The 72,089-nt window shown below is 46.8% G+C and overlaps 1 protein-coding gene across 1 annotated transcript; it reads right to left on the bottom strand.

The window, feature by feature from the left end:
* Positions 1 to 5,687: 5,687 nt before the first annotated feature.
* LOC311116163 (contactin-5-like) lies at positions 5,688 to 56,133 on the bottom strand (the record flags this gene model as incomplete). The annotated part of the gene is made up of 8 exons (XM_084191285.1): positions 5,688 to 5,800; positions 8,730 to 8,898; positions 11,251 to 11,363; positions 22,694 to 22,877; positions 23,061 to 23,170; positions 25,616 to 25,850; positions 48,580 to 48,650; positions 55,984 to 56,133. Coding segments are annotated over 8 exons (1,145 nt in total), but the record flags the coding sequence as incomplete, so codon positions are not given.
* Positions 56,134 to 72,089: the final 15,956 nt, after the last annotated feature.

The raw sequence follows: 72,089 nt of genomic DNA on the forward strand, positions 1-72,089 counted from the left end.
GGTAACGAGCTGAGATTAGGAGCACACTCTTAAAGGGAGTGCTCCTAATCTCAGTTTGTTACCTGTGTAAAAGACACCTGTCCACAGAAGCAAACAATCAATCAGATTCCAAACTCTCCACCATGGCCAAGACCAAAGAGCTCTCCAAGGATGTCAGGGACAAGATTGTAGATCTACACAAGGCTGGAATGGGCTACAAGACCATCGCCAGGCTGCTTGGTGAGAAGGTGACAACAGTTGGTGCGATTATTCGCAAATGGAAGAAACACAAAATAACTGTCAATCTCCCTCTGCCTGGGGCTCCATGCAAGATCTCACCTCATGGAGTTACATTGATCATGAGAACGGTGAGGAATCAGCCCAGAACTACAGGATCTTGTCAATGATCTCAAGGCAGCTGGGACCATAGTCACCAACAAAACAATTGGTAACACACGACGGACTGAAATCCTGCAGCGCCCGCAAGGTCCCCCTGCTCAAGAAAGCACATATACATGCCCGTCTGAAGTTTGCCAATGAACATCTGAATGATTCAGAGGAGAACTGGGTGAAAGTGTTGTGGTCAGATGAGACCAAAATGGAGCTCTTTTGGCATCAACTCAACTCACCGTGTTTGGAGGAGGAGGAATCCTGCCTATGACCCCAAGAACACCATCCCCACCGTCAATCATGGAGGTGGAAACATTATGCTTTGGGGGTGTTTTTCTGCTAAGGGGACAGGACAACTTCACCGCATCAAAGGGACGATGGACGGGGCCATGTACTGTCAAATCTTGGGTGAGAACCTCCTTCCCTCAGCCAGGGCATTGAAAATGGGTTGTGGATGGGTATTCCAGCATGACAATGACCCAAAACACACGGCCAAGGCAACAAAGGAGTGGCTCAAGAAGAAGCACATTAATGTCCTGGAGTGGCCTAGCCAGTCTCCAGACCTTAATCCCATAGAAAATCTGTGGAGGGAGCTGAAGGTTCGAGTTGCCAAACGTCAGCCTCGAAACCTTAATGACTTGGAGAAGATCTGCAAAGAGGAGTGGGACAAAATCCCTCCTGAGATGTGTGCAAACCTGGTGGCCAACTACAAGAAATGTCTGACCTCTGTGATTGCCAACAAGGGTCATGTTTTACAGAGGGGTCAAATACTTATTTCCCTCATTAAAATGCAAATCAATTTATATAACATTTTTGACATGCGTTTTTCTGGAATTTTTTCTTGCTGTTATTCTGTCTCTCACTGTTCAAATAAACCTACCATTAAAATTATAGACTGATAATTTCTTTGTCAGTGGGCAAACGTACAAAATCAGCAGGGGATCAAATACATTTTTCCCTCACTGTATATCTCACTGGTCATCCACAAAGCCAACACCTCCTTTGGCCGCCATTCCTTCCAGTTCTCTGCTGCTATTGACTGGAACGAACTGCAAAAATCTCTGAAGCTGGAGACTCTTATCTCCCTCACTAACTTTAAGCATCAGTTGTCAGAGCACCTTACTGATCACTGCACCTGTACACAGCCCATCTGTAATTAGCCCACCCAACTACCTCATCCCCATATTGTTATTTTTTTTGCTAATTTTCACCCCAGTATCTCTATCTGCACATCATCTTCTGCACATCTATCATTCCAGTGTTAATACTAAATTGTAATTATTTTGCACTATGGCCTATTTATTGCCTTACCTCCATAACTTACTACATTTGCACACACTGTATATAGATTTTCTATTGTGTTATTGACTGTACGTTTTGTTTACTCCATATGTAACTCGGTGTTGTTTTTATTTTTTCACACTGCTTTGCTTTATCTTGGCCGGGTCGCAGTTGTAAATGAGAACTTGTTCTCAACTGGTATACCTGGTTAAATAAAGGTGAAATAAAATAAAAATGAAAACAAAACATCGGCTACCGAGAACGTGATCACGCAGCCGTCTGGAACAGTTGGTGCTCTCATGCATGCTTCAGTGTTGCTTGCCTCGAAGCGAGCATAAATGGCATTTAACCCTTCTGGTAGGCTCGCGTCACTGGGCAGCTCGCGGCTGGGTTTCCCTTTGTAGCCCATAATAGTTTGCAAGCCCTGCCATATCCTACGAGCGTCAGAGCCGGTGTAATAGGATTCAATCTTAGTCTTGTATTGACGCTTTGCCTGTTTGATGGTTCGTCTGAGAGCATAGCTGGATTTATTATAAGCGTCAGGATTAGTGTCCCGCTCCTTGAAAGCGGCAGCTCTAGCCTTTAGCTCGTTTCGAATGTTGCCTGTAATCCATGGCTTCTGGTTGGGGTATGTACGTACGGTCAGTGGGGACGACGTTGTCGATATACTTATTGATGAAGCCGGTGACTGAGGTGGTGTACTCCTCAATGCCATTGGATGAATCCCGGAACATATTCCAGTCTGTGCTAGCAAAACAGTCCTGTAGCATAGCATCCTGCCGATGCACGGAAAACCCAGCCAACTGTATATTATCCGTGTCGTCGTTCAGCCACGACTCGGTGAAACATAAGATATTACAGTTAATGTCCTGTTGGTAGGATAGTCTTGAACGGAGCTCATCCAGTTTATTCTCCAATGATTGCACGTTGGCCAATAGAACGGATGGTAGAGGTGGGTTACCGACAAATTCGCAGACAAATTCTCACAAGGCACCCCCTGTCATTTCTTCATGCGAATGACGGGGATTTGGGCCTGGTCCGGGAGAAACAGTATATCCTTCACGTCAGACTCATTAAATAAAAAATCTTTATCCAGTTCCAGGTGAGTAATCGCTGTTCTGATGTCCAGCTCTTTACGGTCATAAGAGACAGTAGCAGCAACATTAAAAACAATGCGAAAAAACACAGAAATCAGCACGGTTGGTTAGGAGCCCGTAAAACGGCAGCCATCTCCTCCGGCGCCATTATTAATCATGAATCACATTGGAAATTTTACATTTACATTTTAGCAGACGCTCTTATCCAGAGCGACTTACATGAGCAATTAGGGTTAAGTGCCTTGCTCAAGGGCACATCGGCAGATTTTTCACCTAGTCGGCTCGGGGATTAGAACCAGCGACCTTTCGGTTACTGGCACAACGCTCTTAACCACTAAGCTACCTGCCGCCCCGAAATGAGAGTAATATACTGGAATACTGTAATGAGCTTGGGACTCCGTACCTGTACCATTTACATAATAAATCACATCAACATACCACAGGAGAACGATCTGTACCCTGACCACGTCTCTCTTCAGCAGGATATATCATCAGGGAACACTGAGAACGATCAGGAGGACTGACCACATGTCTCCCTTTCAGCAGGATATATCATCAGGGAACACTGAGAACGATCAGGAGGACTGACCACATGTCTCCCTTCAGCAGGATATATCATCAGGGAACACTGAGAACGATCAGGAGGACTGACCACATGTCTCCCTTCAGCAGGATATATCATCAGGGAACACTGAGAACGATCAGGAGGACTGACCACATGTCTCCCTTTCAGCAGGATATACATGTATCACATTAGCATTGCGTCAATTATCAGGGTACACAATGTCAGGAAAAGTGTATTGGTGCAGTTTAGAGAGAAACAGGAAATCAGCCCTGACGTGATTGGATTGGATTGCCATGATGTTGAACACAAAGACTAGAGTTGATAGTAAAGACAGACCACAATCATTTAAAAAATATACATCCCATTTATTTGTACTGACACCATGAGACTCCACAGAGTCGTCAAGTCTTTGTCTAAAGATGTGTTGGGCACTACAGGTGAGTCCAGGTGGTCAGGTATACCTGTCTGTCACCCTACCTCACCTCACCTCAGATACATCCACCAGTCCACCAGATTACCAAGCACTGCTCTTCGACATCTGAAAAACAGAAACTTTGACCTAGCCGAAACACAAACCACTCACTTTTTGTTTTTGAAGGTAACACAAAGTACAAAAAGCAAGTCTGGAAATACTATAAAAATGTGTTTTTTCTTATTCTCTCATTGTTCACTCTCCATTCTCTCTCTGAAGAAAACACTGATCTCTACTGAGCTGCTGCGATGCTTGTTAGGCAGCCAAGGAGTACATGGATGCAGATAACTAATGAGAAGAGAGACGGAGGCCAGGCTGAATCAGGCTGATCCCAGTATTACAGCCTTACAGACAGCCAGACAGACAGCTAGACAACCTTACAGACAGCCAGACAGACAGCTAGACAACCTTACAGACAGCCAGACAGACAGCCAGACAACCTTAAAAACAGCCAGACAGACAGCTAGACAACCTTACAGACAGCCAGACAGACAGCCAGACAGACAGACAGACAGCCAGCCAGACAGACACTCATACAGCCAGACAGCCAGACAGCCAGCCAGCCAGCCAGCCAGCCAGACAGACAGCCAGCCAGCCAGACACATAGACAGCCAGCCAGCCAGACAGCCAGACAGCCAGCCAGACAGACACTCATACAGCCAGACAGCCAGACAACCAGACAGCCAGACAGCCAGACAGCCAGACAGACAGCCAGCCAGACAGCCAGACAGCCAGACACATAGACAGCCAGCCAGCCAGACAGACAGACATACACTCATACAGCCAGCCAGCCAGACAGCCAGCCAGCCAGACAGCCAGCCAGACACATAGACAGCCAGCCAGCCAGACACATAGACAGCCAGACAGCCAGTTAGCCAGTTAGCCAGTCAGCCAGCCTGTTAGCCAGTCAGCCAGTTAGCCAGTCAGCCAGTCAGCCAGCCTGTTAGCCAGTCAGCCAGTTAGCCAGTCAGCCAGTTAGCCAGTCAGCCAGTTAGCCAGTCAGCCAGTTAGCCAGTTAGCCAGTCAGCCAGCCTGTTAGCCAGTCAGCCAGTTAGCCAGTCAGCCAGCCAGAACACCTCAACAGCAGCAGCTTTCAGGGAATTGTTCCCACTGTGTAGAGCCTCTGAGCGGTTGGGCCACCATCTGGAAGCAGTTAGATGCCAGTCGCCAGGCAATGACAAGAAAACAACAGGCCATAAATTTAAAGAAACTGTGTCCCAAATGGCACCCTATTCCCTACATAGCGCACTACTTTTGACCGGGCCCATAAGGCCCTATATAGGGAATAGGGTGCCATTTGGGGCGCAGTCTAAATGATTAAACAAGAGTCTTTCCACAACAATGCACAGTTACAGTACAACACTACAAGTGATGCTTGAAAAGAACTACCATAACAAAACATACTAAATAAAGTTTAGTTCAACTCCCAGAAAATAAAAAAGCTAGAAGAATGTTCTTTTTTAACCATCCGTCATCTGTAAACCATCTGTTGGTTTGTTGGTGTCAGGAGCGGATCGATCCCCTTGGTAGGCCCTGGGCCTGGTTGGCTGATGGGTATGGTTTGTCAGGAGTGGATCCCCTTGGCAGGCCCTGGGCCTGGTTGGCTGATGGGTATGGTTTGTCAGGAGTGGATCCCCTTGGCAGGCCCTGGGCCTGGTTGGCTGATGGGTATGGTTTGTCAGGAGTGGATCCCCTTGGCAGGCCCTGGGCCTGGTTGGCTGATGGGTATGGTTTGTCAGGAGTGGATCCCCTTGGCAGGCCCTGGGCCTGGTTGGCTGATGGGTAAGGCCAGAGCAAGCAGACAGTCTGAGGAAGGGAGGGATGGAAGGAACGAGGGAGGAGAAAAGGAGGAGAGGTCCAGTCCCTCCAGGTAAAGGAGATTGGAGGGATGGAGGAGGAGGCCTCACCAGGAAGCTGAAGGCACCAGAGGAACAGAGAGGAGCAGAGCAGTAGTCCATGTCAGACCCCAAGGTAGCAGGCTGTGAACCGAACACTGGCCACTCTTCACCCGGACACCTAGGGATGGAAGGATGGAGGGGATGGAGGGGTGGAGGGGATGGAGGGGTGGAGAGAGAAAGGGGGAATGGAGGGGATGGAGGGAGACAGGGGAATGGAAGGATGGATGGGGAGACAGGGGGAATGGAAGGATGAATGGGGAGACAGGGGAAAGGAAGGATGAATGGGGAGACAAGGGAATGGAAGGATGAATGGGGAGACAGGGGAATGGAAGGATGAATGGGGAGACAGGGGAATGGAAGGATGAATGGGGAGACGAGGGAATGGAACGATGGATGGGGAGACAGGGAAATTGAAGGATGAATGGGGAGACAGGGGAATGGAAGGATGGATGGGGAGACAGGGGAATGGAAGGATGGATGGGGAGATAGAGGAATGGAAGGATGAATGGGGAGACAGGGGAATGGAAGGATGGATGGGGAGACAGGGGAATGGAAGGATGGATGGGGAGATAGGGGAATGGAAGGATGAATGGGGAGACAGGGGGAATGGAAGGATGGATGGGGAGACAAGGGAATGTAAGGATGGATGGGGAGACAGGGGAATGGAAGGATGGATGGGGAGATAGGGGAATGGAAGGATGAATGGGGAGACAAGGGGAATGGAAGGATGGATGGGGAGACAGGGGAATGGAAGGATGAATGGGGAGACAGGGGAATGGAAGGATGAATGGGGAGACAAGGGGAATGGAAGGATGGATGGGGAGACAGGGGAATGTAAGGATGGATGGGGAGACAGGGGAATGGAAGGATGGATGGGGAGATAGGGGAATGGAAGGATGAATGGGGAGACAGGGGAATGGAAGGATGAATGGGGAGACAAGGGGAATGGAAGGATGGATGGGGAGACAGGGAAATGGAAGGATGAATGGGGAGACAAGGGGAATGGAAGGATGGATGGGGAGACAGGGGAATGGAAGGATGGATGGGGAGATAGGGGAATGGAAGGATGAATGGAGAGACAGGGGAATGGAAGGATGGATGGGGAGACAAGGGGAATGGAAGGATGGATGGGGAGACAGGGGAATGGAAGGATGGATGGGGAGATAGGGGAATGGAAGGATGAATGGGGAGACAGGGGAATGGAAGGATGAATGGGGAGACAAGGGGAATGGAAGGATGGATGGGGAGACAGGGAAATGGAAGGATGAATGGGGAGACAAGGGGAATGGAAGGATGGATGGGGAGACAGGGGAATGGAAGGATGGATGGGGAGACAGGGAAATGGAGGAGACAAAGAGAACAACAACTTTAGTGACTAGAGAGCAGAGAGTAGAGGACTAAAGGCAGAGAGTAGAGGACTAAAGGCAGAGAGTAGAGGACTAAAGGCAGAGAGTAGAGGACTAAAGGCAGAGAGTAGAGGACTAAAGGCAGAGAGTAGAGGACTAAAGGCAGAGAGTAGAGGACTAAAGGCAGAGAGTAGAGGACTAAAGGCAGAGAGTAGAGGACTAAAGGCAGAGAGTAGAGGACTAAAGGCAGAGAGTAGAGGACTAAAGGCAGAGAGTAGAGGACTAAAGGCAGAGAGTAGAGGACTAATGGCAGAGAGTAGAGGACTAAAGGCAGAGAGTAGAGGACTAAAGGCAGAGAGTAGAGGACTAAAGGCAGAGAGTAGAGGACTAAAGGCAGAGAGTAGAGGACTAAAGGCAGAGAGTAGAGGACTAAAGGCAGAGAGTAGAGGACTAAAGTCAGCCTGGAATCCAAACTGAAACTCCATTTCATTTTTGTTTGACTTCACTGAGAAAACACTAGTGAAGCGATATTCAGTTTTGCATTCTGGGTTAGACAACAAGCTCCTTAAAACATCAGCATGTAAAGGGAAAATAACAAGTTAAGGCTTGTGCAATAAGAAAGACAAAACAGTTCCAATCAACAGGACCGGTTTCTTCTCAGACACAAACTAAGCACACACAGCAGTCTGACATGAATTCTTAGCAGCTTTGAAACTGCAGAAATGAATATTTCCTCTGGCAGAGAATGAGAAAACAACACATTTAGACGTCTGATCGGAACAACTTTATACTAGTGTTAGTAGAAAATTGTCAACTTTACATTTCTCTTGTTTGATAGTTAAATGGCTGTGCAGTGGCGTAGGTGGGTGTGTGTGTGTTCAGTGGTGTGTGTGTGTGAGAGTGAGTGTGTGTATGTGTGTGTGTGTGTGTGTGTGTGTGTGTGCAGTGGTGTGTGTGTGTGTGTGTGTGTGTGTATGTGTGTGTGTGTGTGTGTGTGTGTGTGTGCAGTGGTGTGTGTGTAGAGGTGGTTAATTAAAACAGTATTAGCCAAGGGAAACTTGGCTGAGGCAACAGCTGTGGTGACTCAATTAAGCACTTTAAAGGCCCAGTGCAGTCAACAACGTGGTGTTCTGTGTTTTATATATTTCCACACTATGAGGTTGGAATAATTCTGTGAAATTGTGAAAATGGTGATAATGCCCTTTTAGTGTAAGAGCTGTTTGAAAAGATTGAAATGTCTTCCTGTTTTGGTGGAATGGAATTTTGGCCTGCCTAGCGACATCCCCAGGTGGTAAATTAGTTAATAAACCAATAAGAAAGAGAGTTCCAAACCTCTCTGCCAATAACAGCTAGTTTTCAGTTTCCCCCTCCCCACTCAGACCACTCCCAGACAGTCCTAGCTAAATTCTTGCTTGAGAAATTGCTCTTTGCTAAGAAACAATAGTTGTTTCCGTTTGACAATGTTTTAAATAAATAAAAAAATCACAGTAAGGTACGTAATTGTTACATAGAAATTTGATATTGTACTAAAAACGGCTGCATTGGACTTTTAACAGAATATCGGTAGAAAGAAAAACAGCGCAGGTGGAGAGAGAGGTGGATTCTGTTGCTCTAGATGAGACCATTAACTCCTAGCCTGCTATTTAATAGAAATACCACAATGTGTGTTTATTGAGTGTGGCCCCCAGTGTCTTGTCTTACCAGAAGAGGTGAGTACTCTGACCTGGGAGCTGGCTGCTCCCTCTCCCCCTTCACTCACTGCCCGCACCTCAATGACGTAGGTGCCCCCCTCTGGGAGAGAGAGGACGGCCGAGGTGGTGATGGTCCTCACCACCTGATGGTGGACACGCCCCTCCTGACTCAACAACACCTGTAGTTGGACCCAGAACCAATCAATCAATCATCAGTCAATCAATCAATCAATCAATCAGTCAGTCAGTTAGTCAGTCAATCAATCATCAGTCAGTCAATCAATCAATTCATCAATCAATCAATCAATCAATCAATCAACCTGTAGGACCCACAAACAACATTCGCCCACAGTTGAGCCTGCTGATGTAATACATGTAGAGAAATAGTGCTGGTCTTCTTTTTCCTTCAGGTTTGACTGCTCCTGGGTTATAACACCTTCAGGTTTGACTGCTCCTGGGTTATAACACCTTCAGGTTTGACTGCTCCTGGGTTATAACACCTTCAGGTTTGACTGCTCCTGGGTTATAACTGAATGTAAACCAGCAGATACTGTTTGTACAGACAGTGTCTTATTCCCGTAGCCACATATACAATGTTTCAGTTGAAACAGCCTTCCTCAGGTCAAGATGGCACAGTAGACATTGTTGCATACCTGTAGGCTATGTTTATTCAGACAGGTCACTGCCAGACGCTAATAAGACCTAAACAGATGCTGGCCCTGTGGTTACTGGCTCCAGCTGTCTTCCATAGATGATGTAGCCTATAGGCAGTTTGTATCTGCCGTTTAATCTGTTAGCATTTATTCTACCTTTATTTTAAGGTGACTGAGAAAACGTTCTCATTTACACCAGCTGACCTGGGAAAGGGTAGCAGAGAAGATGACTTAGCTGGGGGTGATTAAGAGGCTATATACAGTATGATAGTATGGTTGGATGAGTTAGCTGGGGGTGATTAAGAGGCTATATACAGTATGATAGTATGGGTGGATGAGTTAGCTGGGGGTGATTAAGAGGCTATATACAGTATGATAGTATGGTTGGATGAGTTAGCTGGGGGTGATTAAGAGGCTATATTCAGTATGATAGTATGGGTGGATAAGTTAGCTGGGGGTGATTAAGAGGCTATATTCAGTATGATAGTATGGTTGGATGAGTTAGCTGGGGGTGATTAAGAGGCTATATACAGTATGATAGTATGGGTGCCAGGATGGGAATCAAGCCAGGACACCGGTTCCAAGATGAATGAGTATTAGCTGAGATTAATGAGCATTAGCTGAGATGAATTAGCATTAGCTGAGATTAATGAGCATAAACTGAGATTAATGAGCATTAGCTGATATTAATGAGTATTAGCTGAAATGAATGAGATGAATGAGTATTAGATAAGATGCATGATCATTAGCTGAGATGAATGTGTATTGGCTGATATTAATGAGTATTAGCTGAGATTAATTAGCATTAGCTGAGATTAATGAGATTAATGAGCATTAGCTGAGATATGAATATGTATGCACTCACTAACTGTAAGTCGCTCTGGATAAGAGCGTCTGCTAAATTACCAAATTTTTTAAAAATATAAATGAATGAGTATTAGCTGAGATTAATGAGCATTAGCTGAGATGAATGAGCATTAGCTGAGATTAATGAGCATTAGCTGAGATTAATGAGTATTAGCTGAGATTAATGAGCATTAGCTGAGATTAATGAGTATTAGCTGAGATTAATGAGCATTAGCTGAGATTAATGAGCATTAGCTGAGATTAATGAGCTTTAGCTGAGATTAATGAGAATTAGCTGAGATTAATGAGATTAATGAGCATTAGCTGAGATGAATTAGCATTAGCTGAGATTGAATGAGCATAGCTGAGATGAATGAGTATTAGCTGAGATGAATGGGTATTAGCTGAAATGAATGGGTATTAGCTGAAATGAATGAGTATTAGCTGAAATGAATGAGTATTAGCTGAAATGAATGGGTATTAGCTGAAACGAATGAGTATTAGCTGAAATGAATGAGTATTAGCTGAAATTAATGGGTATTGGCTGAAATGAATGAGTATTAGCTGAAATGAATGAGTATTAGCTGAAATGGCGGTTCTACTTTTCTTTTCTTTTTTCAACCATTATTTATCCAGGAAGTCCTCTTTTAGACCTGGCCAGTACAGTAAGTAGACTTGGCCAGTACAGTAAGTAGACCTGGCCAGTACAGTAAGTAGACCTGGCCAGTACAGTAAGTAGACCTGGCCAGTACAGTAAGTAGACCTGGCCAGTACAGTAAGTAGACCTGGCCAGTACAGTAAGTAGACTTGGCCAGTACAGTAAGTAGACCTGGCCAGTACAGTAAGGAGACCTGGCCAGTACAGTAAGTAGACCTGGCCAGTACAGTAAGTAGACCTGGCCAGTACAGTAAGGAGACCTGGCCAGTACAGTAAGTAGACCTGGCCAGTAGAGGAAGGAGACCTGGCCAGTAGAGGAAGGAGACCTGGCCAGTAGAGGAAGTAGACCTGGCCAGTACAGTAAGGGGGGCATACCTTGTATCCTATGACATCTGACTCGTTGTCTTTAGACTTAACCGGGTCCCAGTTTAATGATATGTTCGTCCCTTCCTGAATCCACACAAGGTTGTCTGGAGGCTGGACTGGAGCTGAGGAGAAAGCACAGGGATCAATCTTAAGTAAACCCTTTCATCCATACATTTTATTGTCATCCATAGAAGAGTGTATTTCAATAAATAAGGTCAATTATAGTAATATTTCTTGCATGCAGAATAGCAAGCTGTCCATCTTAATACTACTTGTCTTTCAAGAGTCATGTACTGTATATTATAAAACTGGTTGTTTGGATCCTGGATGCTGATTGGACGAGCAGCGGTCCAAGCCGCGCTGTATTGGCTGTCGCAGACACACCTCTGCCTGGCAACTGAAAACGATCACTGCGCCTCCATAATAATATAATGTTCATGTTGCTGTCTGAATCATCTCTTGTATTTATCTCAACTCATTATTTCCCCTTTGCTTCCAGCCTAGCGTTTGGTTTGGTACAGCGGGGGTTAATATAAGCCTGTCTGACCTCGGAAACAATGTTTCACTTTTTAATTTCGATCTCTGTAATAGTGATGGGAAGTTCGGCTCTTTTTACTGACTCTGATCTTTTTTGAGTCGTACAGTCAAAAGAACAAATGGTTGACTTCGGGTGGCCTTTTGGCAGAGATGCACGTGTAGTTCTGAGTACCGTCTCAAAAGTCCAAAATCCTTAATAAATTCCTGACAACTTGCCTCTGAACCTTCAAAATGCTTAATAACATGGACCTACGCGACGGAGGACACTCAATTAAGGCACAGAGAAGCGTCCCAAAGAAAGACACCGAGTCAACTATGACCAGCGAGGATACAGCCAACACTGCCATATTGAAGGCTCTGAATCAACAACAAACTTCGATGCAGGCAATGGTGAAACAAGCAGTTAAGGAATCCCTGGAGGAACTGCTTTCGGGATAAATTAAATCACTTAAGGATATGGTGGAAGAAGGTTTTCTTCAGGAGAATCTACCAAAATGGATACCGTTGCTACAAGGGAGGAAGATTGAAATTCAACGGGGCACACTGAATCTACAGTGGCAATAGTAACCGTAGCCGTCCCCGCACCCTCATATTCTGCCTGTTAAGATATGAGGACCGAGTAGATCTTCTGAACCAGAGCCCGCGAGAACCCACCGAGACATGGGGCCCTCGAGAACCCACCGAGACATGGGGCCCGCGAGAACCCACCGAGACATGGGGCCCGCGAGAACCCACCGAGACATGGAGCCCTCGAGAACCCACCGAGACATGGGAGATCCAATTTGGGCATTCTACCCAGACTACAGCAACGAAAACACACTGAAGAGGAAATCCTTCGACCACGTCAAACGACAGATGACAGCAAGAGGACTTCGCCCGTTCCTGATATACCCAGCCATCCTGAAGATCAGGAAAAATGGAACACTCCAAGAATTCCATAATGTGGGAGAAGCAGAGGCATGCCTTGCAGCTGAGGACAACTACAAGAAGGAGCCCAGTCATCGCCCCCCATTCCTCCAGATTCTCCCCACTGCAGACGGTAGAAACAGACAACTACGGCCTCCCTCCTTCCTTGGATACCACATCGTATGTATGCCCATCTTAACCAGTAAAATGGACACAACTAATGCTAAGCTAACTAGCTAACGTCACCCATGTTTATTTGTTATTCAGCGACATAACTTAGTTCATTTGGTATGAGGGGCCTGGTGGATTTGTTAACTTGGCTGTTGGCATTCTGGTTATATTGCTAAGATGCAGCTGGCTGGCATGTGGCTGGCTAGGTTAGCTGGCTAGAGAATTATTTGGTTCAGGCTGTACATGTTAGCTGGCTAAAATAGCCGTCAGTAAAGCAGTCCTGGGGTAGGGTAAACTTTATGGGGATTAACATACAGAGCGCTCAGCTTGGTATGAACGTGTTCTGTGAATTGTAATTTTGCTACGTATTCACGTCATGTTGGATAAAGACAGGTGTCTGACATAATGGGACTGGACTTGGACGTGCGTCGCTGTTTGGGAGCCTCCTGATGTTAGCAAATTAGAGTTCCTACCATCCAAAGAGAGCAGTTGAAGCTATAGACTTCCTCTCTTGCGAGTGTTTAGTGGTTTTGTTTGTAATATTGTTCAAACCCAGCTGCCAGAGTCTGTTCACAAATATGTATAATGGTGCACAAATATTTGTTCCTGAAGTAGGTGTTTTCTATTTAATTTCTTGTTTATTTTTGTCATGCACTTATCCATACATTCTATCTGACAAAGATTTTAAATTAACCGTGAGCTCATCGTAATGTCGTTAAATCCCCAAGGTTTGAATTCCGCTATCAAGCGTACCAAATGCTTAGAGCACATCAGACGCAAAAAGGTTGGTATCGCCCTAATACAGGAAACCCACCTGGTTCTGCCCTAATACAGGAAACCCACCTGGTTCTGCCCTAATACAGGAAACCCACCTGGTTCTGCCCTAATACAGGAAACCCACCTGGTTCTGCCCTAATACAGGAAACCCACCTGGTTCTGCCCTAATACAGGAAACCCACCTGGTTCTTCCCTAATACAAGAAACCCACCTGGTTCTGCCCTAATACAAGAAACCCACCTGGTTCTGCCCTAATACAAGAAACCCACCTGGTTCTGCCCTAATACAAGAAACCCACCTGGTTCTGCCCTAATACAAGAAACCCACCTGGTTCTTCCCTAATACAAGAAACCCACCTGGTTCTGCCCTAATACAAGAAACCCATCTGGTTCTGCCCTAATACAGGAAACCCACCTGGTATCGCCCTAATACAGGAAACCCACCTGGTTCCGCCCTAATACAGGAAACCCACCTGGTTCTGCCCTAATACAAGAAACCCACCTGGTTCTGATAATGCAGGACGTTTTGTATTTGTAACTATGGTTATAAATCACACTAAGATGTGTTTTTTTATTTTACCTTTATTTAACTAGGCAAGTCAGTTAAGAACAAATTCTTATTTACAATGACTGCCTACACCGGCCAAACCCGGACGACACTGGGCCAATTGTGCGCCGCCCTATGGGACTCCCAATCACGGCCGGTTGTGATACAGCCTGGGGGTCTGTAGTGACGCCTCAAGCACTGAGATGCAGTGCCTTAGACCGCTGCGACACTCGGGAGCCTGATGTTTTGCCTCAATCTACTGTCCAAACATACCAGATTCTAATTTCCTTAGTTCTATCTCTAAAAGACTATTAGATATTTCAGAATGCCAATTTGTTGTGAGAGTATGTAATTCTCAGTTAGATAGGTCTCATGTTTCATCTCACTCTCAAACTGATCAGGCCTCTGGTGATCTCATCTCATTTGCTGCAGAGCTTAATATTTTAGATGCCTGGCGTCTAAGGAATTTGACTGTCAAAGATTATACTTTATTTTCTTCAAGACATAATACATTTTCACAGATAGACTCCATATTTGTATCTCCCTATATGAACAGGTGTATTCAGACAACTGAGCTGCTGCCCATGGTCATTTCCTACCCAGTGTGACACTCTGGCTCCGGGACGTTTGTATTTGAGCCAGGGTGTATTTTGTGTTGTTGGGTTTTGGTTTGGTTATGTTGGGCATTTGGGTGTATTTCTATGTTTGCATTTCTGGTGGTTGTATTTCTAGGTTTGGTCGATGACTCCCAATCGGAGGTAACGAGTGTCAGCTGTCGGCTCGTTATCTCTGATTGGGAGCCATATTTATTCTGTATGTTTTCCTGTGGGTATGGTGGGTTTTTGTTCCAGCTGCGTATTGGTCCGCTTCCTCAGACGGTCGTGACAGAAAAACCCACCATAAAAGGACCAAGCAGCGTGTCAAGCGGCAACAGGACCCTGCTCCGAAGGATTCATGGACGCCTATAAAGGATTCTTGGACTTGGGAGGAGATTCTGGATGGAAAGGGTCCTTGGGCACAACCGGGAGAGTATCGCCGCCCTCGTGAAGAGCTGGAGGCAGCTAAAGCCGAGAGGAGGTGGTATGAGGAGGCAGCACGGAGTCGATGCTGGAAGCCCGTGGGTACTACCCAAAAATTTATTGGGGGGGGGCTAAAAGGGAGTGTGGCGAAGTCAGGTAGGAGACCTGCGCCTACTCCCTGGACTTACCGTGGAGAGCGAGAGTACGGGTAGACACCGTGTTACGCAGTAGAGCGCATGGTGTCTCCTGTACGCAGGCATAGCCCGGTTCGACACATTCCAGCTCCACGTATCGGCCGGGCTAGATTGAGCATTGAGCCGGATGTCATGAAGCCGGCCCAACGCATCAGTCCACCAGTGCGTCTTCTCGGGCCGGCGTACATGGCACCAGCCTTACGCATGGTGTTCCCGGTTCGCCCTCATAGGCCGGTGCGGGTTATTCCACCTCCCCGTACTGGTCGGGCGACGGGGAGCATCAACCCGGGTAAGGTTGGGCAGGCTCAGTGCTCAAGGGGGCCAGTAAGCCTGCACGGTCCGGTATTTCCGGCGCCACCTCCCCGCTCCAGCCCAGTACCACCGGTGCCTACACCACGCACTAGGCTTCCTGTAAGTCTGCAGAGCCCTGTGTCTCCTCCACGCACTAGCTGTATGGTGCGTGTCTCCAGCCTTTTCCCACCAGTGCCTACACCACGCACCAAGTCTCCTGTGTGTCCCCCGAGTCCTGTGCGTCCTGTTGCTGCTCTCCGCACTAGGCGTTATGAGAGTCCCCAGGGTCCAGCATGCCCTGTTCCGGCTCTCCGCACTAGCCCTTATGTGCGTCCCCAGGGTCCAGCATACCCTGTTGCTTCTCCCCGCACTAGCCCTGAGATGCGTGTCCTCAGCCCGGTACCTCCAGTTCCGGCACCACGCACCAGGCCTACGGTGCGCCTCAGACGGCCAGAGTCTGCCGTCTGCCCAACGGGGCCTGAACTGCCCGTCTGCCCTAAGGCGCTTAAGCCGCCCGTCTGCCATGAGCCGGAGCAGTCCGCCAGACCGGAGCCGCTAGAGCCTTCCTCCAGACAGGATCAGCCAGAGCCTTCCGCCAGACAGGATCAGCCAGAGCCTTCCTCCAGACAGGATCGGTCGGAGCCTTCAGCCAGCCATGAGCAGCCAGATCCGTCAGCCAGCCATGAGCAGCCAGATCCGTCAGCCAGCCATGAGCAGCCAGATCCGTCGGCCAGCCATGAGCAGCCAGATCCGTCAGCCAGCCATGAGCAGCCAGATCCGTCAGCCAGCCATGAGCAGCCAGATCCGTCAGCCACCATGAGCAGCCAGATCCGTCGGCCAGCCATGAGCAGCCAGATCCGTCGACCAGCCATGAGCAGCCAGATCCGTCGGCCAGCCATGAGCAGCCAGATCCGTCAGCCAGCCATGAGCAGCCAGATCCTTCAGCCAGCCATGAGCCGTCCAGCCAGGATCCGCCAGAGCCGTCCAGCCAGGATCCGCCAGAGCCGTCCAGCCAGGACCCGCCAGAGCCAGCCAGCCAGGATCTGCCATGGAGTCCGGTGCTGCCCCTTAGCCAGGTGCTGTCCCTTAGCCCGGTGCTGCCCCTAAATCCAGGTGGGGTAAGTTGGAGGGTGATCATGTGGAGGAGGCTAGGGAAGCGGGTGGTGACTAAGGTGGGGTGGGGACCACGACCAGGGCCAGAACCGCCACCGTGGACAGACGCCCACCCAGACCCTCCCCTAGACTGTATGCTGGTGCGCCCGGAGTGCGCACCTTTAGGGGGGGGTACTGTGACACTCTGGCTCCGGGACGTTTGTATTTGAGCCAGGGTGTATTTTGTGTTGTTGGGTTTTGGTTTGGTTATGTTGGGCATTTGGGTGTATTTCTATGTTTGCATTTCTGGTGGTTGTATTTCTAGGTTTGGTCGATGACTCCCAATCGGAGGTAACGAGTGTCAGCTGTCGGCTCGTTATCTCTGATTGGGAGCCATATTTATTCTGTATGTTTTCCTGTGGGTATGGTGGGTTTTTGTTCCAGGTTCAGTATTAGTCACTGTAGGACTTCACGATCGTATTTTGTTTTGTAGTTACGTGCTTTCTTTAATAAAGTCATCATGTTCACTCAACGCGCTGCGTATTGGTCCGCTTCCTCAGACGGTCGTGACACCCAGTAGCTGTCCTTACTTGACAGCTCCGAACAGAAAGGTGCCAGAAGATGGCACTTTAACACAACTTTTCTGCAGAATAAGGCTTTTTTTTTTACACAACTTTCAGCAAAGTTTAAAGAATGCTTATTGTTTAATACAGATATAGCCACATCCCCTCAGTCACTTTGGGAGGTGACAAAATGTTGTTGTTTTTTAAACTGTACCTCTTTTGCCTCATATCATTCCCAATTATATACATCAGAGGTATTATATACCCCGATCATAGTAAGATGACAGACTTCTTATCGTCATTGGATCTTCCCACTTACTCTTGAAGAACTCAGGAGTGCATTAGCATCTATGAAAAGAGGCAAATCACCATGACTTGATGGTTTCCCTCCTGAGCTGTTTCTTGAAATATGGGATATTGTTGGGCCACTAACTCCTGGTTCTATCAATCATCCATTAAAACATGGAGAATTCCACAGAGACCAAAACACCTCACTGATTATAGTTTTGTTAAAATAGGGCAAATCTCCCCTAGACTGTAAAAGTTATAGGCCCTTAAGCCTTATTACAACAGAGCTCAAGCTGTTTGCGAAGGTACTTGCCATCAGATTGGAACTGCTTGTAGGAAATCTAATTAGCGATGATCAAACTGGGTATGTAAATGGTTGTTTAGCCTCAGACAATATTAAACATCTATTCCATATCATGAATTAGTCTGAAAACGACCTAGTCCCTGCTGCACTTTTTAGATTGGTGCAGAAAAAGCCTTTGATAGGCTAGAATGGAACTATTTATGGAGTGTTCTGGAGGCCTTTGGTTTTGGGAAAGGATTCATCTCCATGTTAAAAACATTGTATTCTGCATCCCAAGCAGTTGTGCAGACGGGAAACATTCTATCCAATACTTTCTGTTTACAACATTCCACAAAACAAGGATGTCCATTATCACCAACACTCTTTGCCCTGTCTTTGGAGCCACTAATTTCACCCATCAATATTAAAGGTATGTAGCATAAAGTGTCTCTATGACGATGACACCTCATTGTATTTCTTATTGTATTATACACCTTATTGTATTTCTTATTGTATTATACACCTCATTGTATTTCTTATTGTATTATACACCTTATTGTATTTCTTATTGTATTATACACCTCATTGTATTTCTTATTGTATTATACACCTTATTGTATTTCTTATTGTATTATACACCTCATTGTATTTCTTATTGTATTATACACCTCATTGTATTTCTTATTGTATTATACACCTTATTGTATTTCTTATTGTATTATACACCTTATTGTATTTCTTATTGTATTATACACCTCATTGTATTTCTTATTGTATTATACACCTTATTGTATTTCTTATTGTATTATATACCTTATTGTATTTCTTATTGTATTATACACCTCATTGTATTTCTTATTGTATTATACACCTCATTGTATTTCTTATTGTATTATACACCTCATTGTATTTCTCAGACATCTCAATTTCCCTTCCACGGATTCTGAAATTATCAAGGTAAAAACAGCATTCAAAAGATGTTGTTCAATTATTTCCAATGCTGAGAAACATATACAGTGAGGGAAAAAGTATTTGATCCCCTGCTGATTTTGTAAGTTTGCCCACTGACGAAGACATGATCAGTCTATAATTTTAATGGTAGGTTTATTTGAACAGTGAGAGACAGAATAATAACAAAAAAATCCAGAAAAACACGTCATAAATGTTATAAATTGATTTGCATTTTAATGAGGGAAATAAGTATTTGACCCCTCTGCAAAACATGACTTAGTACTTGGTGGTAAAACCCTTGTTGGCAATCACAGAGGTCAGCCGTTTCTTGTAGTTGGCCACCAGGTTTGCACACATCTCAGGAGGGATTTTGTCCCACTCAATCTTCTCCAAGTCATTAAGGTTTCGAGGCTGACGTTTGGCATCTCGAGCCTTCAGCTCCCTCCACAGATTTTCTATGGGATTAAGGTCTGGAGACTGGCTAGGCCACTTCAGGATCTTAATGTGCTTCTTCTTGAGCCACTCCTTTGCTGCCTTGGCCGTGTATTTTGGGTCATTGTCATGCTGGAATACCCATCCACGACACATTTTCAATGCCCTGGCTGAGGGAAGGAGGTTCTCACCCAAGATTTGTACATGTACATGGCCCCGTCCATTGTCCCTTTGATGCGGTGAAGATGTCCTGTCCCCTTAGCAGAAAAACACCCCCAAAGCATAATGTTTCATATTTGACGGTGGGGATGGTGTTCTTGGGGTCATAGGCAGCATTCCTCCTCCTTCAAACACGGCGAGTTGAGTTGATGGCAAAGAGCTCGATTTTGGTCTCATCTGACCACAACACTTTCACCCAGTTCTCCTCTGAATCATTCAGATGTTCATTGGCAAACTTCAGACGGGCCTGTATATGTGCTTTCTTGAGCAGGGGGACCTTGCGGGTGCTGCAGGATTTCAGTCCTTCACGGCGTAGTGTGTTACCAATTGTTTTCTTGGTGACTATGGTCCCAGCTGCCTTGAGATCATTGCCAAGATCCTCCCATGTAGTTCTGGGCTGACAACTCAAGTGTTGCTTTAGCAGTATGCTTAGGGTCATTGTCCTGTTGGAAGGTGAACCTCCGTCCCAGTCTCAAATCTCTAGAAGGCTGAAACAGGTTTCCCTCAAGAATGTCCCTGTATTTAGTGCCATCCATCATGACCAGTTTCCCAGTCCCTTTCGATGAAAAACATCCCCACAGCATGATGCTGCCACCACCATGCTTCACTGTGGGGATGGTGTTCTCGGGTGATGAGAGGTGTTGGGTTTACGCCAGACAAATAGCGTTTTCCTTGAACGCCAAAAAGCTCAATTTTAGTCTCATCTGACCAGAGTACCTTCTTCCATATGTTTGGGGAGTCTCCCACATGCCTTTTGGTGAACACGAAACATGTTTGATTATTTCCTTTTTAAGCAATGGCTTTTTTCTGGCCACTCTTCCGTAAAGCCCAGCTCTGTGGAGTGTACGGCTTAAAGTGGTCCTATGGACAGATACTCCAATCTCCGCTGTGGAGCTTTGCAGCTCCTTCAGGGTTATCTTTGGTCTCTTTGTTGCCTCTCTGATTAATGCCCTCCTTGCCTGGTCCGTGAGTTTTGGTGGGAGGCCCTCTCTTGGCAGGTTTGTTGTGGTGCCATATTCTTTCCATTTTTTAATAATGGATTTAATGGTGCTCCGTGGGATGTTCAAAGTTTCTGTGATATTTTTTTATAACCCAACCCTGATCTGTACTTCTCCATAACTTTGTCCCTGACCTGTTTGGAGAGCTCCTTGGTCTTCATGGTGGCGCTTGCTTGGTGGTGCCCCTTGCTTAGTGGTGTTGCAGACTCTGGGGCCTTTCAGAACAGATGTATATATACTGAGATCATGTGACACAGGTGGACTTTATTTAACTAATTATGTGACTTCTGAAGGTAATTTGTTGCACGAGATCTTATTTAGGGGCTTCATAGCAAAGGGGGTGAATACATAATATGCACGCTTCCGTTATTTATTTTTTAGAATGTTTTGAAACAAGTATTTTTTTTTTGCATAGCAACTATTCAAAAATAATGAATGACTGGCTGGCGTCTGTAGCAACATGACCAAAATAACTAACAACCAGATTTTTGTCTGGACTATATCTTCTGGTGGAAGAATTAAATTGTATGAATTCACTTATCAAATAATTATCATGAATACAGTCACAGGTAAGAGGCGGTCCTCCGCTATCGTGTCGGGCCCAACAACGGCATTTACCTGTGACTGTATTCATGATACAGCACTGCCTCTTACCTGTGACTGTATTCATGATACAACACTGCCTCTTACCTGTGACTGTATTCATGATACAGCACTGCCTCTTACCTGTGACTGTATTCATGATACAGCACTGCCTCTTACCTGTGACTGTATTCATGATACAACACTGCCTTTTACCTGTGACTGTATTCATGATACAGCACTGCCTCTTACCTGTGACTGTATTCATGATACAGCACTGCATCTTACCTGTGACTGTATTCATGATACAACACTGCCTCTTACCTGTGACTGTATTCATGATTCAGCACTGCCTCTTACCTGTGACTGTATTCATGATTCAGCACTGCCTCTTACCTGTGACTGTATTCATGATACAACACTGCCTCTTACCTGTGACTGTATTCATGATACAGCACTGCCTCTTACCTGTGACTGTATTCATGATACAGCACTGCCTCTTACCTGTGACTGTATTCATGATACAGCACTGCCTCTTACCTGTGACTGTATTCATGATACAGCACTGCCTCTTACCTGTGACTGTATTCATGATTCAGCACTGCCTCTTACCTGTGACTGTATTCATGATACAGCACTGCCTCTTACCTGTGACTGTATTCATGATACAGCACTGCCTCTTACCTGTGACTGTATTCATGATACAGCACTGCCTCTTACCTGTGACTGTATTCATGATACAGCACTGCATCTTACCTGTGACTGTATTCATGATACAGCACTGCCTCTTACCTGTGACTGTATTCATGATACAACACTGCCTCTTACCTGTGACTGTATTCATGATTCAGCACTGCCTCTTACCTGTGACTGTATTCATGATACAGCACTGCCTCTTACCTGTGACTGTATTCATGATACAGCACTGCCTCTTACCTGTGACTGTATTCATGATACAGCACTGCCTCTTACCTGTGACTGTATTCATGATACAGCACTGCCTCTTACCTGTGACTGTATTCATGATTCAGCACTGCCTCTTACCTGTGACTGTATTCATGATTCAGCACTGCCTCTTACCTGTGACTGTATTCATGATACAGCACTGCCTCTTGTTCCTTATTGCTTAATTAAACTGTATGTACAGTCTAAGGCAGTGGTCTAAGGCACTGCATCTCAGTGCTTGAGGCGTCACTACAGACCGAGTGGCGCAGTGGTCTAAGGCACTGCATCTCAGTGGTCTAAGGCACTGCATCTCAGTGGTCTAAGGCACTGCATCTCAGTGGTCTAAGGCACTGCATCTCAGTATATATGCGCCACTCGGGGCTCCCGGTCTAAGGCACTGCATCTCAGTGCTTGAGGCGTCACTACAGACCCCCTTGTTCGATTCCAGGCTGTATCACAACCGGCCGTGATTGGGAGTCTCATAGGGCGGCGCACAATTGGCCCAGCATCATCCGGGTTTGGCCGGTGTAGGCCGTCATTGTAAATAAGAATTTGTTCTTAACTGACTTGCCTAGTTAAATAAAGGTTAAATAAAAAATTAAAATTAAATAAATAAAAATCCACCCTTTATTCAGGTTTGTATGAGTGGTGTACTCACGGTCTTTCCTGGTCCTGGCGGTGCTAGCGGTTGATGCAGGGCCCTGGCCGATACTGTTGAAGCCCCTGACTGTGATGAGGTACACTCTGTTCCCCTCCAGCCCTGTCAGCACCATAGACGTCTCGTTCCCTGCTGTCCTCTTCTTCCCTGACTCCTCCTGCTCACTGTCCTTCCAGTAGGTCACCTGAGGGAAGAAGATCTCTTTTAAACTGATCTTTTATTGTAGTATTTACATTTACTTGTTTTATTTAGATTTGTCTAATGAAAAATTTAATGTAAAATGCACACACACACACACCACACACACAGACACACACACACACACACACACACACACACAGACACACACACAGACAGACACACACACCTCGTATCCCATTGGTCTCCCAGGGCCAGGGTTGGGCGGTCTCCAAGTAACTTTAATTTCGGAAGAGGAAATGCTGGAAGCTTTCACCTCAGATGGGACCTCCCTGGGCTCTGTAGAGAGAAACACACACGCACACACGCGCGCGCACACACACACACACACACACACACACACACACACACACACACTCCAATCAACCATAGAAACCCCACAGACACACAATGCTTGTGCTTCTAGCTCCGACAGTGCAGTAATATCTAACAATTTCACAACATATACCCAAGACACACAATTCTAAGTAAAGCAATGGAATTAAGAATATAAATAAATATATGGACGAGCAATGTCAGAGCGGCATGGACTAAGATACAGTAGAATAGTATAGAATGCAGTATATACATATGAGATGAGTAGTGCAAGATATGTAAACATTATTAAAGTGACCAGTGATCCATTTCTTAAAGTGGCCAGCGATTTCAATAGGCAGCAGCAGCCTCTAATGTGCTAGTGATGGCTGTTTAACAGTCTGATGGCCTTGAGATAGAAGCTGTTTTTCAGTCTCTCGGTCCCAGCTTTGATGCACCTGTACTGACCTCGCCTTCTGGATGATAGTGGGGTGAACAGGCAGTGGTTTGGTGGTTGTTGTCCTTGATTATCTTTTTGGCCTTCCTGTGACATCGGGTGCTGTATGTGTCTTGGAGGGCGGGTAGTTTGCCCTCGGTAATGCATTCGGCAGACCGCACCACCCTCTGGAGAGCCCTGCGGTTGAGGGCGGTGCAGTTGCCGTACCAGGCGGTGATACAGCCCGACAGGATGCTCTCAATTGTGCATCTGTAAAAGTTTGTGAGGGTTTTAGGTGCCAAGCCAAATTTCTTCAGCCTCCTGAGGTTGAAGAGGCTCTGTTGCACCTTCTTCAACACTCTGTCTGTGTGGGTGGACCATTCCAGTTTGTCAGTGATGTGTACTCCAAGGAACTTGAAGCTTTCCCCCTTCCCCACTGCGGTCCCGTCGATGTGGATAGCGGGGTGCACCCTCTGCTGTTTCCTGAAGTCCACGATCAGCTCCTTTGTTTTGTTGACGTTGCGAGAGAGGTTATTTTCCTGGCACCACACTCCCAGAGCCCTCACCTCCTCCCTGTAGGTGGTCTCGTCATTGTTGGTAATCAAGCCTACTACTGTTGTGTCGTCTGCATACTTGATGATTGATAACAGTAAATCTCTACAGTCAATCAGTACATATTGATAACAGTAAATCTCTCCATCTACAGTCCCCATATAATCTGTAAATCCCACCCATAACTATTATGTTCCATCAACTCAAGTGGTTTGTTTCAATGACATCATGAGTACTTCCATAGCATATCAGCCAATAGTATCTCAATCCCAGGGGAGATCAGAGGATGTGTTCATTTGAATAAAAGACATAAAGTGAGACATTGTGAGTGTATAGGGGGTACTTCTTTTTGAATAGCATTTCCAACATAAACAAAGCAACCTCTAGACCAGGGATGTCCAGCTTGCTAATAATCACCGAAATGAAAGCTAGACAGTCAGGAAGCATTGAAAATTCCCAAAATGATAACTAGACAGCGAGGAAATATAACACATTTTCAGTGTGGCCCTCCGGAACTCGTTGAAGAATGAGTTTGACACCCCTGCTCTATCAATCAATCAATCAAATGTATATATAAAGCCCTTTTTACATCAGCAGATGTCACAAAGTGCTATACAGAAACCCAGCCTAAAACCCCAAACAGCAAGCGATGCAGATGTAGAAGCACAGTGGCTAGGAAAAACTCCCTAGAAAGGCAGGAACCTAGGAAGAAACCTAGAGAGGAACCAGGCTCTGAAGGGTGGCCAGTCCTCTTCTGGCTGTGCCGGGTGGAGATTATAACAGTACATGGCCATTAAGGACAGATTTTTCTCCAAGATGTTCAAACATTCATAGATGACCAGCAGGGTCAAATAATAATCACAGTGGTTGTAGAGGTTGAAACAGGTCAGTACATCAGGAGTAAATGTCACTTGGCTTTCTTAGCCGGGCATTTAGAGGTTGAAACAGCAGGTCAGGGACAAGGTAGCACGTCCGGTGAACAGGTCAGGGTTCCACAGCCGCAGGCAGAAGAGTTGAAACAGGAGCAGCAGGACAACCAGGTGGACTGGGGACAGCCAGGAGTCATCAGGCCAGGTAGTCCTGAGGCATGGTCCTAGGGCTCAGGTCCTCCAGGAGGGGAGCAGGTTTTTCCATACTCGGTCCTGCCCCCCCCCCCCCCCAAACTCATCATCAAGCTTTGATTATTTGAATCAGCTGTGTAGTGCTAGAGCAAAAACCAAAAGGTGAACCCAGGGGGGACCAGGACCCAGTTTGGGAAACCCTACTCTAGAAAACTAAGATGTGATGTTTTGGCTTTTTACTTGTGAGAACTAGTAGAACTGTTGATGTGACATATGACATAAATTGTAAGGCAACTTGAAGGAGCGACTTCCCTTTGAATAAGTTTAAGCTTCCCAACCCCCTGCAAAGCAGTCCTTAGATGTGCGAATGCGAGAACTCACCCCCCTCTGCAGAGTACACAGTGACCACTCCACTGAAGGGTCCGTCTCCCTTGTTGTTGTACACTCCCACCTTCACTTCGAAGGGGGTGAGGGGAGGGAAGGTCTCGTCTCTGTACTTGTACGTAGTGGAATCTGCTGATGTCACCATCTTCTCCTTCCATCCTCGCGTCCCATTGGCTCGGAACGCCACGATGTAGCCAAAGCCGTCACCGTTCTGGAACTCCTCAGACACAGGCTGGAATACAGGGAAATGAGATTGTTCATTTTTTGTCATTTTCTTTGGGACATGGGAAACCTAATCAATGACAACAACATGGGGGGCGGCAGGTAGCTTAGTGGTTAAGAGCGTTGTGCTGAGTAACCGAAAGGTCGCTGGTTCTGCCCACATATCATAGCTACACCAATCCCCCTGAGATCTGCCCACATATCATAGCTACACCAATCCCCCTGAGATCTTCCCACATATCATAGCTACACCAATCCCCCTGAGATCTGCCCACATATCATAGCTACACCAATCCCCCTGAGATCTGCCCACATATCATAGCTACACCAATCCCCCTGAGATCTGCCCACATATCATAGCTACACCAATCCCCCTGAGATCTGCCCACATATCATAGCTACACCAATCCCCCTGAGATCTGCCAACATAACATCCCCTCTATACAGGAACATTAATACTGTGTTCTGCATGGGAGACCAACTGATTCAGAACAGGCAGTTTAACCCTTATTTAACCTTGATTTAACCAGTCATTCTCTTTTATAATAATGACCAGACAATGAACTGTGCATTAGAGCAAAGTACAACTCATATCATCTAATTTTGCTTGAACACTAACTAATGTTAACCTAGGCCAGGGGTAGGCAACCCTGTTCCTGGTCTGCCGCAGGTACTGCAGTATTTTGACCAACAGTGACTGACTGAATTCAACACACCTGGTCTTCCAGGTCAGTTCAATCAAAAACATGAAGTGCCTTGCTAGTAAAGGATGACATTCATATTCTGACAATCTCTAAAACTCACTTAGATAATACCTTTGATGATACAGTGGTAGCAATTCATGGTTATAATATCTACAGAAAATAAAGAAATGCCAATGGTGGAGGTGTTGCTGTTTATATTCAGAACCACATTCCTGTAAAGCTTAGAGAGGATCTCATGTTAAATACTGTTGAAGTAATATGGCTACAGTTTCATCTGCCTCACCTAAAGCCCATTCTGGTGTGAAGCTGCTATAGACCACCAAGTGCTAACAGTCAGTATCTGGATAACGTGAGAAATGCTTGATATTGTACGTAATATCAACAGAGACGTATATTTTCTGGGTGATTAAATATTGACTGGCGTTCATCAAGCTGCCCACTCAAGAAAAAGCTTAAAACTGTAACCAGTGCCTGCAACCTGGTTCAGGTTATCTGTCAACCTACCAGGGTGGTTACAAACAGCATAGGAATGAAATCATCAAAATGAATTGTTCAAATCTTTACTAATGCTGCAGAAATGTGCTTGAAAGCAGTATCCAGATCCATTGGATGTAGTGATCACAATATAGTAGCCATATCTAGGAAAACCAAAGTTCCGAAGGCTGGGCCTAATATTGTGTATATGAGGTCATAAAATAAGTTTTGTAGTGATTCCTATGTTGTTGATGTAAATAATATTTGTTGGTCCATGGTGTGTAATGAGGAGCAACCAGACGCTGCACTGGACAGATTTATGAAACTGCTTATTCCGGTTACTAATAAGCACGCACCCATTAAGAAAATGACTGTAAAAACGGTTAAATCCCCCTGGATTGATGAGGAATTAAAAAATTGTAGGGTTGAGAGGGCTGAGACAAAAGGAATGGCAAATAAGTCTGGCTGCACAACCGATTGGCAAACGTACTGCAAATTGAGAAATCATGTGACTAAACTGAATAAAAAGAAGAAGAAACTACACTATGAAACAAAGATAAATGACATAAAGAATGATAGTAAAAAGCTTTGGAGCACCTGAAATGAAATGCTGGGGAAAAGGCAAACTCAGCTCCATCATTCATTGAATCAGATGGCTCACTCATTGCAAAACCGACTGATATTGCCAACTACTTTAATGATTTTTTCATTGGCAAGATTAGCAAACTTAGGCATGACATGCCAGCAACAAACGCTGACACTACACATCCAATCATATCTGACCAAATTACGTAAAGTGAGTGTGGAAGAGGTAAAAAAAGTATTGTTGTCTATCAACAATGACAAGCCACCGGGGTCTGACAACTTGGATGGAAAATGTATGCACTCTCTAACTGTAAGTCGCTCTGGATAAGAGCGTAAAAAAAATATAAAATTACTGAGGATAACAGCGGACGATATTGCCACTCCTATTTGACATATCTTTAATTTAAGCCTACTAAAAAGTGTGTGCCCCCAGGCCTGGAGGGAAGCAAAAGTAATTCCGCTACCTAAGAATAGTAAAGCCCCCTTTACTAGCTCAAATAGCCGACCAATCAACATGTTACCAACCCTTAGTAAAGTTTTGACCAGATAAAATGCTATTTTACAGTAAACTAATTTACATTTACATTTTAGTCATTTAGCAGACACTCTTATCCAGAGCAACTTACAGTTAGTGAGTCATTTAGCAGACGCTCTTATCCAGAGGCACTTACAGTTAGTGAGTGCATAATAAATTGACAACAGACTTTCAGCACGCTTATAGGGAAGGACATTCAACAAGCACAGACTGATGATTGGCTGAGAGAAATTTATGATAAAAATATTGTGGGGTATGTTTTGTTATACTTCAGTGCGGCTTTTAACATTATCGATCATAGTCTGCTGCTGGAAAAACGTATGTGTTATGGATTTACACCTCCTTCTATATTGTGGATAAAGAGTTACCTGTCTAACAGAACACAGAGGGTGTTCTTTAATGGAAGCTTCTCCAACATAATCCAGGTAGAATCAGGAATTCCCCAGGGCAGCTGTCTAGGCCCCTTACTTTTTTCAATCTTTACTAATGACATGCCACTGGTTTTGAGTAAAACCAGAGTGTCTATGTATGCGGATGACTCAACACTATACATGTCAGCTACTACAGCAACTGAAATGACTGCAACACTTAACAAAGAGCTGCAGTTAGTTTCAGAATGGGTGGCAAGGAATAAGTTAGTCCTAAATATTTCAAAAACTAGAAGCATTGTGTTTGAGACAAATAATTCACTAAACTCTAAACCTCAACTAAATCTTGTAATAAATAATGTGGAAATTGAGCAAGTTGAGGTGACTAAACTGCTTGGAGTAATCCTGGATTGTAAACTGTCATGGTCAAAACATATTGATACAACAGTTGCTAAGATGGGGAGAAGTCTGTCCATAATAAAGCGCTGCTCTACCTTCTTAACAGCACTATCAACAAGGCAGGTCCTACAGGCCCTAGTTTTGTCGCACCTGGACTACTGTTCAGTCGTCTGGTCAGGTGCCACAAAGAGGGACTCAGCTTCCCTTAGTGGGGTAGTGGAGGTTAAACACAGCTTCCCTTAGTGGGGTAGTGGAGGGTAAACACAGCTTCCCTTAGTGGCGAGGTGGAGGGTAAACACAGCTTCCCTTAGTGGGGTAGTGGAGGGTAAACACACCTTCCCTTACTGGGGTAATGGAGGGTAAACACACCTTCCCTTAGTGGGGTAATGGAGGGTAAACACACCTTCCCTTAGTGGGGTAGTGGAGGGTAAACACACCTTCCCTTAGTGGGGTAGTGGAGGGTAAACACACCTTCCCTTACTGGGGTAATGCTCCCGAGTGGCGCAGTGGTCTAAGGCGCTGCATCGCAGTGCTAGCTGTGCCACTAGAGATCCTGGTTCGAATCCAGGCTCTGTCGCAGCCGGCCGCGACCGGGAGACCCATTGGGGCGGCGCACAATTGGCCCGGCGTCGTCCAGGGTATGGAGGAGGGAATGGCCGGCAGGGGATGTAGCTCAGTTGATAGAGCATGGCGTTTGCAACGCCAGGGTTGTGGGTTTCGATTCCCACGGGGGGGCAAGTATAAAAAAATAAATATATGTATGCACTAACTGTAAGTCGCTCTGGATAAGAGCGTCTGCTAAATGACTAAAATGTAATGTAAATGTAAACACACCTTCCCTTAGTGGGGTAATGGAGGGTAAACACACCTTCCCTTAGTGGGGTAGTGGAGGGTAAACACACCTTCCATTAGTGGGGTAGTGGAGGGTAAACACAGTGGGGTAGTGGAGGGTAAATACACCTTCCATTAGTGGGATAGTGGAGGGTAAACACACCTTCCCATAGTGGGGTAGTGGAGGGTAAACACACCTTCCCTTACAGTGGGATAGTGGAGGGTAAACACAGCTTCCCTTAGTGGGGTAGTGGAGGGTAAACACACCTTCCCTTAGTGGGGTAGTGGAGGGTAAACACACCTTCCCTTAGTGGGATAGTGGAGGGTAAACACGCCTTCCCTTAGTGGGGTAGTGGAGGGTAAACACCCCTTCCCTTAGTGGGGTAGTGGAGGGTAAACACATCTTCCCTTAGTGGGGTAGTGGAGGGTAAACAAATATTCCCTTAGTGGGGTAGTGAAGGGTAAACACACCTTCCCTTAGTGGGGTAGTGGAGGGTAAACACAGCTTCCCTTAGTGGGGTAGTGGAGGGTAAACACAGCTTCTCTTACAGTGGGATAGTGGAGGGTAAACACAGCTTCCCTTAGTGGGGTAGTGGAGGGTAAACACACCTTCCCTTATAGTGGGGTAGTGGAGGGTAAACACGCCTTCCCTTAGTGGGGTAGTGGAGGGTAAACACAGCTTCCCTTAGTGGGGTAGTGGAGGGTAAACACACCTTCCCTTAGTGGGGTAGTGAAGGGTAAACACACCTTCCCTTAGTGGGGTAGTGGAGGGTAAACACACCTTCCCTTATAGTGGGGTAGTGGAGGGTAAACACGCCTTCCCTTAGTGGGGTAGTGGAGGGTAAACACAGCTTCCCTTAGTGGGGTAGTGGAGGGTAAACACACCTTCCCTTAGTGGGATAGTGGAGGGTAAACACACCTTCCTTTACAGTGGGATAGTGGAGGGTAAACACACCTTCCCTTACAGTGGGATAGTGGAGGGTAAACATACCTTCCCTTAGTGGGGTAGTGGAGGGTAAACACACCTTCCCTTAGTGGGATAGTGGATGGTAAACAAACCTTAGCTTAGTAGGGTAGTGGAGGGTAAACACAGCTTAAATTAGTGGGATAGTGGAGGGTAAACACACCTTCCCTTAGTGGGGTAGTGGAGGGTAAACAAACCTTCCCTTAGTGGGATAGTGGATGGTAAACACGCCTTCCCTTAGTGGGGTAGTGGAGGTTAAACACAGCTTCCCTTAGTGGGGTAGTGGAGGTTAAACACAGCTTCCCTTAGTGGGGTAGTGGAGGGTAAACACAGCTTCCCTTAGTGGGGTAGTGGAGGGTAAACACAGCTTCCCTTAGTGGGATAGTGGAGGGTAAACACACCTTCCCTTAGTGGGATAGTGGAGGGTAAACACACCTTCCCTTAGTGGGGTAGTGGAGGGTAAACACAGCTTCCCTTAGTGGGGTAGTGGAGGGTAAACACAGCTTCCCTTCGTGGGGTAGTGGAGGGTAAACACAGCTTCCCTTAGTGAGGTAGTGGAGGGTAAACACACCTTCCCTTAGTGGGGTAGTGGAGGGTAAACACAGCTTCCCTTAGTGGGGTAGTGGAGGGTAAACACAGCTTCCCTTAGTGAGGTAGTGGAGGGTAAACACACCTTCCCTTAGTGGGGTAGTGGAGGGTAAACACAGCTTCCCTTATAGTGGGATAGTGGAGGGTAAACACACCTTCCCTTAGTGGGGTAGTGGAGGGTAAACACAGCTTCCCTTAGTGGGGTAGTGGAGGGTAAAAACAGCTTCCCTTAGTGGGGTAGTGGAGGGTAAACATAGCTTCCCTTAGTGGGGTAGTGGAGGGTAAACACAGCTTCCCTTAGTGGGGTAGTGGAGGGTAAACACAGCTTCCCTTAGTGGGGTAGTGGAGGGTAAACACACCTTCCCTTAGTGGGATAGTGGAGGGTAAATACACCTTCCCTTAGTGGGGTAGTGGAGGGTAAACACAGCTTCCCTTAGTGGGATAGTGGAGGGTAAACACACCTTCCCTTAGTGGGATAGTGAAGGGTAAACATGCCTTCCCTTAGTGGGGTAGTGGAGGTTAAACACAGCTTCCCTTAGTGGGGTAGTGGAGGGTAAACACAGATTCCCTTAGTGGGGTAGTGGAGGGTAAACACGCCTTCCCTTAGTGGGGTAGTGGAGGGTAAACACAGCTTCCCTTAGTGGGATAGTGGAGGGTAAACACACCTTCCCTTAGTGGGATAGTGGAGGGTAAACACACCTTCCCTTAGTGGGGTAGTGGAGGGTAAACACAGCTTCCCTTAGTGGGGTAGTGGAGGGTAAACACAGCTTCCCTTAGTGGGGTAGTGGAGGGTAAACACAGCTTCCCTTAGTGGGGTAGTGGAGGGTAAACACACCTTCCCTTAGTGGGGTAGTGAAGGGTAAACACACCTTCCCTTATTGGGGTAGTGGAGCGTAAACACACCTTCCCCTACAGTGGGGTAGTGGAGGGTAAACACACCTTCCCTTAGTGGGGTAGTGGAGGGTAAACACAGCTTCCCTTAGTGGGGTAGTGGAGGGTAAACACACCTTCCCTTAGTGGGATAGTGGAGGGTAAACACACCTTCCTTTACAGTGGGATAGTGGAGGGTAAACACACCTTCCCTTACAGTGGGATAGTGGAGGGTAAACATACCTTCCCTTAGTGGGGTAGTGGAGGGTAAACACACCTTCCCTTAGTGGGATAGTGGATGGTAAACAAACCTTAGCTTAGTAGGGTAGTGGAGGGTAAACACAGCTTAAATTAGTGGGATAGTGGAGGGTAAACACACCTTCCCTTAGTGGGGTAGTGGAGGGTAAACAAACCTTCCCTTAGTGGGATAGTGGATGGTAAACACGCCTTCCCTTAGTGGGGTAGTGGAGGTTAAACACAGCTTCCCTTAGTGGGGTAGTGGAGGGTAAACACAGCTTCCCTTAGTGGGGTAGTGGAGGGTAAACACGCCTTCCCTTAGTGGGGTAGTGGAGGGTAAACACAGCTTCCCTTAGTGGGATAGTGGAGGGTAAACACACCTTCCCTTAGTGGGATAGTGGAGGGTAAACATACCTTCCCTTAGTGGGGTAGTGGAGGGTAAACACAGCTTCCCTTAGTGGGGTAGTGGAGGGTAAACACAGCTTCCCTTAGTGGGGTAGTGGAGGGTAAACACAGCTTCCCTTAGTGGGGTAGTGGAGGGTAAACACAGCTTCCCTTAGTGAGGTAGTGGAGGGTAAACACACCTTCCCTTAGTGGGGTAGTGGAGGGTAAACACAGCTTCCCTTATAGTGGGATAGTGGAGGGTAAACACACCTTCCCTTAGTGGGGTAGTGGAGGGTAAACACAGCTTCCCTTAGTGGGGTAGTGGAGGGTAAAAACAGCTTCCCTTAGTGGGGTAGTGGAGGGTAAACATAGCTTCCCTTAGTGGGGTAGTGGAGGGTAAACACAGCTTCCCTTAGTGGGGTAGTGGAGGGTAAACACAGCTTCCCTTAGTGGGGTAGTGGAGGGTAAACACACCTTCCCTTAGTGGGATAGTGGAGGGTAAATACACCTTCCCTTAGTGGGGTAGTGGAGGGTAAACACAGCTTCCCTTAGTGGGATAGTGGAGGGTAAACACACCTTCCCTTAGTGGGATAGTGAAGGGTAAACATGCCTTCCCTTAGTGGGGTAGTGGAGGGTAAACACAGCTTCCCTTAGTGGGGTAGTGGAGGGTAAACACACCTTCCCTTATTGGGGTAGTGGAGGGTAAACACGCCTTCCCTTAGTGGTGTAGTGGAGGGTAAACACAGTTTCCCTTAGTGGGGTAGTGGAGGGTAAACACACATTCCCTTAGTGGGGTAGTGGAGGGTAAACACACCTTCCCTTAGAGGGGTAGTGGAGGGTAAACACACCTTCCCTTAGTGGGGTAGTGGAGGGTAAACACGCCTTCCCTTAGTGGGGTAGTGGAGGGTAAACACACCTTCCCTTAGTGGGATAGTGGAGGGTAAACACGCCTTCCCTTAGTGGGGTAGTGGAGGGTAAACACACCTTCCCTTAGTGGGATAGTGGAGGGTAAACACACCTTCCTTTACAGTGGGATAGTGGAGGGTAAACACACCTTCCCTTACAGTGGGATAGTGGAGGGTAAACATACCTTCCCTTAGTGGGGTAGTGGAGGGTAAACATACCTTCCCTTAGTGGGATAGTGGATGGTAAACACACCTTAGCTTAGTAGGGTAGTGGAGGGTAAACACAGCTTAAATTAGTGGGATAGTGGAGGGTAAACACACCTTCCCTTAGTGGGGTAGTGGAGGGTAAACAAACCTTCCCTTAGTGGGATAGTGGATGGTAAACACACCTTCCCTTAGTGGGGTAGTGGAGGTTAAACACAGCTTCCCTTAGTGGGGTAGTGGAGGGTAAACACAGCTTCCCTTAGTGGGGTAGTGGAGGGTAAACACGCCTTCCCTTAGTGGGGTAGTGGAGGGTAAACACACCTTCCCTTAGTGGGATAGTGGAGGGTAAACACACCTTCCCTTAGTGGGGTAGTGGAGGGTAAACACACCTTCCCTTAGTGGGGTAGTGGAGGGTAAACACAGCTTCCCTTAGTGGGGTAGTGGAGGGTAAAAACAGCTTCCCTTAGTGGGGTAGTGGAGGGTAAACATAGCTTCCCTTAGTGGGGTAGTGGAGGGTAAACACAGCTTCCCTTATAGTGGGATAGTGGAGGGTAAACACACCTTCCCTTAGTGGGGTAGTGGAGGGTAAACACAGCTTCCCTTAGTGGGGTAGTGGAGGGTAAAAACAGCTTCCCTTAGTGGGGTAGTGGAGGGTAAACATAGCTTCCCTTAGTGGGGTAGTGGAGGGTAAACACAGCTTCCCTTAGTGGGGTAGTGGAGGGTAAACACAGCTTCCCTTAGTGGGGTAGTGGAGGGTAAACACACCTTCCCTTAGTGGGATAGTGGAGGGTAAATACACCTTCCCTTAGTGGGGTAGTGGAGGGTAAACACAGCTTCCCTTAGTGGGATAGTGGAGGGTAAACACACCTTCCCTTAGTGGGATAGTGAAGGGTAAACATGCCTTCCCTTAGTGGGGTAGTGGAGGGAAAACACAGCTTCCCTTAGTGGGGTAGTGGAGGGTAAACACACCTTCCCTTATTGGGGTAGTGGAGGGTAAACACGCCTTCCCTTAGTGGTGTAGTGGAGGGTAAACACAGCTTCCCTTAGTGGGGTAGTGGAGGGTAAACACACATTCCCTTAGTGGGGTAGTGGAGGGTAAACACACCTTCCCTTAGAGGGGTAGTGGAGGGTAAACACAGCTTCCCTTAGTGGGGTAGTGGAGGGTAAACACGCCTTCCCTTAGTGGGGTAGTGGAGGGTAAACACACCTTCCCTTAGTGGGATAGTGGAGGGTAAACACGCCTTCCCTTAGTGGGGTAGTGGAGGGTAAACACACCTTCCCTTAGTGGGATAGTGGAGGGTAAAAACAGTGGGGTAGTGGAGGGTAAACACACCTTCCCTTAGTGGGGTAGTGGAGGGTAAACACGCCTTCCCTTAGTGGGGTAGTGGAGGGTAAACACACCTTCCCTTAGTGGGGTAGTGGAGGGTAAACACAGCTTCCCTTAGTGGGGTAGTGGAGGTTAAACACAGCTTCCCTTAGTGGGGTAGTGGAGGGTAAACACACCTTCCCTTAGTGGGGTAGTGGAGGGTAAACACGCCTTCCCTTAGTGGGGTAGTGGAGGGTAAACACATTTTCCCTTAGTGAGGTAGTGGAGGGTAAACACACCTTCCCTTAGTGGGATAGTGGAGGGTAAACACGCCTTCCCTTAGTGGGGTAGTGGAGGGTAAACACAGCTTCCCTTAGTAAGGTAGTGGAGGGTAAACACACCTTCCCTTAGTGGGATAGTGGAGGGTAAACACACCTTCCCTTAGTGGGATAGTGGAGGGTAAACACGCCTTCCCTTAGTGGGGTAGTGGAGGGTAAACACAGCTTCCCTTAGTGGGGTAGTGGAGGGTAAACACAGTGGGGTAGTGGAGGGTAAACACACCTTCCCTTAGTGGGGTAGTGGAGGGTAAACACGCCTTCCCTTAGTGGGGTAGTGGAGGGTAAACACACCTTCCCTTAGTGGGGTAGTGGAGGGTAAACACAGCTTCCCTTAGTGGGGTAGTGGAGGTTAAACACAGCTTCCCTTAGTGGGGTAGTGGAGGGTAAACACACCTTCCCTTAGTGGGGTAGTGGAGGGTAAACACGCCTTCCCTTAGTGGGGTAGTGGAGGGTAAACACATTTTCCCTTAGTGGGGTAGTGGAGGGTAAACACACCTTCCCTTAGTGGGATAGTGGAGGGTAAACACACCTTCCCTTAGTGGGATAGTGGAGGGTAAACACACCTTCCCTTAGTGGGATAGTGGAGGGTAAACACACCTTCCCTTAGTGGGGTAGTGGAGGGTAAACACAGCTTCCCTTAGTGGGGTAGTGGAGGGTAAACACAGTGGGGTAGTGGAGGGTAAACACATCTTCCCTTAGTGGGGTAGTGGAGGGTAAATACACCTTCCCTTAGAGGGGTAGTGGAGGGTAAACACACCTTCCCTTATTGGGGTAGTGGAGGGTGAACACGCCTTCCCTTAGTGCGGTAGCGGAGGGTAAACACATCTTCCCTTAGAGGGGTAGTGGAGGGTAAACACAGCTTCCCTTAGTGGGGTAGTGGAGGGTAAACACACCTTCCCTTAGTGGGGTAGTGGAGGGTAAACACACCTTCCCTTAGAGGGGTAGTGGAGGGTAAACACAGCTTCCCTTAGTGGGGTAGTGGAGGGTAAACACAGCTTCCCTTAGTGGGGTAGTGGAGGGTAAACACACCTTCCCTTAGTGGGGTAGTGGAGGGTAAACACACCTTCCCTTACAGTGGGATAGTGGAGGGTAAACATAGCTTCCCTTAGTGGGGTAGTGGAGGGTAAACACAGCTTCCCTTAGTGGGGTAGTGGAGGGTAAACACACCTTCCCTTATTGGGGTAGTGGAGGGTAAACACAGCTTCCCTTAGTGGGGTAGTGGAGGGTAAACACAGCTTCCCTTAGTGGGGTAGTGGAGGGTAAACACACCTTCCCTTAGTGGGGTAATGGAGGGTAAACACACCTTCCCTTAGTGGGGTAGTGGAGGGTAAACACACCTTCCCTTAGTGGGGTAGTGGAGGGTAAACACACCTTCCCTTAGTGGGGTGGTGGAGGGTAAATACACCTTCCCTTAGTGGGGTAGTGGAGGGTAAACACAGCTTCCCTTAGTGGGGTAGTGGAGGGTAAACACAGCTTCCCTTAGTGGGGTAGTGGAGGGTAAACACACCTTCCCTTAGTGGGGTAATGGAGGGTAAACACACCTTCCCTTAGTGGGGTAGTGGAGGGTAAACACACCTTCCCTTACAGTGGGGTAGTGAAGGGTAAACACACCTTCCCTTAGTGGGGTAGTGGAGGGTAAACACAGTGGGGTAGTGGAGGGTAAACACACCTTCCCTTAGTGGGGTAGTGGAGGGTAAACACAGCTTCCCTAGTGGGGTAGTGGAGGGTAAACATAGCTTCCCTTAGTGGGGTAGTGGAGGGTAAACACAGTGGGGTAGTGGAGGGTAAACACACCTTCCATTAGTGGGGTAGTGGAGGGTAAACACAGCTTCCCTTACAGTGGGATAGTGGAGGGTAAACACAGCTTCCCTTAGTGGGGTAGTGGAGGGTAAACACACGTTCCCTTAGTGGGGTAGTGGAGGGTAAACACACCTTCCCTTACAGTGGGATAGTGGAGGGTAAACACACCTTCCCTTAGTGGGATAGTGGAGGGTAAACACAGCTTCCCTTAGTGGGGTAGTGGAGGGTAAACACAGCTTCCCTTACATTGGGATAGTGGAGGGTAAACACAGCTTCCCTTAGTGGGATAGTGAAGGGTAAACACACCTTCCCTTAGTGGGATAGTGGAGGGTAAACACAGCTTCCCTTAGTGGGATAGTGGAGGGTAAACACACCTTCCCTTAGTGGGGTAGTGGAGGGTAAACACAGCTTCCCTTACAGTGGGATAGTGGAGGGTAAACACACCTTCCCTTAGTGGGATAGTGGAGGGTAAACACAGCTTCCCTTACAGTGGGATAGTGGAGGGTAAACACACCTTCCCTTAGTTGGATAGTGGAGGGTAAACACAGTTTCCCTTACAGTGGGATAGTGGAGGGTAAACACACCTTCCCTTAGTGGGATAGTGGAAGGTAAACACGCCTTCCCTTAGTGGGGTAGTGGAGGGTAAACACACCTTCCCTTAGTGGGATAGTGGAGGGTAAACACGCCTTCCCTTAGTGGGGTAGTGGAGGGTAAACACAGCTTCCCTTAGTGGGATAGTGGAGGGTAAACACACCTTCCCTTAGTGGGATAGTGAAGGGTAAACATGCCTTCCCTTAGTGGGGTAGTGGAGGGTAAACACAGCTTCCCTTAGTGGGGTAGTGGAGGGTAAACACACCTTCCCTTATTGGGGTAGTGGAGGGTAAACACGCCTTCCCTTAGTGGTGTAGTGGAGGGTAAACACAGTTTCCCTTAGTGGGGTAGTGGAGGGTAAACACACATTCCCTTAGTGGGGTAGTGGAGGGTAAACACACCTTCCCTTAGAGGGGTAGTGGAGGGTAAACACACCTTCCCTTAGTGGGGTAGTGGAGGGTAAACACGCCTTCCCTTAGTGGGGTAGTGGAGGGTAAACACACCTTCCCTTAGTGGGATAGTGGAGGGTAAACACGCCTTCCCTTAGTGGGGTAGTGGAGGGTAAACACACCTTCCCTTAGTGGGATAGTGGAGGGTAAACACACCTTCCTTTACAGTGGGATAGTGGAGGGTAAACACACCTTCCCTTACAGTGGGATAGTGGAGGGTAAACATACCTTCCCTTAGTGGGGTAGTGGAGGGTAAACATACCTTCCCTTAGTGGGATAGTGGATGGTAAACACACCTTAGCTTAGTAGGGTAGTGGAGGGTAAACACAGCTTAAATTAGTGGGATAGTGGAGGGTAAACACACCTTCCCTTAGTGGGGTAGTGGAGGGTAAACAAACCTTCCCTTAGTGGGATAGTGGATGGTAAACACACCTTCCCTTAGTGGGGTAGTGGAGGTTAAACACAGCTTCCCTTAGTGGGGTAGTGGAGGGTAAACACAGCTTCCCTTAGTGGGGTAGTGGAGGGTAAACACGCCTTCCCTTAGTGGGGTAGTGGAGGGTAAACACACCTTCCCTTAGTGGGATAGTGGAGGGTAAACACACCTTCCCTTAGTGGGGTAGTGGAGGGTAAACACACCTTCCCTTAGTGGGGTAGTGGAGGATAAACACAGCTTCCCTTAGTGGGGTAGTGGAGGGTAAAAACAGCTTCCCTTAGTGGGGTAGTGGAGGGTAAACATAGCTTCCCTTAGTGGGGTAGTGGAGGGTAAACACAGCTTCCCTTATAGTGGGATAGTGGAGGGTAAACACACCTTCCCTTAGTGGGGTAGTGGAGGGTAAACACAGCTTCCCTTAGTGGGGTAGTGGAGGGTAAAAACAGCTTCCCTTAGTGGGGTAGTGGAGGGTAAACATAGCTTCCCTTAGTGGGGTAGTGGAGGGTAAACACAGCTTCCCTTAGTGGGGTAGTGGAGGGTAAACACAGCTTCCCTTAGTGGGGTAGTGGAGGGTAAACACACCTTCCCTTAGTGGGATAGTGGAGGGTAAATACACCTTCCCTTAGTGGGGTAGTGGAGGGTAAACACAGCTTCCCTTAGTGGGATAGTGGAGGGTAAACACACCTTCCCTTAGTGGGATAGTGAAGGGTAAACATGCCTTCCCTTAGTGGGGTAGTGGAGGGAAAACACAGCTTCCCTTAGTGGGGTAGTGGAGGGTAAACACACCTTCCCTTATTGGGGTAGTGGAGGGTAAACACGCCTTCCCTTAGTGGTGTAGTGGAGGGTAAACACAGCTTCCCTTAGTGGGGTAGTGGAGGGTAAACACACATTCCCTTAGTGGGGTAGTGGAGGGTAAACACACCTTCCCTTAGAGGGGTAGTGGAGGGTAAACACAGCTTCCCTTAGTGGGGTAGTGGAGGGTAAACACGCCTTCCCTTAGTGGGGTAGTGGAGGGTAAACACACCTTCCCTTAGTGGGATAGTGGAGGGTAAACACGCCTTCCCTTAGTGGGGTAGTGGAGGGTAAACACACCTTCCCTTAGTGGGATAGTGGAGGGTAAAAACAGTGGGGTAGTGGAGGGTAAACACACCTTCCCTTAGTGGGGTAGTGGAGGGTAAACACGCCTTCCCTTAGTGGGGTAGTGGAGGGTAAACACACCTTCCCTTAGTGGGGTAGTGGAGGGTAAACACAGCTTCCCTTAGTGGGGTAGTGGAGGTTAAACACAGCTTCCCTTAGTGGGGTAGTGGAGGGTAAACACACCTTCCCTTAGTGGGGTAGTGGAGGGTAAACACGCCTTCCCTTAGTGGGGTAGTGGAGGGTAAACACATTTTCCCTTAGTGAGGTAGTGGAGGGTAAACACACCTTCCCTTAGTGGGATAGTGGAGGGTAAACACGCCTTCCCTTAGTGGGGTAGTGGAGGGTAAACACAGCTTCCCTTAGTAAGGTAGTGGAGGGTAAACACACCTTCCCTTAGTGGGATAGTGGAGGGTAAACACACCTTCCCTTAGTGGGATAGTGGAGGGTAAACACGCCTTCCCTTAGTGGGGTAGTGGAGGGTAAACACAGCTTCCCTTAGTGGGGTAGTGGAGGGTAAACACAGTGGGGTAGTGGAGGGTAAACACACCTTCCCTTAGTGGGGTAGTGGAGGGTAAACACGCCTTCCCTTAGTGGGGTAGTGGAGGGTAAACACACCTTCCCTTAGTGGGGTAGTGGAGGGTAAACACAGCTTCCCTTAGTGGGGTAGTGGAGGTTAAACACAGCTTCCCTTAGTGGGGTAGTGGAGGGTAAACACACCTTCCCTTAGTGGGGTAGTGGAGGGTAAACACGCCTTCCCTTAGTGGGATAGTGGAGGGTAAACACACCTTCCCTTAGTGGGGTAGTGGAGGGTAAACACACCTTCCCTTAGTGGGGTAGTGGAGGGTAAACACAGCTTCCCTTAGTGGGGTAGTGGAGGGTAAAAACAGCTTCCCTTAGTGGGGTAGTGGAGGGTAAACATAGCTTCCCTTAGTGGGGTAGTGGAGGGTAAACACAGCTTCCCTTATAGTGGGATAGTGGAGGGTAAACACACCTTCCCTTAGTGGGGTAGTGGAGGGTAAACACAGCTTCCCTTAGTGGGGTAGTGGAGGGTAAAAACAGCTTCCCTTAGTGGGGTAGTGGAGGGTAAACATAGCTTCCCTTAGTGGGGTAGTGGAGGGTAAACACAGCTTCCCTTATAGTGGGATAGTGGAGGGTAAACACACCTTCCCTTAGTGGGGTAGTGGAGGGTAAACACAGCTTCCCTTAGTGGGGTAGTGGAGGGTAAAAACAGCTTCCCTTAGTGGGGTAGTGGAGGGTAAACATAGCTTCCCTTAGTGGGGTAGTGGAGGGTAAACACAGCTTCCCTTAGTGGGGTAGTGGAGGGTAAACACAGCTTCCCTTAGTGGGGTAGTGGAGGGTAAACACACCTTCCCTTAGTGGGATAGTGGAGGGTAAATACACCTTCCCTTAGTGGGGTAGTGGAGGGTAAACACAGCTTCCCTTAGTGGGATAGTGGAGGGTAAACACACCTTCCCTTAGTGGGATAGTGAAGGGTAAACATGCCTTCCCTTAGTGGGGTAGTGGAGGGAAAACACAGCTTCCCTTAGTGGGGTAGTGGAGGGTAAACACACCTTCCCTTATTGGGGTAGTGGAGGGTAAACACGCCTTCCCTTAGTGGTGTAGTGGAGGGTAAACACAGCTTCCCTTAGTGGGGTAGTGGAGGGTAAACACACATTCCCTTAGTGGGGTAGTGGAGGGTAAACACACCTTCCCTTAGAGGGGTAGTGGAGGGTAAACACAGCTTCCCTTAGTGGGGTAGTGGAGGGTAAACACGCCTTCCCTTAGTGGGGTAGTGGAGGGTAAACACACCTTCCCTTAGTGGGATAGTGGAGGGTAAACACGCCTTCCCTTAGTGGGGTAGTGGAGGGTAAACACACCTTCCCTTAGTGGGATAGTGGAGGGTAAAAACAGTGGGGTAGTGGAGGGTAAACACACCTTCCCTTAGTGGGGTAGTGGAGGGTAAACACGCCTTCCCTTAGTGGGGTAGTGGAGGGTAAACACACCTTCCCTTAGTGGGGTAGTGGAGGGTAAACACAGCTTCCCTTAGTGGGGTAGTGGAGGTTAAACACAGCTTCCCTTAGTGGGGTAGTGGAGGGTAAACACACCTTCCCTTAGTGGGGTAGTGGAGGGTAAACACGCCTTCCCTTAGTGGGGTAGTGGAGGGTAAACACATTTTCCCTTAGTGAGGTAGTGGAGGGTAAACACACCTTCCCTTAGTGGGATAGTGGAGGGTAAACACGCCTTCCCTTAGTGGGGTAGTGGAGGGTAAACACAGCTTCCCTTAGTAAGGTAGTGGAGGGTAAACACACCTTCCCTTAGTGGGATAGTGGAGGGTAAACACACCTTCCCTTAGTGGGATAGTGGAGGGTAAACACGCCTTCCCTTAGTGGGGTAGTGGAGGGTAAACACAGCTTCCCTTAGTGGGGTAGTGGAGGGTAAACACAGTGGGGTAGTGGAGGGTAAACACACCTTCCCTTAGTGGGGTAGTGGAGGGTAAACACGCCTTCCCTTAGTGGGGTAGTGGAGGGTAAACACACCTTCCCTTAGTGGGGTAGTGGAGGGTAAACACAGCTTCCCTTAGTGGGGTAGTGGAGGTTAAACACAGCTTCCCTTAGTGGGGTAGTGGAGGGTAAACACACCTTCCCTTAGTGGGGTAGTGGAGGGTAAACACGCCTTCCCTTAGTGGGGTAGTGGAGGGTAAACACATTTTCCCTTAGTGGGGTAGTGGAGGGTAAACACACCTTCCCTTAGTTGGATAGTGGAGGGTAAACACACCTTCCCTTAGTGGGATAGTGGAGGGTAAACACACCTTCCCTTAGTGGGATAGTGGAGGGTAAACACACCTTCCCTTAGTGGGGTAGTGGAGGGTAAACACAGCTTCCCTTAGTGGGGTAGTGGAGGGTAAACACAGTGGGGTAGTGGAGGGTAAACACATCTTCCCTTAGTGGGGTAGTGGAGGGTAAATACACCTTCCCTTAGAGGGGTAGTGGAGGGTAAACACACCTTCCCTTATTGGGGTAGTGGAGGGTAAACACGCCTTCCCTTAGTGCGGTAGCGGAGGGTAAACACATCTTCCCTTAGAGGGGTAGTGGAGGGTAAACACAGCTTCCCTTAGTGGGGTAGTGGAGGGTAAACACACCTTCCCTTAGTGGGGTAGTGGAGGGTAAACACACCTTCCCTTAGTGGGGTAGTGGAGGGTAAACACACCTTCCCTTACAGTGGGATAGTGGAGGGTAAACATAGCTTCCCTTAGTGGGGTAGTGGAGGGTAAACACAGCTTCCCTTAGTGGGGTAGTGGAGGGTAAACACACCTTCCCTTATTGGGGTAGTGGAGGGTAAACACAGCTTCCCTTAGTGGGGTAGTGGAGGGTAAACACAGCTTCCCTTAGTGGGGTAGTGGAGGGTAAACACACCTTCCCTTAGTGGGGTAATGGAGGGTAAACACACCTTCCCTTAGTGGGGTAGTGGAGGGTAAACACACCTTCCCTTAGTGGGGTAGTGGAGGGTAAACACACCTTCCCTTAGTGGGGTGGTGGAGGGTAAATACACCTTCCCTTAGTGGGGTAGTGGAGGGTAAACACAGCTTCCCTTAGTGGGGTAGTGGAGGGTAAACACAGCTTCCCTTAGTGGGGTAGTGGAGGGTAAACACACCTTCCCTTAGTGGGGTAATGGAGGGTAAACACACCTTCCCTTAGTGGGATAGTGGAGGGTAAACACACCTTCCCTTACAGTGGGGTAGTGAAGGGTAAACACACCTTCCCTTAGTGGGGTAGTGGAGGGTAAACACAGCTTCCCTTAGTGGGGTAGTGGAGGGTAAACATAGCTTCCCTTAGTGGGGTAGTGGAGGGTAAACACAGTGGGGTAGTGGAGGGTAAACACACCTTCCATTAGTGGGGTAGTGGAGGGTAAACACAGCTTCCCTTACAGTGGGATAGTGGAGGGTAAACACAGCTTCCCTTAGTGGGGTAGTGGAGGGTAAACACACGTTCCCTTAGTGGGGTAGTGGAGGGTAAACACACCTTCCCTTACAGTGGGATAGTGGAGGGTAAACACACCTTCCCTTAGTGGGATAGTGGAGGGTAAACACAGCTTCCCTTAGTGGGGTAGTGGAGGGTAAACACAGCTTCCCTTACATTGGGATAGTGGAGGGTAAACACAGCTTCCCTTAGTGGGATAGTGAAGGGTAAACACACCTTCCCTTAGTGGGATAGTGGAGGGTAAACACAGCTTCCCTTAGTGGGATAGTGGAGGGTAAACACACCTTCCCTTAGTGGGGTAGTGGAGGGTAAACACAGCTTCCCTTACAGTGGGATAGTGGAGGGTAAACACACCTTCCCTTAGTGGGATAGTGGAGGGTAAACACAGCTTCCCTTACAGTGGGATAGTGGAGGGTAAACACACCTTCCCTTAGTTGGATAGTGGAGGGTAAACACAGTTTCCCTTACAGTGGGATAGTGGAGGGTAAACACACCTTCCCTTAGTGGGATAGTGGAGGGTAAACACGCCTTCCCTTAGTGGGGTAGTGGAGGGTAAACACACCTTCCCTTAGTGGGATAGTGGAGGGTAAACACGCCTTCCCTTAGTGGGGTAGTGGAGGGTAAACACGCCTTCCCTTAGTGGGGTAGTGGAGGGTAAACACACCTTCCCTTAGTGGGGTAGTGGAGGGTAAACACACCTTCCCTTACAGTGGGATAGTGGAGGGTAAACATAGCTTCCCTTAGTGGGGTAGTGGAGGGTAAACACAGCTTCCCTTAGTGGGTTAGTGGAGGGTAAACACACCTTCCCTTATTGGGGTAGTGGAGGGTAAACACAGCTTCCCTTAGTGGGGTAGTGGAGGGTAAACACAGCTTCCCTTAGTGGGGTAGTGGAGGGTAAACACACCTTCCCTTAGTGGGGTAATGGAGGGTAAACACACCTTCCCTTAGTGGGGTAGTGGAGGGTAAACACACCTTCCCTTAGTGGGGTAGTGGAGGGTAAACACACCTTCCCTTAGTGGGGTGGTGGAGGGTAAATACACCTTCCCTTAGTGGGGTAGTGGAGGGTAAACACAGCTTCCCTTAGTGGGGTAGTGGAGGGTAAACACAGCTTCCCTTAGTGGGGTAGTGGAGGGTAAACACACCTTCCCTTAGTGGGGTAATGGAGGGTAAACACACCTTCCCTTAGTGGGGTAGTGGAGGGTAAACACACCTTCCCTTAAAGTGGGGTAGTGAAGGGTAAACACACCTTCCCTTAGTGGGGTAGTGGAGGGTAAACACAGTGGGGTAGTGGAGGGTAAACACACCTTCCCTTAGTGGGGTAGTGGAGGGTAAACACAGCTTCCCTTAGTGGGGTAGTGGAGGGTAAACATAGCTTCCCTTAGTGGGGTAGTGGAGGGTAAACACAGTGGGGTAGTGGAGGGTAAACACACCTTCCATTAGTTGGGTAGTGGAGGGTAAACACAGCTTCCCTTACAGTGGGATAGTGGAGGGTAAACACAGCTTCCCTTAGTGGGGTAGTGGAGGGTAAACACACGTTCCCTTAGTGGGGTAGTGGAGGGTAAACACACCTTCCCTTACAGTGGGATAGTGGAGGGTAAACACACCTTCCCTTAGTGGGATGGTGGAGGGTAAACACAGCTTCCCTTAGTGGGGTAGTGGAGGGTAAACACAGCTTCCCTTACATTGGGATAGTGGAGGGTAAACACAGCTTCCCTTAGTGGGATAGTGAAGGGTAAACACACCTTCCCTTAGTGGGATAGTGGAGGGTAAACACAGCTTCCCTTAGTGGGATAGTGGAGGGTAAACACACCTTCCCTTAGTGGGGTAGTGGAGGGTAAACACAGCTTCCCTTACAGTGGGATAGTGGAGGGTAAACACACCTTCCCTTAGTGGGATAGTGGAGGGTAAACACAGCTTCCCTTACAGTGGGATAGTGGAGGGTAAACACACCTTCCCTTAGTTGGATAGTGGAGGGTAAACACAGTTTCCCTTACAGTGGGATAGTGGAGGGTAAACACACCTTCCCTTAGTGGGATAGTGGAGGGTAAACACGCCTTCCCTTAGTGGGGTAGTGGAGGGTAAACACACCTTCCCTTAGTGGGATAGTGGAGGGTAAACACGCCTTCCCTTAGTGGGGTAGTGGAGGGTAAACACGCCTTCCCTTAGTGGGGTAGTGGAGGGTAAACACAGCTTCCCTTAGTGGGATAGTGAAGGGTAAACACACCTTCCCTTAGTGGGATAGTGAAGGGTAAACACGCCTTCCCTTAGTGGGATAGTGGAGGGTAAACACACCTTCCCTTAGTGGGGTAGTGGAGGGTAAACACACCTTCCCTTAGTGGGGTAGTGGAGGGTAAACACACGTAAATGCCTTTTAAACACCTTTCTTACATTACTATTATCATATTACTCAAGCGTTTACCCACCTATCCTATCCAGGAAAAATGCTTTGGAAACATAGGTAGCGTTACTTTATTAATGAACGGGGAAGGGTGATCAGCGTTTACCTACCTATTTATACCACTACATCACTGCTCCCTTGAAATTACCCTCCTATCTATGGCTCCTATGACGCAATACCATTATCAGTTTATCTATACCCAGAAACAATCACCCAGTAGGGCTTTATAACTGATATCAGCCTCCACCATGAACTCACCAGCTCAAAACGTTTTTAATTGACAAGGCAGATCATTTCCATATATATATATATATATTTTCATAACCTCTTTGGTAATAGGATTAAATGAATGTCTGCAAATGAAACACTAAACTAAATTAAATCAAAATGTCACAAAGTCCCAGCTGAATCCCTGTAGCTTCCAAGCCGTAATGAAATAAATTACTTGTAAATGTCACGCAATTTGATGACAAGCATGAACACCTTGCATAGACACATTTGGTGTATTTCTGCAGCTATACTGTAAGGTTTCATGTTGGTAAGTCCTTAAGGGTTTTAAATATTGTGTGAATATTTTGTAAACGTTGACTGTTCTCGCTTGAGTCTTGTTTTTCCCAACCTCAAGCCTACCACCGTCTTTCTCACGTTGAGAGTATGGCCATGCAACATCCTGGTTTCCCTTATAGATACAAGTAGATCACTTTAAACAACTTTCCATTCTCAGTGATTTAATAATTGATCACTCATCATCATTGATGATCATCCATTTGGTTGGCATCACAAGTCCTATTGGCCCTGGTCTACAGCAGTGCACTATATTGGGAATAGGGTGCCATTTGGGACTCAGGCCTGGTTCCACATCCAGCTTAATGCTTCTGATCTGCAGCTAGTCTGATCAATGGAGATGAATATTGAAGCAGGCGGAGCAGGACTGTCTGAGAGCTGCTTCTGGCAGACAGAGCGTGGTAGAGGTGCATGGTGAGTGAGTGTGTGTGTGTGTGTGTGTGTGTGTGTGTGTGTGTGTGTGTGTGTGTGTGTGTGTGTGTGTGTGTGTGTGTGTGTGTGTGTGTGTGTGTGTGTGTGTGTGTGTGTGTGTGTGTGTGTCTGAGTGAGTGAGTGAGTGAGTGAGTGAGTGAGTGAGTGAGTGAGTGAGTGAGTGAGTGAGTGAGTGAGTGAGTGAGTGAGTGAGTGAGTGAGTGTGTGTGTGTGTGTGTGTGTGTGTGTGTGTGTGTGTGTGTGTGTGTGAGTGTGTGTTTGTGAGTGTACATGTGCATGACAGTCTTGCCTCTGTCTCTTCAATCATCTGTGGAGGGTTGACAGAGTACAGGGCCTGGGTGGCAACTAGGGCAGCCATGGTAGTGGGCTCAGTCAGGTTATTAAGCAGGATGAACGTGTGTGTGTCACTAGTAGGTTAATAAGGAGGATGAATGGCTAAAAGGTGGGAGCAGCTTCATACAGCCGTGTCATTAGCAGTGGTAGTGAGAGATGGCTGCTCCCTGTGTGTGTGTGGCGGCTACTCCCTCTCCGGTAGACTATTGAGTAGACCAATAGAGATGCTCTCTCAGTCACCCAGACAGAGCCAGCTGGCCGGCTACCACCCACTGAGGGAGAGACAACCAGCAGTCTGGCCTGTTGACCCCCACGCCAATCCCACTCTCTATGTCTAACAAGTAGTATAGAGGTGCGGCTTGGAGTATTGTTTCTTCATCCTAAGTAATGTATTCTCAGTGAATTTGGTATTGTTTAGTTTTTTTCCCTGTTCAGAGAAATTAGTCATTGAAGTTAGGTTTATGTCCCATCCTACATCCTGATATTACCATGTTCTGACCACTATAATTAATTAAATATAACCATTGGGTATAATCAATTAGCTTAATCTCAGAGATCTAATTATATTTCAACAAAATAATGTTGCAGGAATGCTAATCTTATCTGTTTCTAACTACATAAATGATTTCAGAACAATCTGATATGGTGGGTGTCATGGCTTGCTGAAATGAGCGGCAGGTAGCTTAGTGGTTAAGAGCGTTGTGCCAGTAACCGAAAGGTCGCTGGTTCTAATCCCTGAGCCGACTAGGTGAAAAATCTGTCGATGTGCCCTTGAGCAAGGCACTTAACCCTAATTGCTCCTGTAAGTCGCTCTGCTAAATGACAAAAAAAAAAAAAAAAAAAATGACACGTGTTAACAGTATTGTTGTGGAGTGGGGTTAAAGTTGGATCAGGGTGGTTTAGGACTATGAGTAGAGGTTTAAAACAGGTCTTTACCTCCCAGGAGATGACCAGTTCATGTCTACGGCCGTTCCCTCCACTGACGTTAGCTGGGGCCACAGAGGGGACTGCAGGACAGAAGAATCACACGTCACATATTCTCTCCTGCGAAACCACAGCTGCTATTTACAAACTCAGTTCAACTCATCTCAACCCATGATGAGACTGAAACCCGCTTTTAATGTTAAAAAACTAATCTGAAGTTGTTGTTTGTTTTACAGGGAAATCCCATTGAGACCAAGGCCTTTTTAACAAGGGAGCCCCCTGCACACAATCATACACATTCATAATATTTACAATTCCAACACAATAAAAACATACAATATTTACTAGTAATTTAAGAAAAGTAACTTACAAAAAGATTATCATGAAAAACTAAAAGGTAATCAGCCAGCCATCTGAACTGTCCTCTAGCGACACAAAAACAGCAAACTTTAGAGAGTTCCGGAGATCAATTTTCAAGTTTTAATTTCACGTGCACAAGTAGAGGGAAGTGCCTTTGCAATGTGCAGGGATACTGGAGTGATGGAGGTAGATATGTATAGGGGTAAGGGGACTATATACAGGGTCAGTTCCAGTACCCTATTAACAATGTGCAGGGATACTGGAGTGATGGAGGTGGATATGTATAGGGGTAAGGGGACTATATACAGGGTCAGTTCCAGTACCCTATTAACAATGTGCAGGGATACTGGAGTGATGGAGGTAGATATGTATAGGGGTAAGGGGACTATATACAGGGTCAGTTCAATACCATATTTACAATGTGCAGGGATACTGGAGTGATGGAGGTAGATATGTATAGGGGTAAGGGAACTATATACAGGGTCAGTTCCAGTACCATATTAACAATGTGCAGGGATACTGGAGTGATGGAGGTAGATATGTATAGGGGTCAGGTGACTATATACAGGGTCAGTTCAATACCATATTAACAATGTGCAGGGATACTGGAGTGATGGAGGTAGATATGTATAGGGGTAAGGGGACTATATACAGGGTCAGTTCAATACCATATTAACAATGTGCAGGGATACTGGAGTGATGGAGGTAGATATGTATAGGGGTAAGGGGACTATATACAGGGTCAGTTCCAGTACCATATTAACAATGTGCAGGGATACTGGAGTGATGGAGGTAGATATGTATAGGGGTAAGGGGACTATATACAGGGTCAGTTCCAATACCATATTAACAATGTGCAGGGATACTGGAGTGATGGAGGTAGATATGTATAGGGGTAAGGGGACTATATACAGGGTCAGTTCCAATACCATATTAACAATGTGCAGGGATACTGGAGTGATGGAGGTAGATATGTATAGGGGTAAGGGGACTATATACAGGGTCAGTTCCAATACCATATTAACAATGTGCAGGGATACTGGAGTGATGGAGGTAGATATGTATAGGGGTAAGGGGACTATATACAGGGTCGGTTCAATACCATATTTACAATGTGCAGGGATACTGGAGTGATGGCGGTAGATATGTATAGGGGTCAGGTGACTATATACAGGGGCAGTTCCAATACCATATTAACAATGTGCAGGGATACTGGAGTGATGGAGGTAGATATGTATAGGGGTAAGGGGACTATATACAGGGTCAGTTCCAGTACCATATTTACAATGTGCAGGGATACTGGAGTGATGGAGGTAGATATGTATAGGGGTAAGGTGACTATATACAGGGTCAGTTACAGTACCATATTAACAATGTGCAGGGATACTGGAGTGATGGAGGTGGATATGTATAGGGGTAAGGGGACTATATACAGGGTCAGTTCCAATACCATATTTACAATGTGCAGGGATACTGGAGGGATGGAGGTAGATATGTATAGGGGTCAGGTGACTACAGTGAGGGAAAAAAGTATTTGATCCCAGGCTGATTTTGTACGGTTGCCCACTGACAAAGAAATTATCAGTCTATAATTTTAATGGTAGGTTTATTTGAACAGTGAGAGACAGAATAACAACACAAAAATACACAAAAACGCATGTCAAAAATGTTATAAATTGATTAGCATTTTAATTAGGAAATAAGTATTTGACCCCCTCTCAATCAGAAAGATTTCTGGCTCCCAGGTGTCTTTTATACAGGTAACGAGCTGAGATTAGGAGCACACTCTTAAAGGGAGTGCTCCTAATCTCAGTTTGTTACCTGTATAAAAGACACCTGTCCACAGAAGCATCAATCAATCAGATTCCAAACTCTCCACCATGGACAAGACCAAAGAGCTCTCCAAGGATGTCAGGGACAGGATTGTAGACCTACACAAGGCTGGAATGGGCTACAAGACCATTGCCAAGCAGCTTGGTGAGAAGGTGACAACAGTTGGTGCGATTATTTGCAAATGGAAGAAACACAAAAGAGGTGTCAATCTCCCTCGGCCTGGGGCTCCATGCAAGATCTCACCTCGTGGAGTTGCAATGATCATGAGAATGGTGAGGAATCAGCCCAGAACTACACGGGAGGATCTTGTCAATGATCTCAAGGCAGCTGGGACCATAGTCACCAAGAAAACAATTGGTAATACACTACGCCATGAAGGACTGAAATCCTGCAGCGCCCGCAAGGTCCCCCTGCTCAAGAAAGCACATATACATGCCCGTCTGAAGTTTGCCAATGAACATCTGAATGATTCAGAGGAGAACTGGGTGAAAGTGTTGTGGTCAGATGAGACCAAAATGGAGCTCTTTGGCATCAACTCAACTCGTCGTGTTTGGAGGAGGAGGAATGCTGCCTGTGACCCCAAGAACAACTTCCCCACCGTCAAACATGGAGGTGGAAACATTATGCTTTGGGGGTGTTTTTCTGCTAAGGACAACTTCCCCGCATCAAAGGGACGATGGACGGGGCCATGTACCGTCAAATCTTGGGTGAGAACCTCCTTCCCTCAGCCAGGGCATTGAACATGGGTTGTGGATGGGTATTCCAGCATGACAATGACCCAAAACACACGGCCAAGGCAACAAAGGAGTAGCTCAAGAAGAAGCACATTAAGGTCCTGGAGTGGCCTAGCCAGTCTCCAGACCTTAATCCCATAGAAAATCTGTGGAGGGAGCTGAAGGTTTGAGTTGCCAAACGTCAGGCTCGAAAACTTAATGACTTGGAGAAGATCTGCAAAGAGGAGTGGGACAAAATCCCTGCTGAGATGTGTGCAAACCTGGTGGCCAACTACAAGAAACGTCTGACCTCTGTGATTGCCAACAAGGGTTTTCCCACCAAGTACTAAGTCATGTTTTGCAGAGGTGTCAAATACTTATTTCCCTCATTAAAATGCAAATCAATTTATAAAATTTTTGATATGTGTTTTTCGGGATTTCTTTGTTGTTATTATGTCTCTCACTGTTCAAATAAACCTACCATAAAAATTATAGACTGATCATTTCTTTGTCAGTGGGCAAACGTACAAAATCAGCAGGGGATCAAATACTTTTTTTCCTCACTGTATATACAGGGTCAGTTCCAGTACCATATTAACAATGTGCAGGGATACTGGAGTGATGGAGGTAGATATGTATAGGGGTAAGGGGACTATATACAGGGTCAGTTCCTGTACCATATTAACAATGTGCAGGGATACTGGAGTGATGGAGGTAGATATGTATAGGGGTCAGGTGACTATATACAGGGGCAGTTCCAGTACCATATTAACAATGTGCAGGGATACTGGAGTGATGGAGGTAGATATGTATAGGGGTAAGGTGACTATATACAGGGTCAGTTCCAATACCATATTAACAATGTGCAGGGATACTGGAGTGATGGAGGTAGATATGTATAGGGGTAAGGGGACTATATACAGGGTCAGTTCCAGTACCATATTAACAATGTGCAGGGGATACTGGAGTGATGGAGGTAGATATGTATAGGGGTAAGGGGACTAGGCATCAGGATATATGATAAACAGAGTAGCAGCAGCATATATGAGGATTGTATGTGAGTGTGTGTGTGTAGAGTCAGTATAAATGTGTGTGTGTGTTATGTGTGTGTTGCGGTGTCAGAGTGTGTGAGTGTGTAGGGCCCTGTTAGTGTGTAGGGGGGCCCTGTTAGTGTGTAGGGCCCTGTTAGTGTGTAGGGCCCTGTTAGTGTGTAGGGCCCTGTTAGTGTGTAGGGGGGCCCTGTTAGTGTGTAGGGGGGCCCTGTTAGTGTGTAGGGCCCTGTTAGTGTGTAGGGCCCTGTTAGTGTGTAGGGCCCTGTTAGTGTGTAGGGGGGCCCTGTTAGTGTGTAGGGCCCTGTTAGTGTGTAGGGCCCTGTTAGTGTGCATTAGAGAGAAAAATAAAAATGTTCTCTCCTTCTGGTAGCTAGGTAGCAGTCTTATGGCTTGAGGATTAAAGCTGTTCGGGAGCCTGTTGTAGTCAATTAACAGCATTCTCACGTAGGTATTCCTCTTATCTAGGTGGGAAAGGGCAGTGTGGAGCGCAATTGAGATCGTCTATGGATTTGTTGGGGTGGTATGCAAATTGGAGTGGGTCTAGGATGATGGAGTTGATGTGTGCCGTAACCAGCCTTTTCAAAGCACTTCATGACGACAGATCATTCCACAAGGTGAAACTAAACTGAAGGCAGAAGGGATCTCCAGAGTTGTGATCTGGTCTGGTGTCTGTGTGACACGTAATGCGCTATGATAAACAGTGTCCAGTGGCTTCAATACAGTGGCAGATGCCTTAGTCTAAAGCTGGAATGAATGTAGACTTTTTAGTGAAAGGCATGACCTACGTCTTAACTAACACATCAGGTACACCTCCAATTGACTCAAATTATGTCAATTAGCCTATCAGAGGCTTCTAAAGCCATGGCATCATTTTCTGGAATTTTCCAAGCTGTTTAAAGGCATAGTCAACTTAGTGTATGTAAACTTCTGACCCACTGGAATTGTGATACAGTGAATTATAAGTGAAATAATCTGTCTGTAAACAATTGTTGGAAAAATTACTTGTGTCATGCACAAAGTAGATGTCCTAACCGACTTGCCAGGACTATAGTTTGTTAGCAAGGAATTTGTGGAGCGGTTGAAAAAGGAGTTTTAATGACTCCAACCTAAGTGTGTGTAAACTTCCGACTTCAACTGTATGTATGTATGTATGTATGTATGTATGTATGTATGTATGTATGGCACTCGAAAGCAGAGTGCAACGTTCCTAGCGCTGTACCACGACAGCAGAGGCTATCTAAGTACAGTTTAGGTAGGGTTAGCATTCCAAGGCTATACACCTACTCATTCAATGGTTTTTCTTTATTTTTCCTATTTTTTACATTGTAGGGTAATAGTGAAGACATCAAAACTATGAAATAACACATATGGAATCATGTAGTAACCAAAAAAGTGTTAAACAAATCAAAATATATTTTATATTTGAGATTCTTCAAAGTAGGCTCCCGTTGCCTTGTGACAGCATTGCACACTCTTCCATCACTAAGCGACCAGACTCTTCCATCACTAAGCGACCAGACTCTTCCATCACTAAGCGACCAGACTCTTCCATACCTAAGCGACCAGACTCTTCCATCACTAAGCGACCAGACTCATCCATCACTAAGCAACCAGACTCTTCCATCACTAAGCGACCAGACTCTTCCATCACTAAGCGACCAGACCCTTCCATCACTAAGCGACCAGACTCTTCCATCACTAAGCGACCAGACCCTTCCATCACTAAGCGACCAGACTCTTCCATCACTAAGCGACCAGACCCTTCCATCACTAAGCGACCAGACTCTTCCATCACTAAGCGACCAGACCCTTCCATCACTAAGCGACCAGACCCTTCCATCACTAAGGTACCAGACTCTTCTGATGCGGAACTTTTCTTTTGAAAAGTTATCAATTATGGACCTGCTACTTTAGCTGTAAAGGGTTGGGGTAAATAGCTGTGTTCTAGGTCTGTAAAGGGTTGTGGTAAATATAACTTAATTGCCCTGCCCTAGCTGTCATACATATGTAATAGGACCATTATTCTGCATTGTGAATTGATTTGGGAATTCTATGATTTTTTCTTATCGTTGTAACGAAAAAACTATTTAAAAAAGAGCAGTTTAAACATTACGAAAATGTTCCCATTTGTCACATTCCTAGTTGGGAACATAGGAGAGTCATGAGAGATAGTAATATAAATAGCTGAAATGGGGAGGTTGGAGACAGGTGTATAAAATCGAGCACACAGCCATGCAATCTCCATAGACAACAATTGGCAGTAGTATGGCCCGTACTGAAGAGCTCAGTGACTTTCAACGTGCCACCTTTCCAACAAGTCAGTTTGTTAAATTTCTGCCCTGCTAGAGCTCCCTCGGTCAACTGTAAGTGCTGTTATTGTGAAGTGGAAACGTCTTGGAGCAACAACGGCTCTGCTGTCCTCGGTTGCAACACTCACTATCGAGTTCCAAACTGCCTCTGGAAGCAACGTCAGCTCAACAACTGTTCGTCGGGAGCTTCATAAAATGGGTTTCCATGGCCAAGCAGCCGCAGACAAGCCTAAGATCACCATGCGCAATGCCAAGCGTCGGCTGGAGTGGTGTAAAGCTCTCCTCTATTGGACTCTGGAGGGATGAATCATGTTTCACCATCTGGCAGTCCGACGGACGAATCTGGGTTTGGCGGATGCCAGGAGAACGCTACCTAATACATAGCACCAACTGTAAAGTTTGTTGAAGGAGGAATAATGGTCTGGGCTGTTTTTCATGGTTCGGGCTAGGCCCCTTAGTTCCGGTGAAGGGGAATCTTAACGCTACAGCATACAATGACATTCTAGACGATTCTGTGCTTCCAACTTTGTGGCAACAGTTTGGGGAAGGTCCTTTCCTATTTCAGCATGACAATGCCCCCGTGCACAAAGCGAGGTCCATACACAAATGGTTTGTCGAGATCGGTGTGTAAGAACTTTACTGGCCTTCACAGAGCCCTGACCTCAACCCCATCGAACACCTTTGGGATGAATTGGAACGCCAACCACGAGCCAGGCCTAATCGCCCAACATCAGTGCCCGACCTCTTCTGGCTGACTGGACGCAAGTCCCAGCAGCAATGTTCCAACATCTAGTGGAAATCCTTCCCAGGAGAGTGGAGGCTGTTATAGCAGCAAAAGTGGGACCAACTCCATATTAATGCCCATGATTTTGGAATGAGATGTTGGACGAGCAGGTGTTCACATACTTTTGGTCATGTAGTGTATGTTCTACATTGTTGTCATTATGTCACCCTTTCACCTTTTTGGGGATCATAGTCATTAAGATACAGTTGAATGGATTACAACAACTGGAGGGGTGTCATACTCAACTATGAGGGACCCCAGAGTAAGAAGGTGGTTTTGGTGGGAGTTACCTTCTACTTTACAAAGTAGACACACACACACACACACACACACACACACACACACACACAAGAACGAGGAGTTACCTGCTTCTTTAGTGCGGACCCCCCTGGATGGGGCACTGGGGTCTCCTGTCCCGATAGCGTTACTGGCCACAACCCTGAACTCATAGTCCACCCAGGGGTTGAGCTCCACAGCCATGGCTGACTCCATGTCCCCTGTCACTGGGTCTGGGTCTGGAGAGGACAGAGGGAGGGAGAGATATAGATATACAGAATACATATAGAGATACATACCTAGATGGAAAGATGGAGAAATGGAGAGAGAGAGACAGAGAGACCGAGACAGAGAGATAGAGAGATAACAAGACAGTGAGATAGAGAGACAGAGATAGAGAGAGACAGAGAGAGAGAGAGAGAGAGAGAGAGACAGAGAGACAGAGAGACAGAGACAGAGAGAGAGAGAGACAGAGAGAGAGAGAGAGACAGAGAGAGAGAGAGAGAGAGAGAGAGAGAGAGAGAGAGAGAGAGAGAGAGAGAGACAGAGAGAGAGAGACAGAGATAGAGAGAGACAGAGAGAGAGAGAGAGAGAGAGAGAGAGACAGAGAGACAGAGAGAGAGAGAGATAGAGAGAGACAGAGAGATAGAGATAGAGAGACAGAGAGAGAGAGATGAACAGAACTGCATGAGCCAGAACAGTAGAAATACATCAGGCAAGAACAGAGATGTTGACTCAGAATTAAACAGAACACTGTCTACACCACAACACTACATTAGACAGAACACTGTCTACACCACAACACTACATTAGACAGAACACTGTCTACACCACAACACTACATTAGGCAGAACACTGTCTACACCACAACACTACATTAGGCAGAACACTGTCTACACCACAACACTACATTAGGCAGAACACTGTCTACACCACAACACTACATTAGGCAGAACACTGTCTACACCACAACACTACATTAGACAGAACACTGTCTACACCACAACACTACATTAGGCAGAACACTGTCTACACCACAACACTACATTAGGCAGAACACTGTCTACACCACAACACTACATTTGTCAGGGCCGTGTAGAAATGGTGTGGTGTGGAATCAAGTGCAGAAGCAGATAGATAGTCCAATAATCTTTACTGGAAAATGCGAGGCAATAATCCAAAAACCAGCCAGAGGCAAAACGCACACAAGCGTAAAATACAAGCGCGCATAAACAGGCGCGCAAAAACTCTTCTCAACCGAGAAGTAAACAATATAGTAGTGGCGTACCAAACACAGGTACGAAACGACACCTAACACGAAACAATTACACACAACACTACACTAACAACAAGGAAACTAAATAGGGTGCTTAATTAGACATAACACAAGACAGGTGTGGCTAACAGACAAAACTAATCAAACAGAAAACATAGAGCGGTGGCAGCTAGTACTCCGGAGACGACGACCGGCGAAACCTGCCCGAACAAGGAGGAGGAGCTGCCTCGGCCGAAACCGTGACAACATTAGGCAGAACACTCTCTACACCACAACACTACATTAAACCTAACACTGTCTACACCACAACACTACATTAGGCAGAACACTCTCTACACCACAACACTACATTAAACCTAACACTGTCTACACCACAACACTACATTAGGCAGAACACTGTCTACACCACAACACTACATTAGGCAGAACACTGTCTACACCACAACACTACATTAGGCAGAACACTGTCTACACCACAACACTACATTAGGCAGAACACTGTCTACACCACAACACTACATTAGGCAGAACACTGTCTACACCACAACACTACATTAGACAGAACACTGTCTACACCACAACACTACATTAGGCAGAACACTGTCTACACCACAACACTACATTAGGCAGAACACTGTCTACACCACAACACTACATTAGACAGAACACTGTCTACACCACAACACTACATTAGGCAGAACACTGTCTACACCACAACACTACATTAGGCAGAACACTGTCTACACCACAACACTACATTAGACAGAACACTGTGTACACCACAACACTACATTAGACAGAACACTGTCTACACCACAACACTACATTAGACAGAACACTGTCTACACCACAACACTACATTAGGCAGAACACTGGCTACACCACAACACTACATTAGGCAGAACACTGTCTACACCACAACACTACATTAGGCAGAACACTGTCTACACCACAACACTACATTAGACAGAACACTGTCTACACCACAACACTACATTAGGCAGAACACTGGCTACACCACAACACTACATTAGGCAGAACACTGTCTACACCACAACACTACATTAGGCAGAACACTGTCTACACCACAACACTACATTAGGCAGAACACTGTCTACACCACAACACTACATTAGGCAGAACACTGGCTACACCACAACACTACATTAGGCAGAACACTGTCTACACCACAACACTACATTAGACAGAACACTGTCTACACCACAACACTACATTAGACAGAACACTGTGTACACCACAACACTACATTAGACCTAACACTGTCTACACCACAACACTACATTAGACAGAACACTGTCTACACCACAACACTACATTAGACAGAACACTGTCTACACCACAACACTACATTAGACAGAACACTGTCTACACCACAACACTACATTAGGCAGAACATTGTCTACACCACAACACTACATTAGACAGAACACTGTCTACACCACAACACTACATTAGACAGAACACTGTCTACACCACAACACTACATTAGGCAGAACACTGGCTACACCACAACACTACATTAGGCAGAACACTGTCTACACCACAACACTACATTAGGCAGAACACTGTCTACACCACAACACTACATTAGACAGAACACTGTCTACACCACAACACTACATTAGACAGAACACTGTCTACACCACAACACTACATTAGACAGAACACTGTCTACACCACAACACTACATTAGGCAGAACACTGGCTACACCACAACACTACATTAGGCAGAACACTGTCTACACCACAACACTACATTAGGCAGAACACTGTCTACACCACAACACTACATTAGGCAGAACACTGTCTACACCACAACACTACATTAGGCAGAACACTGTCTACACCACAACACTACATTAGACAGAACACTGTCTACACCACAACACTACATTAGGCAGAACACTGTCTATCGGAATCATGATCCTTTCATGGACTTACATTCTGCAATCCTGCCACAATGGAGATACAACAGCGTTCACTTACTGAAGGCTACATGCTCTTAAAATACAGATACAGTTATAGTGTGTTTATTATGGCTGGCTTTCCAAAATATTAAAGATAACTATAGCATGCCTGGCTGGGTTAAATGGCATGCCTGGCTGGGTTAAATGGCATGCCTGGCTGGGTTAAATGGCATGCCTGGCTGGGTTAGCCAATGGCATGCCTGGCTGGGTTAGCCAATGCCAGCTAGCCACAAACCCTGTTTGTCAATATTAGACCAATTATCCATTGGGTAAGTCAACGAACAGTCGGATAAAAGAGTGTAACCAGTGTTAAATGGCTAGCTAGTGCGCGGTGTTCGCTAGTAGAGTTTCAATCGGTGACGTCACTTTCTCTGAGACCTTGAAGTAGTTGTTCCCCTGGCTCTGCAAGCGCCGCGGCTTTTGTGGATCGACGGGTAACGGTGCTTCGAGGGTGACTGTAGTCGATGTGTGCAGAGGGTCCCTGGTTCAAGCCCAGGTTGGGGCGAGGAGAGGGACGGAAGCAACACTGTTACAGGAGCATGTGGATTCATCGTAAATGGCACACTATCTCCTTTACAGTGCACTAATTTGACCAGGGCTCTGATCAAAAGTAGTGTACTATAATTGGAATAGGGTGCTATTTGGGACGCAACCTATGTAACCTGCAACAGTTAATGCACCACCAGTCTGTCTATGGCTACTACCCCTACCAGTCCCCATATGTTCACATCACTGGAGTGACACATATTCCAAATCCAATTAGGGGATAATTGGCTGGGTTGGCCCATTCTGAGTGGCCAGCCATGAATCCAGTTGGTCAATGTTGGACCAATTATCCATAACACAGTGAATGAACAGTTGGCTAAAAGAGTGTGTCGTCGCCGTCTGACGAAAATCACTTATCTCCATAACAGAAACTTTCCAGGAAATAGAAAACACTGCCATATTTTTTCCAATTGACGAACATACAATTAAATCTTGGTGCATTTAATGTAACCTCTAACATGAAATGCACCACCAACCTGTCCACTTCCTCCGATCCCCCATGTCTTCAGATCACTGTGTAGAGCTACTGCCTCTCTCCTCTTATCAAGCAGCTCCACATTAACACCAGGGAACTCTGTCAAGCTGACTGCTCTTCAAACACATGCTGATAACTCTGTTTGAAGGAAGGAGAACAGTGTGTCCCAAATTGCACCCTATCACCTATATAGTACACTGCTTTTAAGCAGAACCCTAAGGCAGGGGTCAAAAGGTGTGCAGTATATAGGGAATAAGGAGACGTGTAATGCTAAAAGCTAGCTAAAACCCTCTGTGCTAACCTTACCAACCTTACAGCTAGCTAAAACACTGTGTGCTAACCTTACACAACCTTACAACTAGCTAAAACCCTCTGTCTCTGTGTGCTAACCTTACCAACCCTACAGCTAGCTAAAACCCTCTGTGCTAACCTTACCAACCCTACAGCTAGCTAAAACCCTCTGTCCCTGTGTGCTAACCTTACCAACCCTACAGCTAGCTAAAACCCTCTGTCCCTGTGTGCTAACCTTACCAACCCTACAGCTAATTAAAACCCTCTGTCCCTGTGTGCTAACCTTACCAACCCTACAGCTAACTAAAAACCTATGTCCCTGTGTGCTAACCTTACCAGCCCTACAGCTAGCTAAAACCCTCTGTCCCTGTGTGCTAACCTTACCAACCCCAAAGCTAGCTAAAACCTTATGTCCCTGTGTGCTAACCTTACCAACCCTACAGCTAACTAAAACCCTCTGTCCCTGTGTGCTAACCTTACCAACCTTACAGCTAGCTAAAACCCTCTGTGCTAACTTTAACAACCCCCTACAGCTAGCTAAAACCCTCTGTCCATGTGTGCTAACTTTACCAACCCTACAGCTAGCTAAAACCCCCTGTCCCTGTGTGCTAACCTTACCAAACTTACAGCTAGCTAAAACCATCTGTCCCTATGTGCTAACTTTACCAACCCTACAGCTAGCTAAAACCCCCTGTCCCTGTGTGCTAACCTTAAAAAGTTCACCACTTCCATTAACAGATCAGCAGCAGCAGCAGATTACACCTACTGAGTCAGCAGTCATCCTCTGACATTAACAGATCAGCAGCAGCAGCAGATTACACCTACTGAGTCAGCAGTCATCCTCTGACATTAACAGAGCAGCAGCAGCAGCAGCAGATTACACCTACTGAGTCAGCAGTCATCCTCTGACATTAACAGATCAGCAGCAGCAGATTACACCTACTGAGTCAGCAGTCATCCTCTGACATTAACAGAGCAGCAGCAGCAGCAGATTACACCTACTGAGTCAGCAGTCATCCTCTGACATTAACAGATCAGCAGCAGCACCAGATTACACCTACTGAGTCAGCAGTCATCCTCTGACATTAACAGATGAGCAGTAGCAGCAGATTAAACCTACTGAGTCAGCAGTCATCCTCTGACATTAACAGATGAGCAGTAGCAGCAGATTAAACCTACTGAGTCAGCAGTCATCCTCTGACATTAACAGAGCAGCAGCAGCAGCAGCAGATTACACCTACTGAGTCAGCAGTCATCCTCTGACATTAACAGATCAGCAGCAGCAGATTACACCTACTGAGTCAGCAGTCATCCTCTGACATTAACAGAGCAGCAGCAGCAGCAGATTACACCTACTGAGTCAGCAGTCATCCTCTGACATTAACAGATCAGCAGCAGCACCAGATTACACCTACTGAGTCAGCAGTCATCCTCTGACATTAACAGATGAGCAGTAGCAGCAGATTAAACCTACTGAGTCAGCAGTCATCCTCTGACATTAACAGATGAGCAGTAGCAGCAGAATAAACCTACTGAGTCAGCAGTCATCCTCTGACATTAACAGAGTAGCAGCAGTACAGATTACACCTACTGAGTCAGCAGTCATCCTCTGACATTAACAGAGCAGCAGCAGCAGATTACACCTACTGAGTCAGCAGTCATCCTCTGACATTAACAGAGCAGCAGCAGCAGCAGATTACACCTACTGAGTCAGCAGTCATCCTCTGACATTAACAGAGCAGCAGCAGCAGCAGATTACACCTACTGATTTAGCAGTCATCCTCTGACATTAACAAAGCAGCAGCAGATTACACCTACTGAGTCAGCAGTCATCATCTGACATTAACAGAGCAGCAGCAGCAGCAGATTACACCTACTGAGTCAGCAGTCATCCTTTGACATTAACAAAGCAGCAGCAGCAGATTACACCTACTGAGTCAGCAGTCATCCTCTGACATTAACAGATCAGCAGCAGCAGATTACACCTACTGAGTCAGCAGTCATCCTCTGACATTAACAGATCAGCAGCAGCAGATTACACCTACTGAGTCAGCAGTCATCCTCTGACATTAACAGAGCAGCAGCAGCAGATTACACCTACTGAGTCAGCAGTCATCCTCTGACATTAACAGAGAAGCAGCAGCAGGTTACACCTACTGAATCAGCAGTCATCCTCTGACATTAACAGAGCAGCAGCAGATTACACCTACTGAGTCAGCAGTCATCCTCTGACATTAACAGAGCAGCAGCAGCAGATTACACCTACTGAGTCAGCAGTCATCCTCTGACATTAACAGAGAAGCAGCAGCAGGTTACACCTACTGAATCAGCAGTCATCCTCTGACATTAACAGAGCAGCAGCAGATTACACCTACTGAGTCAGCAGTCATCCTCTGACATTAACAGAGCAGCAGCAGCAGATTACACCTACTGAGTCAGCAGTCATCCTCTGACATTAACAGAGCAGAAGCAGCAGCAGATTACACCTACTGAGTCAGCAGTCATCCTCTGACATTAACAGAGCAGCAGCAGCAGATTACACCTACTGAGTCAGCAGTCATCCTCTGACATTAACAGAGCAGCAGCAGCAGATTACACCTACTGAGTCATCAGTCATCCTCCGACATTAACAGATCAGCAGCAGCAGATTACACTTACTGAGTCAGCAGTCATCCTCTGACATTAACAGAGCAGCAGATTACACCTACTAAGTCAGCAGTCATCCTCTAACATTTACAGAGCAGCAGCAGCAGATTACACCTACTGAGTCAGCAGTCATCCTCTGACATTAACAGATCAGCAGCAGCAGCAGATTACACCTACTGAATCAGCAGTCATCCTCTGACATTAACAGAGCAGCAGCAGATTACACCTACTGAGTCAGCAGTCATCCTCTGACATTAACAGATGAGCAGGAGCAGCAGATTACACCTACTGAGTCAGCAGTCATCCTTTGACATTAACAGATCAGCAGCAGCAGATTACACCTACTGAGTCAGCAGTCATCCTCTGACATTAACAGAGAAGCAGCAGCAGGTTACACCTACTGAATCAGCAGTCATCCTCTGACATTAACAGAGCAGCAGCAGATTACACCTACTGAGTCAGCAGTCATCCTCTGACATTAACAGATCAGCAGCAGCAGCAGATTACACCTAAAGAGTCAGCAGTCATCCTCTGACATTAACAGATCAGCAGCAGCAGATTACACCTACCGAGTCAGCAGTCATCCTCTGACATTAACAGATCAGCAGCAGCAGCAGATTACACCTAAAGAGTCAGCAGTCATCCTCTGACATTAACAGATCAGCAGCAGCAGATTACACCTAAAGAGTCAGCAGTCATCCTCTGACATTAACAGAGCAGCAGCAGCAGGATATTACACCTACTGAGTCAGCAGTCATCCTCTGACATTAACAGAGCAGCAGCAGCAGATTACACCTACTGAGTCAGCAGTCATCCTCTGACATTAACAGAGCAGCAGCAGCAGATTACACCTACTGAGTCATCAGTCATCCTCCGACATTAACAGATCATCAGCAGCAGATTACACTTACTGAGTCAGCAGTCATCCTCTGACATTAACAGAGCAGCAGATTACACCTACTAAGTCAGCAGTCATCCTCTAACATTTACAGAGCAGCAGCAGCAGATTACACCTACTGAGTCAGCAGTCATCCTCTGACATTAACAGATCAGCAGCAGCAGCAGATTACACCTACTGAGTCAGCAGTCATCCTCTGACATTAACAGAGAAGCAGCAGCAGGTTACACCTACTGAATCAGCAGTCATCCTCTGACATTAACAGAGCAGCAGCAGATTACACCTACTGAGTCAGCAGTCATCCTCTGACATTAACAGATGAGCAGGAGCAGCAGATTACACCTACTGAGTCAGCAGTCATCCTTTGACATTAACAGATCAGCAGCAGCAGATTACACCTACTGAGTCAGCAGTCATCCTCTGACATTAACAGAGAAGCAGCAGCAGGTTACACCTACTGAATCAGCAGTCATCCTCTGACATTAACAGAGCAGCAGCAGATTACACCTACTGAGTCAGCAGTCATCCTCTGACATTAACAGATCAGCAGCAGCAGCAGATTACACCTAAAGAGTCAGCAGTCATCCTCTGACATTAACAGATCAGCAGCAGCAGATTACACCTACCGAGTCAGCAGTCATCCTCTGACATTAACAGATCAGCAGCAGCAGCAGATTACACCTAAAGAGTCAGCAGTCATCCTCTGACATTAACAGATCAGCAGCAGCAGATTACACCTAAAGAGTCAGCAGTCATCCTCTGACATTAACAGAGCAGCAGCAGCAGGATATTACACCTACTGAGTCAGCAGTCATCCTCTGACATTAACAGAGCAGCAGCAGCAGCATATTACACTTACTGAGTCAACAGTCATCCTCTGACATTAACAGAGCAGCAGCAGCAGCATATTACACCTACTGAGTCAGCAGTCATCCTCTGACATTAACAGAGCAGCAGCAGCAGATTACACCTACTGAGTCAGCAGTCATCCTCAGACATTAATAGAGCAGCAGCAGCAGATTACACCTACTGAGTCAGCAGTCATCCTCTGACATTAATAGAGCAGCGGCAGCAGATTACACCTACTGAGTCAGCAGTCATCCTCTGACATTAACAGATCAGCAGCAGCAGATTACACCTACTGAGTCAGCGGTCATCCTCTGCCATTAACAGATCAGCAGCAGCAGCAGTACAGATTTCACCTACTGAGTCAGCAGTCATCATCTGACATTAACAGATCAGCAGCAGCAGATTACATCTACTGAGTCAGCAGTCATCCTCTGACATTAACAGATGAGCAGGAGCAGCAGATTACACCTACTGAGTCAGCTGTCATCCTCTGACATTAACAGATGAGCAGGAGCAGCAGATTACACCTACTGAGCCAGCAGTCATCCTCTGACATTAACAGATGAGCAGGAGCAGCAGATTACACTTACTGAGTCAGCAGTCATCCTCTGACATTAACAGATGAGCAGGAGCAGCAGATTACACCTACTGAGTCAGCAGTCATCCTCTGACATTAACAGATCAGCAGCAGCAGATTACACCTACTGAGCCAGCAGTCATCCTCTGACATTAACAGATGAGCAGGAGCAGCAGATTACACTTACTGAGTCAGCAGTCATCCTCTGACATTAACAGATCAGCAGCAGCAGATTACACCTACTGAGTCAGCAGTCATCCTCTGACATTAACAGATCAGCAGCAGCAGATTACACCTACTGAGTCAGCAGTCATCCTCTGACATTAACAGAGCAGCAGCAGCAGATTACACCTAAAGAGTCAGCAGTCATCCTCTGACATTAACAGAGCAGCAGCAGCAGATTACACCTACTGAGTCATCAGTCATCCTCCGACATTAACAGATCAGCAGCAGCAGATTACACTTACTGAGTCAGCAGTCATCCTCTGACATTAACAGAGCAGCAGATTACACCTACTAAGTCAGCAGTCATCCTCTAACATTTACAGAGCAGCAGCAGCAGATTACACCTACTGAGTCAGCAGTCATCCTCTGACATTAACAGATTACACCTACTGAGTCAGCAGTCATCCTCTGACATTAACAGATCAGCAGCAGATTACACCTACTGAGTCAACAGTCATCCTCTGACATTAACAGATCAGCAGCAGCAGCAGATTACACCTACTGAGTCAGCAGTCATCCTCTGACATTAACAGAGCAGCAGCAGCAGATTACACCTAATGAGTCAGCAGTCATCCTCTGACATTAACAGAGAAGCAGCAGCAGGTTACACCTACTGAATCAGCAGTCATCCTCTGACATTAACAGAGCAGCAGCAGATTACACCTACTGAGTCAGCAGTCATCCTCTGACATTAACAGAGCAGCAGCAGCAGATTACACCTACTGAGTCAGCAGTCATCCTCTGACATTAACAGAGCAGAAGCAGCAGCAGATTACACCTATTGAGTCAGCAGTCATCCTCTGACATTAACAGAGCAGCAGCAGCAGCAGATTACACCTACTGAGTCAGCAGTCATCCTTTGACATTAACAAAGCAGCAGCAGCAGATTACACCTACTGAGTCAGCAGTCATCCTCTGACATTAACAGAGCAGCAGCAGCAGCAGATTACACCTACTGAGTCAGCAGTCATCCTCTGACATTAACAGAGCAGCAGCAGCAGCAGATTACACCTACTGATTTAGCAGTCATCCTCTGACATTAACAAAGCAGCAGCAGATTACACCTATTGAGTCAGCAGTCATCCTCTGACATTAACAGAGCAGCAGCAGCAGCAGATTACACCTACTGAGTCAGCAGTCATCCTTTGACATTAACAAAGCAGCAGCAGCAGATTAAACCTACTGAGTCAGCAGTCATCCTCTGATATTAACAGATCAGCAGCAGCAGATTACACCTACTGAGTCAGCAGTCATCCTCTGACATTAACAGATCAGCAGCAGCAGATTACACCTACTGAGTCAGCAGTCATCCTCTGACATTAACAGAGCAGCAGCAGCAGATTACACCTAAAGAGTCAGCAGTCATCCTCTGACATTAACAGAGCAGCAGCAGCAGGATATTACACCTACTGAGTCAGCAGTCATCCTCTGACATTAACAGAGCAGCAGCAGCAGCATATTACACTTACTGAGTCAACAGTCATCCTCTGACATTAACAGAGCAGCAGCAGCAGCATATTACACCTACTGAGTCAGCAGTCATCCTCTGACATTAACAGAGCAGCAGCAGCAGATTACACCTACTGAGTCAGCAGTCATCCTCAGACATTAATAGAGCAGCAGCAGCAGATTACACCTACTGAGTCAGCAGTCATCCTCTGACATTAATAGAGCAGCGGCAGCAGATTACACCTACTGAGTCAGCAGTCATCCTCTGACATTAACAGATCAGCAGCAGCAGATTACACCTACTGAGTCAGCGGTCATCCTCTGCCATTAACAGATCAGCAGCAGCAGCAGTACAGATTTCACCTACTGAGTCAGCAGTCATCATCTGACATTAACAGATCAGCAGCAGCAGATTACATCTACTGAGTCAGCAGTCATCCTCTGACATTAACAGATGAGCAGGAGCAGCAGATTACACCTACTGAGTCAGCAGTCATCCTCTGACATTAACAGATGAGCAGGAGCAGCAGATTACACCTACTGAGCCAGCAGTCATCCTCTGACATTAACAGATGAGCAGGAGCAGCAGATTACACTTACTGAGTCAGCAGTCATCCTCTGACATTAACAGATGAGCAGGAGCAGCAGATTACACCTACTGAGTCAGCAGTCATCCTCTGACATTAACAGATCAGCAGCAGCAGATTACACCTACTGAGCCAGCAGTCATCCTCTGACATTAACAGATGAGCAGGAGCAGCAGATTATACTTACTGAGTCAGCAGTCATCCTCTGACATTAACAGATCAGCAGCAGCAGATTACACCTACTGAGTCAGCAGTCATCCTCTGACATTAACAGATCAGCAGCAGCAGATTACACCTACTGAGTCAGCAGTCATCCTCTGACATTAACAGAGCAGCAGTAGCAGATTACACCTACTGAGTCAGCAGTCATCCTCTGACATTAACAGAGCAGCAGCAGCAGATTACACCTACTGAGTCATCAGTCATCCTCCGACATTAACAGATCAGCAGCAGCAGATTACACTTACTGAGTCAGCAGTCATCCTCTGACATTAACAGAGCAGCAGATTACACCTACTAAGTCAGCAGTCATCCTCTAACATTTACAGAGCAGCAGCAGCAGATTACACCTACTGAGTCAGCAGTCATCCTCTGACATTAACAGATTACACCTACTGAGTCAGCAGTCATCCTCTGACATTAACAGATCAGCAGCAGATTACACCTACTGAGTCAACAGTCATCCTCTGACATTAACAGATCAGCAGCAGCAGCAGATTACACCTACTGAGTCAGCAGTCATCCTCTGACATTAACAGAGCAGCAGCAGCAGATTACACCTAATGAGTCAGCAGTCATCCTCTGACATTAACAGAGAAGCAGCAGCAGGTTACACCTACTGAATCAGCAGTCATCCTCTGACATTAACAGAGCAGCAGCAGATTACACCTACTGAGTCAGCAGTCATCCTCTGACATTAACAGAGCAGCAGCAGCAGATTACACCTACTGAGTCAGCAGTCATCCTCTGACATTAACAGAGCAGCAGCAGCAGATTACACCTACTGAGTCAGCAGTCATCCTCTGACATTAACAGAGCAGAAGCAGCAGCAGATTACACCTACTGAGTCAGCAGTCATCATCTGACATTAACAGATCAGCAGCAGCACCAGATTATACCTACTGAGTCAGCAGTCATCCTCTGACATTAACAGAGCAGCAGCAGCAGATTACACCTACTGAGTCAGCAGTCATCCTCTGAATTTAACAGATCAGCAGCAGCAGATTACACCTACTGAGTCAGCAGTCATCCTCTGACAATAACAGAGCAACAGCAGCAGATTACACCTACTGAGTCAGCAGTCATCCACTGACATTAACAGAGCAGCAGCAGCAGCATATTACACATACTGAGTCAGCAGTCATCCTCTGACATTAACAGAGCAGCAGCAGCAGATTACACCTAAAGAGTCAGCAGTCATCCTCTGACATTAACAGAGCAGCAGCAGCAGCATATTACACTTACTGAGTCAACAGTCATCCTCTGACATTAACAGAGCAGCAGCAGTACAGATTTCACCTACTGAGTCAGCAGTCATCCTCAGACATTAATAGAGCAGCAGCAGCAGATTACACCTACTGAGTCAGCAGTCATCCTCTGACATTAATAGAGCATCAGCAGCAGATTACACCTACTGAGTCAGCGGTCATCCTCTGACATTAATAGAGCAGCAGCAGCAGATTACACCTACTGAGTCAGCGGTCATCCTCTGACATTAATAGAGCAGCAGCAGCAGATTACACCTACTGAGTCAGCGGTCATTCTCTGCCATTAACAGAGAAGCAGCAGCAGATTACACCTACTGAATCAGCAGTCATCCTCTGACATTAACAGAGCAGCAGCAGCAGCATATTACACTTACTGAGTCAACAGTCATCCTCTGACATTAACAGAGCAGCAGCAGCAGCATATTACACCTACTGAGTCAGCAGTCATCCTCTGACATTAACAGAGCAGCAGCAGCAGATTACACCTACTGAGTCAGCAGTCATCCTCAGACATTAATAGAGCAGCAGCAGCAGATTACACCTACTGAGTCAGCAGTCATCCTCTGACATTAATAGAGCAGCGGCAGCAGATTACACCTACTGAGTCAGCAGTCATCCTCTGACATTAACAGATCAGCAGCAGCAGATTACACCTACTGAGTCAGCGGTCATCCTCTGCCATTAACAGATCAGCAGCAGCAGCAGTACAGATTTCACCTACTGAGTCAGCAGTCATCATCTGACATTAACAGATCAGCAGCAGCAGATTACATCTACTGAGTCAGCAGTCATCCTCTGACATTAACAGATGAGCAGGAGCAGCAGATTACACCTACTGAGTCAGCAGTCATCCTCTGACATTAACAGATGAGCAGGAGCAGCAGATTACACCTACTGAGCCAGCAGTCATCCTCTGACATTAACAGATGAGCAGGAGCAGCAGATTACACTTACTGAGTCAGCAGTCATCCTCTGACATTAACAGATGAGCAGGAGCAGCAGATTACACCTACTGAGTCAGCAGTCATCCTCTGACATTAACAGATCAGCAGCAGCAGATTACACCTACTGAGCCAGCAGTCATCCTCTGACATCAACAGATGAGCAGGAGCAGCAGATTACACTTACTGAGTCAGCAGTCATCCTCTGACATTAACAGATCAGCAGCAGCAGATTACACCTACTGAGTCAGCAGTCATCCTCTGACATTAACAGATCAGCAGCAGCAGATTACACCTACTGAGTCAGCAGTCATCCTCTGACATTAACAGAGCAGCAGCAGCAGATTACACCTACTGAGTCAGCAGTCATCCTCTGACATTAACAGAGCAGCAGCAGCAGATTACACCTACTGAGTCATCAGTCATCCTCCGACATTAACAGATCAGCAGCAGCAGATTACACTTACTGAGTCAGCAGTCATCCTCTGACATTAACAGAGCAGCAGATTACACCTACTAAGTCAGCAGTCATCCTCTAACATTTACAGAGCAGCAGCAGCAGATTACACCTACTGAGTCAGCAGTCATCCTCTGACATTAACAGATTACACCTACTGAGTCAGCAGTCATCCTCTGACATTAACAGATCAGCAGCAGATTACACCTACTGAGTCAGCAGTCATCCTCTGACATTAACAGATCAGCAGCAGCAGCAGATTACACCTACTGAGTCAGCAGTCATCCTCTGACATTAACAGAGCAGCAGCAGCAGATTACACCTAATGAGTCAGCAGTCATCCTCTGACATTAACAGAGAAGCAGCAGCAGGTTACACCTACTGAATCAGCAGTCATCCTCTGACATTAACAGAGCAGCAGCAGATTACACCTACTGAGTCAGCAGTCATCCTCTGACATTAACAGAGCAGCAGCAGCAGATTACACCTACTGAGTCAGCAGTCATCCTCTGACATTAACAGAGCAGCAGCAGCAGATTACACCTACTGAGTCAGCAGTCATCCTCTGACATTAACAGAGCAGAAGCAGCAGCAGATTACACCTACTGAGTCAGCAGTCATCCTCTGACATTAACAGATCAGCAGCAGCACCAGATTATACCTACTGAGTCAGCAGTCATCCTCTGACATTAACAGAGCAGCAGCAGCAGATTACACCTACTGAGTCAGCAGTCATCCTCTGAATTTAACAGATCAGCAGCAGCAGATTACACCTACTGAGTCAGCAGTCATCCTCTGACAATAACAGAGCAACAGCAGCAGATTACACCTACTGAGTCAGCAGTCATCCACTGACATTAACAGAGCAGCAGCAGCAGCATATTACACATACTGAGTCAGCAGTCATCCTCTGACATTAACAGAGCAGCAGCAGCAGATTACACCTAAAGAGTCAGCAGTCATCCTCTGACATTAACAGAGCAGCAGCAGCAGCATATTACACTTACTGAGTCAACAGTCATCCTCTGACATTAACAGAGCAGCAGCAGTACAGATTTCACCTACTGAGTCAGCAGTCATCCTCAGACATTAATAGAGCAGCAGCAGCAGATTACACCTACTGAGTCAGCAGTCATCCTCTGACATTAATAGAGCATCAGCAGCAGATTACACCTACTGAGTCAGCGGTCATCCTCTGACATTAATAGAGCAGCAGCAGCAGATTACACCTACTGAGTCAGCGGTCATTCTCTGCCATTAACAGAGAAGCAGCAGCAGGTTACACCTACTGAATCAGCAGTCATCCTCTGACATTAACAGAGCAGCAGCAGATTACACCTACTGAGTCAGCAGTCATCCTCTGACATTAATAGAGCAGCAGCAGCAGATTACACCTACTGAGTCAGCAGTCATCCTCTGACATTAACAGAGCAGAAATAGCAGCAGATTACACCTACTGAGTCAGCAGTCATCCTCTGACATTAACAGATCAGCAGCAGCACC

This window comes from Coregonus lavaretus (assembly GCF_964263955.1).
Source record: "Coregonus lavaretus genome assembly, contig: HAP1_SCAFFOLD_503, whole genome shotgun sequence".
Taxonomy (NCBI): domain Eukaryota; kingdom Metazoa; phylum Chordata; class Actinopteri; order Salmoniformes; family Salmonidae; genus Coregonus; species Coregonus lavaretus.